At 34.9% G+C, this 72,089-nt stretch overlaps 5 protein-coding genes across 6 annotated transcripts in view; 4 read left to right on the top strand and 1 right to left on the bottom strand.

Annotated features, from left to right (window-relative positions):
• LOC131015938 (AUGMIN subunit 7) overlaps positions 1 to 704 on the bottom strand; it is a 4,226-nt gene extending 3,522 nt beyond the window's left edge. The window contains exons 1-2 of the mRNA XM_057944460.1: positions 363 to 704; positions 193 to 278 (exon numbers count right to left, since the gene is read on the bottom strand). Of these exons, the coding sequence (XP_057800443.1) occupies positions 193 to 278; positions 363 to 496 (220 nt within the window). The 5' untranslated portion in view covers positions 497 to 704. The remainder of the gene's footprint in view (positions 1 to 192; positions 279 to 362) is intronic.
• Positions 705 to 12,269: 11,565 nt separating this feature from the next.
• On the top strand, positions 12,270 to 13,806 carry LOC131018850 (uncharacterized). The gene is made up of 3 exons (XM_057947549.1): positions 12,270 to 12,485; positions 12,561 to 12,718; positions 12,834 to 13,806. The coding sequence occupies exons 1-3, from the start codon at positions 12,270 to 12,272 to the stop codon at positions 13,804 to 13,806; spliced, it is 1,347 nt and encodes a 448-aa protein (XP_057803532.1).
• Positions 13,807 to 35,278: 21,472 nt separating this feature from the next.
• On the top strand, positions 35,279 to 37,098 carry LOC131015936 (xylulose 5-phosphate/phosphate translocator, chloroplastic). The gene has a single exon (XM_057944458.1). The coding sequence runs from the start codon at positions 35,622 to 35,624 to the stop codon at positions 36,840 to 36,842; it is 1,221 nt and encodes a 406-aa protein (XP_057800441.1). The 5' UTR covers positions 35,279 to 35,621; the 3' UTR covers positions 36,843 to 37,098.
• Positions 37,099 to 56,887: 19,789 nt separating this feature from the next.
• LOC131015935 (B3 domain-containing protein Os04g0386900-like) lies at positions 56,888 to 58,811 on the top strand. Its single transcript, XM_057944457.1, has 3 exons — positions 56,888 to 57,056; positions 57,654 to 57,779; positions 58,279 to 58,811. Exons 1-3 carry the CDS (start codon positions 57,006 to 57,008, stop codon positions 58,606 to 58,608), a joined length of 507 nt encoding a protein of 168 aa, XP_057800440.1. The 5' UTR covers positions 56,888 to 57,005; the 3' UTR covers positions 58,609 to 58,811.
• Positions 58,812 to 64,285: 5,474 nt separating this feature from the next.
• On the top strand, positions 64,286 to 66,852 carry LOC131015934 (B3 domain-containing protein Os04g0386900-like). Of its 2 annotated transcripts, XM_057944456.1 has the most exons (4): positions 64,290 to 64,446; positions 65,619 to 65,666; positions 66,014 to 66,157; positions 66,430 to 66,852. In XM_057944456.1, the coding sequence occupies exons 3-4, from the start codon at positions 66,023 to 66,025 to the stop codon at positions 66,739 to 66,741; spliced, it is 447 nt and encodes a 148-aa protein (XP_057800439.1). In that variant the 5' UTR covers positions 64,290 to 64,446; positions 65,619 to 65,666; positions 66,014 to 66,022; the 3' UTR covers positions 66,742 to 66,852. The 2 variants fall into 2 exon arrangements, with proteins under 2 accessions (XP_057800438.1, XP_057800439.1); XM_057944455.1 differs by lacking the exon at positions 65,619 to 65,666 and having other exon boundaries at positions 64,286 to 64,446.
• Positions 66,853 to 72,089: the final 5,237 nt, after the last annotated feature.

Here is a 72,089-nt window from a genome sequence, read left to right as displayed (position 1 = left end):
CAAACACAATGCCTACAAAGCCTACATCAAATTATTCTCCAAAGAAAAAATTAAAATACTAATAAAAAGGAAGACCTTCAATAACAGTTTTAAAAATTGCTGGACACATTCAATCTGGAAATCACGCCGAAAGTCTAAAATATGGAACAAACAAAAAAGGGGCTTAAAAGAGGTTCAGAAACTGATAACTACATTGTATCCTGGAGGTCTCTTCATCTCGATCTACAGCATCTCCCTGTAGATTCTGCTGCGAAAAGGGAGATTTATCGCCCAATAATCTGCCAGATCATTCAAAATATCCATCATCAAAATTCAAACACAATCCTGGCACAGTAAAATCCAAATAGGCGAAGTTTCCCTACTTGAAGAAGAGCCATTCAAGAAGGGCGTAGCGTTCCATGCCGGCAAAGAGGAGCGACTGTGCCGGCGCATTGGCTCTGGGGTAATTCAACATCGCCAATTTCTTCTGCACTTCTTCCATTTGCTTCGCCGCCATGCTGTGTGGCCCGATTCCAACGTGAACCCAAATCAAACCGCGGAGATTGGGTAGGATTTGGGGAAATTTGTAGGAAGTGAAAGGGGTTAGCAGATGATTTGAAGTTTCTTTTGTTTTTCTGTTGTAGTTGAATTTCGTTATTTTCAAATCGAAGTTGTTATATTGAAGGAGAATCGTGTAATATTGCTACTTTCGTATGCTCTTTTCTTAAAAATGGAGGATTGTTAATAATTTATTATTTATTTATTTAGAAAAATCTAAGTGATCATTGCATTGGGGTTAGTGAATTTTGAAAATAGTCACTTTTATATAGTAAAAATAAATTTTACTCATTAATATAAAAACTTTAAAAAATACCCACATTTACCATTTTACCCTTACATATAAAATTTTACAAATACCCACTGTTCACTGGTTGTGAATTCAACTCGAATTCACAACTAAATTCAAGTATTGGTTGTGAATAACAAGTGTTGGTTGTGAATTCGCGTGAATTCACAACCAACATTATTTCGAGTTGTGAATTCACAACCGATAAAAACTTGAATTCACAATCAACATTATTTCAAATTGTGAATTCACAACCAATGAAACTTGAATTCACAACCAACACTATTTCTAGTTGTGAATTCACAACCAACGCTGATAATTCAATTGTGAATTCATAATTCAGTTGTGAATTCATAATTACAATTCTCCACTTAAAAAATATTAAATTGTAAATTCATAAATGTAGTTGTGAATTCAAGAACATTAATCAATTTTCAATACTCCTACCAGAAATTTCTAAATTAATTACACCTCTCACCTTTGTCACCACCAAATAGACCTTCTACTCTCAAGTAAGATCATTTCCATTCAATTCTATTTGTAATTAATTTTCAAAACTGAATAAACAAATGTTAGTTAATTGGCGAAGGTGTGTTGCATACACAAATTTGATTGTGTGGGTTGACTATGTTGTTGGCGGTAAGAGGCGTAGATGGCCGGTGGCCTCGCAAGCGATTCAGCAGATTTGCTGGTGGGCTCGCCGCGGTGGCCGCGGGCGGAGGCTAAAGTCGCGGCGGCGTTGGCTGAAATCGAAGGAATTGGTGGTGGATGTTGCAGCAGATCTACCATTGCAGTTGAAAGAGGCGGCGCGACGGCGATTCGCAGTTAGAGGAGGCAACGCGACGAAGAAGATGATGATGGAGAGAGAGATCTATACGTCGCCCGCCGCCCTCACCTCCTGCCACCGCCGTAGTCTGATCCTCCGTCGGAAGAGAGAAAGAAAGGGGGAGGGAGGGAGGGAGGGAGAGAGAGAGAGAGAGAGTTCAGGAGAAAGCGTTTTTAGAGTGAGAGAGAAATAGGAGAGATAGGGATTAAGGGTGGGTATTTTTTTAATTTTAATCCTAAGGGTAATTTAGTCATTTAACATAAAAAATGGATATTTTTTAAAGTTTTTATTTGAGTTGGTAAATTTTAATTTTACTAAAAAAAAGTGGCTATTCTCATGTATTGACACTTTTTTGTTTTTAGAAAAATCTAAGTGATCATTCATTGCACTGCGTGTTAGATTTATGATTTTTTTAAGGGATTAACATTTAAAGATTTAAGAGTGGGTTTGATTTATATCCATGCATAAAATTACACTTATAGAGAAATCAAGTCAATATGAATAATGATACGCTTGAGCTCGATTCAAACTTTTTTATTTGAATGTAAATTCAGCTCAATAAATAATTATTGCATCCAAACTCAACTAGTATTTAACAATATTGTATTTGAGCTCGAGGTCAAACTCAATAAGTAAAATACTTATTTTCAACTCATAAAAAGCTTATTTAAATATTCGAGTTCAAACTTATTTAATTACTAATTTACAATTATGTTGGTAATTGTCGTATCTTAAGAATTAGAAAAAAAAAATGTAATTTATTTTATCAAATTTATGAACATGTTCAAGAATACAATTTTGTAATTTATTTGAGAGGTTTGCAAATAGACTCGAACTCAAACATATTCATGAGCCTCCCGAATCAAGCCATGTCAAATTTGAGTTCAAATCGAAGTGTTTGTTGAGCTTGATTTGAGGCTCAAACTTTATTTAACAATTGATTATTTGTTTTAAATGTAACTCAAATTTGAATAGCTCACGAAAGTTTTGGCCATATATTGTCCTTAAAATTGCTTCTCTTTTTGGCTAAACGAGAATCTTGGTTCGTTTACATTGGCCCTTTAATTATGGTAGATATGCAAATCACTTCTGATTGTCACCTCTAGTTTGATATTTATGCTTCAATTTTTTTTAAAAGATTGATTCTCTTTCATTGGTACATCATTACGAGGATGATGTATAGCCTCGTAGAATTCATCAATGGCTTCCCTTGCATATCCTTATCCATCTTTGGATCCTCTTTCTCTTCATAATTTCATAATTTACATACTAGACGCCAATGTTATAACCGATGAAAATGCAAAAAAACAAAGTCTCATTTTAAAATTATGAAGCATGTGCAGAAATGCTTGAAATCAGTTTATTGAACTCAACAAACAACCACTTTGACTAGTGAGGTTACAAAATCAATTAATGAGTTGTTTGAGTTTTATATATGGCTACATAGGGTGAATTCGTCTCGAGCACCTAGTACCTCCATTGTAGCTCTATGTCAAGGGTGTTGAGATCGTCAAGGTGTTCTTACCTGCCTGGCTTTGGATAGTGACGAAGAGCCTGATGAATCTGATAAAAATGAGCTAAGACTCTATCTTACTGAGAAACAATACAAATTGACAAAGGATGAGGTCGATAAGTAATAGTCCACGATATCCCATTTTATCTGTGCAAGGCATGTATTTGTTATCCCCATTTCTAGTGTTGCTTCTGAAGCTTCATTTAGCATAGAAGGTCGCGTTCTTCCCTGTATAGGAGCTTGTTGGCATCCAATATGGGTGAGGCTTTAATTTGTGTTGAAGATTGGTTGAAAACTAGTTCTATTAACAAAAAGGTTGAAGAAGGAGTGCCATGAAGAGTTGCAATGAGAATTTGAAATGGGTAAGTAAATTTGATTCTATCAATATTTGTTAGTAATTGTTTGTAAATTATTTTCATTTTTTATTTGGGTATAGTGTTAAACAACCTTAGAGATCCGGAGATGAGGCTGACACAAAACTTGCAAGTAATCGACTTCGACATTGGATTTTCAAACTTCATTTGCACTATTATCATAGACTATGTTGAAGATTGAAATTTGATAACTATGTTTGTCTTTGCTTATTGCATGCATACTTTTATATGAACTTTGCACTTTATTGAAAATTGGATATTACTTATTAGTGTTGGTTGGTTATATATAATTTGAAATTAAGAATTTGAATTTGAGATGTTTATTGTGCTGTGTAGAATGATAGTCATTGGTTATAGGTGGATAATTGATCTAAGTAGAAAGAATATTTCAATATTTTTTATAATTCAATCCCCTTTTTGATTGGTATGTAAAGATGCATGATGAGTTCTTATAATAATGAAAAAGAAACGAATTTGTATTATGCATTAAAAAAAATTGAATTTTTCTTGAATAAAAAAGAAAAAGAAAATTGAATTTTTCTTGAATAAAAAAAAAAGAAAAATGAATTTTTAATTGGTTGAGCAAAGACCATCTGCAAATTGCAATTTTGCATTCTGCCATGATGTGTCATCATTCAAGTAAATTTATTTGAAATTTATTTTTGCTTTGGAGCCACTCCTGTCAATATTCATTCAGCAGTGCATAGTGAGTGGTGAAGGGACATAAGGCAAAAAAACAAAAAAAAAAAGAGGCCAAGAGAGACGTAGACATTGGGTAAATATGCGAGTTCGAACTCATTTAATTGCTAACTTACAATTATGTTGGTAATTATCATATCTTAAGAAGTAGAACAAAAAATTGTAATGTATTATCTCAACTTCATGAACATATTTGAGAATACAAATTTGTAATTTGTTTGTGAAGTGCAAATAGATTCGAACTCAAACATATTCATGAGCCTCTCGAGTCAAGCCCTGTCAAATTTGAGTTCGAATCGAAGTATTTGTTAAGCTTGATTTGAGGCTCAAACTTTATTTTACAATTGAATTTTTAACATTTTTTTTTTTGTAACCACCCAAATTTGAATAGCTCACGAAAGTTTTGGCCTATTTATTGTCCTACTTAAAATAACTTCTCTTTTTGGCTAAATGAGAATCTTGGTTCGTTTTCATTGGCTCTTTAATTATGGTAGATATATAAATCACTTATGATTGTCACCTCTAGTTTTTTTTTTTTTTTTTTTTTTTTTTTTTTTTTTTTTGTAGAGATTGATTCTTCTCGTTCATTGACACATCATTACGAGGATGATGTATAGCCTCATAGAATTCATCAATGGCTTCCCTTACGTAAATCCACCATTTGATCGACTGAAATCGCCTCGCAAAACACTACCGTAACAGAGGGCTTTTGGTAGATTTTGAGCTTCACCCCAAGCTCGGATTTTGACACTAAAAAGCACATCAAAATCACATATCCAAGCATAAAACATACTAAACACGTAATAGTTCATATATCACTTTATGAAACAAGGGAACTTACTCGAGAACCCTTTATAGGGTAAGCAAAAAGGCACTTACTTTTATTGCTATACTCTTCACTCTAATTTTACGCCTAAACTCTTCACTCTAACCCCCTCTCACTCGATGCCTTGGCTTTGTTGAGGCCTCAAGATGATGCTCTTGAGGTGGTGTGGTGGTGGAAGAAAGTGCAAAGTATGTGTGAGTGCGTATGTTTCAAAATATAAGGGGAATGAGGGAGATAGAGAAAACTTTCTTTGTCTTGCTCGTGCTAGGGTTTGGAGTGGAAGACAAATGAAATAAATCTGCACTTAATGGGGAGGAAGGTCGAAAATGAGAGAGGATAGAGGGGGTTCTTCCCATCAATGCATGTAATGCCTTGGTTCACTCAACAATTATGTTTTTTCCCTTCCACGTACAATGATGGCCTCTTGGACTATTTTTAAATTTCAAATATTTGCTGAATATTATGGGCTTAAAAGTAGCTAAAGATGGCTTAAAATTGGGCTTATAACTTGGCCAAAGTCGACCCACCCCTGTCCCTAAAAATCGGTTCTCATTCGACCTAAAACACGGGCACACGATCACGCAAAAATTGCACTTAATTGGGATCTTATAAAAATCGAAACTCGCTATATTATGCTCATGAAATGAATGAATTCTCATTGACTTTAATCAATTATAAACTTTTAGAAAATAAAATTTACTATTTTATTCTTCGTCTCAAATATTTAACTTTGCTAGGCATCAAGACTTGTTATCATGAGAGATAATTATTCTTAATTATCGGAATTAGGGACCTATCTTAATATTATAATATCTCTAGGATAGTGTTAATCTTAGGATAGAAATTTGAGGTATTACATATATATAATGTATAAATTAACAATTTTGATCTTTAAAATATCATATTATGCTAATTTCCATACGAATTTTTACAATTTTTATGTCGGACAAAAGCTCTTGTCATGAATTTTAATATAAAATATATGTTTGGTATGTTTTAAACGAGTCAAATGGATAATATTGTGACAAAAACACCTAAAAATTTTAAATAAAAAAATTAACAAAAATGAAAAAAAAAGATTAAAAGTTGTCAGCCGCTCCACGTGCGCGTGAACAACACGCCATAACCAGTGCGCGCTTGTCACACACGCGCCATTGTAACGCACTAAAGCTTGAAGGTGAGACCCACAAAAAAAAAAGGTCTTCCTTGCGAAATTTAAACTCGGTTTGTGGTTTCTTTTTCGGAATTGATTTTTCCCTCTCCAATAGTAGAAAGTGTGATTTTTAATTTTTAGAAGCCATTTTATTAGAGACACTCTTAGAGGATCCACATCCGTTGAGTCAATTGCTGGCTCATCCACATCCGGGACCACTTATGAGCCAATGCCATGCATTGGGGTGGCTCATCCTACTGGCTCATATCCATTTTTGATTTTTGCCCTTTTCATCTAATTTAAATAACACAATTACTTTAAAAAAAAAAAACCAACACCCGAGCGGTGAGGGGTTAGGCAGATCCCCAACCTGTAGATAAAGTATCAGCCAATATCTCATATATGACGCTTTCCAAAAATGACAATGTCTAGAGGAATCAACAAGGATAAACAGAAAACAAAGGAACAAACGACATACATAGATGTAGCCCAAAAGTGACTACATCCAGAAGATAGAATAAACGATATCACCAAGGAAAACACCAAAACAAATTAAGTATCATCATGAAAACGAAATCTAAAGTTAGGATAGCCGAGCTGGTTCATCCTAACCAAAGCAAAAAAATAACGTGGAGCAGAAATGCAGTTGAAAGTAGTCAGAGCCTGGACCTGATGCCATTAATTTCCTCGCCATAAAGTCAGCGGGCCGATTTTTCTCACAGTAGATGTGAGAAAAACGGACCTGCCGATGCTGGATAAGCTGTCGGATCCCGGCAACAGTATGTCGGATATTAACATGACTGTGCTGCCCAGCAGACATGAGCAAAACGATCACCACAACATTCAACTCAACCCAGATAGGAGCTGAGAAAGAAATAGACAGGCTAAGACCCTCGAGTAGAGCAGCTAACTCAGCCTCAAAACTGGAAGTGGGAGCACAAGAGGTGCATAAAGCAGTAAGGAGGGCTCCAGTGTGATCACGATCCATTCCTCCACCCACACCACGTTGCGTTTGTGAATCGTAAGATCCATCAGCATTCAGTTTCACCCAAGGGGACTCCAGAGGGAGCCATCGCACCAAAGAGAAACAAAGAGTCCTCCTGACAGGTGGAGCTGGGGGCATGAAATCAACCGGATGAGTGCATCCCCACTATAACAGCTCGGCTCCAGAGTTGACGGATGTCCCCTCAAACCAACAGAGTCTTTTCTAGCATGTTTTGTCCTCACTCGCACACTTCCTGAGAAACTTCCCAATGGGTCCTGAAATTGTTCCAAGTCAAGCACACTTAACATTGGAGTTTCTTCTATATGAGCACCAGAAAAGAAGATGCATCTTGTTGATATGAGTAGCACCTATCAAATCATTTAAGCTCTCCTCAAATATGCAGTTCCATACTTGCATATTCTCAGAATTTCTCTCGTTCGGATGTGTTCTAGTTCATCCCTACGCCCCTCCGCTTGGAAGTCTTAATCAGAGTCGCTCTTTGTTTGTGCCTCTTTTGCACCGGCGATCACTCCGCACTTCGTCCCCGGGCGTCATAGGCCCACCAGCTTCCGCTTGGTTCGTCCCCGAACCATACCGTACCGGGAGAGGTTCGGCTCTTATACCACCTGTAACAGCCCGGCTCCAGACTTGACGGTTGTCCTTACAGACTAATAGAGTATTTTCTAGCGTGTTTTTTCCTCACTCGCGCGCTCCCTGAGAAACTTCCCAGGGGGTCACCCATCCTGAAATTGCTCCAAGTCAAGCACACTTAACCTTGGAGTTTCCCATTGGGCACTAGAAAAGAAGATGCATCTTGTTGATATGAGTAGCACCTATCAAATCATTTAAGCTTTCCTCGAATATGCAGTCTCATACTTGCATATTCTCATAATCCCTCTCGTTCGTGTGTGTTCTGGTTCATCTCTGCGCCCTTCCGCTTAGAAGTCTTAAATGGAGCCGCTCCTTGTCCGTGCCTCTTTTGCACTGGCGATCATTCCGAACTTCGTACTCGGGCGTCATACCCGCCAATGAGTGTCTCTCAATGTCCCCACCACAACAAAAAGACATAGATGCTTGGTAACCTGTCAAATCACGTGAGAAGCACGAAAAGGAATAGCCCTATGCTTACGGCTATTCCTCTCCGTCCAAAGGAACCACATAATCAAACAAGGAACAAGAAAAGAAATATGCCTCTTGGACTCCCGAGTAAAGCCATGCCGCAAGTGACCATACGTGCAATATAAAATTGTATTGATTTAAATTACTAAAATTAAAAAATTACAATAAAAAATAGAAACCCTAAAATTGCTAAAAATTTTAAAAATAAAAATTGCAACCCAAATTATCGGTTTAAACAACAAAAGTCTAAACTTTTTTCTCTCATTTTCTTAATAAAAGCCCAACCCAACTATAATTTTAAAATTAAAACAAACTAGACATTTAACCTTACTCTTCTGCCTCCCTATGCTTCATCTTCCCTCTCCCTCTTCTCTTCAATGATGTTGCATTATACATGTATGATTTTTAATTTTTTTTTCGGCGCGTGCAATGCACGCGAAGTACTTTCCAACGATGAGCCGGACTCATCCATATGCGTCGGCCTCGAGCCCCCCATCCCCTACATCGGTGGGTTCATCGTCACAACCGGCTCGAGTCGGGTCAATGTTTTGTCGTGTGTTTGATGCCATCCCCCCGAGCAATACAAGATATTTTTCTTTTATTTTCTTTTTAAAAATCTATTTATGAAATATTAAATTATTTATATAATAAGTATTACTATTATTTTGAAGGGATAATAATAAGAGAGCGCTTTTGAAATAGCCATTTTGAAGAATGAAACACAATATTTAGCCACTAATTGAAAAAACACAAAATCTGGCCATTTATTACGTGTAAAGACTGTTTTGCCCTTAATTAGGGAGGACCGGATTTGGGTCCAATTCGGGTTTGCGCGTGGATTAGGCACATATGGCACTAACCGAAAAAAAATCTAATTATATGACACTAATGGCACTAATATGACCATATATATCATTCGTGCAACACTACATAAAAGAGTATATGGCACTGATGGCCATAAGTACCATTCGTGCAGCACACTAAATGGATAATCTAAACCCTACGGGAAAGTGTTCAAAATGGTCATATAATTGTATTCATCTAAATAATATCAGCACACAGGTATATATATGGCACTAATGGCATTAATATGATCATAAGTATCATTCGTATGGCACTAATGACACTAATATGGTCATAAGTACCATTAGGGATGGCAGTGGATCTTGGACCCGACCCAGATCTGTTTTTCAGTGTCTGGATCTCAATTTTTTGGACCCGACGGATCTGGATCTGGATCTTAATTTTTAAAACGGATCTGGATCTTCAAATTTTAGATCTGGATCCGACCCAGATCCGACCCATGGATCCGTTTTATTTAATATATATATTTTATATTTATTTTATTAATAATATTAAATATATTAAAAAATTAAAAACAATACACTATGAAGACTTTTTTTCTTAGGAAATGTAATTTGGAAAACTTGTTATCATTGACTTGAGCATTGAGATTGTTTATTTTAATTTTTTAGTGATTTATTTTTCTATGTTGAGACTTTGTATTGCGTGAATATGTTTTGTGCAATATTTTTTATGATGAAAGCTAGATGTTGTTGATTTTGTGACTTTTTTTTTAATTTAATTAAAAATCAGTAGATCCATAGATCTGGACCCGTGGACCTGCGGATCTGATGAATTTGGATCTGGATTCTAAATTTTTAGATCCGTTGGATCTGGGGCGGATCTGGATCCCATACATTAAAACGGAACTGAATTTGGATCTGGATCCCAAATTTTCAAATCCGTTGGATCTGGGGCGGATCTGGATCCCATAAATTAAAACGGAACTGGATTTGGATCTGGATCCCAAATTTTCAGATCCGTTGGATCTGGGGTGGATTGGATCCCATAAATTAAAACGAAAGTGGATCTGATATTGATGAGATCCAGTCCAGATCCGGCCCGTTGTCATCCCTAAGTACCATTCGTGTAGCCCTGACTATATGACACTAATGGCACTAATAGTGCCATGTGTGCCTAACCCGCACGCAAACTCGAATCCGACCCAAATCTGGTCTACCTTAATTAAGAAAAAAAACAGTCATAAAATGTAAAAAAAAAATGGTCATATTTTGTGTTTTTTTAATTATTGATCAAATATTGTGTTTCCTTCTTCAAAATGGTCATGCGAGTATATTGTTTCTAATAATAATTACTCCCTTCGTCCACCAATTAAAGCCCTACTTGCCCTTAAATATTTGTCCACCAATTAAAAGCCCTATTGTGCTTTTTGTACCCTTTACCCCCCTCTTTACTTAAAATTACTACCATTTGCCACTAATTATCTCACTCCACTTTTTAACTCACTTAATTAAAAAATTAATTATACTCTTAACAAAACACCAAATTTCTTCCTTTATTTATTTAAAATTTTCACCCTTTTTAACTCACCTCTTCATTTTTGTCGGCCACCTCTTCATTTTTAATTGGATTCTTTCATTCTTTCATTTAATATCGGTTTATGTTTCTAGACTTTTGATTGGGCGTATTTTATACGCATATTTTGAATGTTTTTGGTTGATTTTAATGCATAGTTCCTGCTTATTATTATCTTTTGGAGTTAATTGTGGAACTAATAAATCATTTTTATGGTTATTGATAGGTTTTGGAGAAAAGACTTGCTTTTGAGAAGAGTTTTGAAGTCTTAAGCTGTGAAGAAAGAATCTGTGCGCGCAAGCTGGACGGCGTGCCCATACCGTCTGAGATGTCCGAAATTCAAGATTGGCGAGAAATTGATTTTGTGGGCTGACTCTTATCTTGTCTTTTAGTGGATCAGTTTTAGTTTGTTTTGGGCTGGAACTTATTTTGTTGATTGGAGGGCCTAGCGCCACTTTTCCTTCCATCATTAGAATTAGGTTTGTTTAGTTTATATATATACTTATGTTTTGAGAGAATACACACGCACACAACTTTTGGAACAGGAGGGAGACACATTCTTCAGCAATTATTCAAGTTTTATCTTTCTTTTATTCTTTCTCGCAATTTCTTATTTGTTTTTCTTGATTTATTTTATTTATGTGTTCTAGCTAATTTCTTTTATTCCAGTAACGATTAATGAAGCACTAGCAAGATTATTTTGTGAGATCTAATTTGTTCTTATACTTTATTTTATGCTTGTATCTGTGATTCTCCGTGTTTATCGTCATTAATTATTTTAATCCATTAGGTAGTGCGCAATATTTAGTGGGTTATAATTAATTATACAGCCAATTGAACCGACCATCCGTAATTGTGGTTTAGATTTGATTAGTGGTAAATTGACACATTAGGGTCAAGGGAAAAGCAGTCTTAATTCAATAATCGTGCGTCAGAGTTTATTGGTTTTGAATCGGGTTTCTCTAGTAATTAATGTTGTCGGCTTATTAAACCTATAGAGCGTCTCTTGCGGTTGTCAGTCGATTAGGGTAGTAATTAGTGAAGCATCTTCCTGATTATCGAATAATTAAGGGGAAATAAGATCACGTCAGAAGCGTCTTCGGTGGTTATAACTGGTTTGCTTGCATGAATTAAAGTTATATTTGCATCAATGATCATAATAATTAAGCTAGGGTTGACTTAATTGATTGCTGAAAATTTTTATTAATTGTTAGAGTTTTCTATTTATTCTTTAGGATTAGAACCATTGTAATTCTTTTGAATTTTATTTAATTATTTTTATTTTAGTATTTTCATATTTTTTCCCCCATAATTTCGTTTCTTAAGTTTCTTTACAGGTTGAATTTTAGGAGAATTCTCGTCGATCCCTTGGGAGACGATCTTGCTTATTGCTGTCTGCGCAGTGTGGGCATACCGGCTGACCGCCGGATATTTTTGGTGTAAAACGACGCACCAAATTTTGGCGCCGTTGCCGGGGATCGGTTTTTAAGTAGTAATTTTCCTATTTTTTGATTTTGCTTTATTTTATTTCTTTTTTGTTTGATGTTGATCTAGAGCTGAAGCTGAAATATGTCTGAAGATGGGGATGATGACGGTGATGATATTTTACCACCACCACCGTTGATAAGAGAGTTGGGCCGCCACAAGAGAAATCATCCGCTATGCATTGTGTTGCCCACAATTAATCAAAATGCTGAAATCAAGCCCGATTTCATTCAAGTGCTACCCAAGTTTGGTGATCTACCTGGAGAGAGTGCACACAAGCATCTGGCTGAATTTGATTTAGTTTGCACTACGTTACGTCCTCAAGGTTTTTCTGAAGATCATTTAAGATTACTAACTTTTCCTTATACATTGCAGGGTAGAGCTCGAGATTGGTTGCTTGATCTATCACCTGGCTCAATCAGAACTTGGAACGACTTAGAGGAGCAGTTCTTGCGTAAATTCTTTCCAGAATCAAAGGCTGCAAATCTAAGAATAGCTATTAGTGGCATCAAGCAGAGGCAGCAGGAGTGTTTGTCTGATTATTGGGAGCGATTTCAACAATTATGTCATAGATGTCCTAACCACGGATTTTCTGATTATCAGTTGCTCATTAATTATTTTTTATCGTGGTATGTCTTCTTTTGACAGGAGGATTGTTGATGCTGCTTCTGGAGGAAGTTTGACCAACAAGACCTTAGATGAAGCAAAACAATTGATTTTTGATATGGTCTCCAATGGTCAACAATATGAGGATGAGAATGATGATAGGTACAGGCCGGTCAACAGAGCAGAAGATGCATGTGTGAATGAGAAACTCGATGTTCTAACTTCCTTAGTTAGAGGCTTTGTTGGAGCTCAAATTCAGAAGGATAATCATCCAAATTTCAGCTGGAATCATTCGCCTGAATTTTTCACCAGCGCACAGCCGCAGGCTGGGCGGTATGGCCATACCGACCGTCCAGAACCCAGTATGAGCGATATTCTTAAAAATCTAGAACAGAGCAGTCAGATTATTAATAATCTGGTACAAAGTCAGCAAGCTTTCCAGCAAGAGACGCAGGCTGCGTTGGGTAGTATGGGCACACAGATCACTCAACTCACCACTCAAGTGAACAAGTTGCAAGCCAATCATGGAAAAATTCCATCTCAAGAAGAAGTACATCCCAAGGAATATGTTTATGCCGTGAATTTCATGAGTGAGGAAGACTTATTTGATCCAAAGCCCATGGAAGATGAAAAGGAGAAGGAAGAGCAAGAAAGTGCTCAAAACGATGAAGTTGTTGAAGAGGCACAACAATATGAAAATATTTCTTCTTCCGATGTAAGTGTTGAATCTAAAATTTATAATTCTAAGGCGTTAATTTCTCTCACTTTTCCTTTCACGTTGGCTCAAAATAAGAATAAAGAATGTGGCAGGGAGATTCTGAAAATGTTCACGATGAATAAAGAACCACCAGAATGTTATGATGAAATTCAAGGGTGTAAAGTGCAGTCGAACTCCACCAATGAAGTTCACACTTGGCATCTGTCGCGCGGTATGCCCATACTGACCAACATTGAACCACTTGTGCCTTCAATTGTGAAACTACCAAAGCGGAAATTGAAACCACCTGATTATTGATCCAGTTTCAGGGAAGTTCTTTTTAGTTTTCTTTCGTTTTTTTTTTCTTTTTCTTTTTCTTGTCTTTTATGCTTTCTTTGTTTTGTGTCTTTGTTCTTAGTATTTCCCCACACAATGAGAACATTGTGTTGTTTAAGTGTGGGGGAGTTTTTATGTCTTTTGTCTTGAGTCTGTGTGCTCGTTTTGTTTTTGTTTTTGTTTGGTGTTTGTGAGTCTGTCTATGGCAACTTTTCATGCGAGCATTTTGATTTGTTAGGATGAGCATATTGATATGAATTGTATGGTTGTTTTCTTGGATGATATGAAAATGTGTTGAAACCCATATGTGTTTGAGGATGACGAATGTGCAAATTGAACAATTTTGTTGAAAACCACTCATATAGTGAGGAATGAGCCTTTTGAGCAATAACTTGAATGCTCCTTGCTTGTTCTTTGATGAGTGTTATGCATACTTCACTTCTTGATATTCGGTTTGCCATGTTGTCATAATCAATTTTTTTTAGAATTGGACTCTATTGTGAAAGTGATTTAGGCATTAGGAATGAACCTCATTGGCCTTAAAAAATTTCATACCTTGCAATATCATTAGTAAGCCATTTTGAAGCCTTGACCCTTTTATATTATTATATATGATTGAAGCCTCGAAAATTTTAGCCATTAGCATTTTTTTAGCCTTGCTTTGTCCCTTTCCAACATGATGCAAGTGGTTTGTTTTGTGATATTACTTTGTTGGAAGAATAAGGTTGATTGAAATTTAGTGCTTGGTTGGAATGATTGAGGATTGAAATTGACAAAAGAGGTTGTTGGTTGTTTAAGAATGAGGTGATGTTATGATGTTAGTTCAAAAAAAAATCATGAAAAGTACCTTATGCAAAAAAAAAGAGAAAAAAGAAGAAAAAAGAAAAAAAAAACGAAAAAAGAGAAAAGAAGGAAAAGAAAATGTTGGAGTTTGAATGCTTATGTATTGGGAATAAGGATTGATTTGATTGAGTTTAATTTTGGGATTCAAATGTGGTGAACTACTTGCATTTTGTTGGTTTTATTAGCCTTGTTTATCCACTTTTGTTTATCCTACCTACGCACCCTAGCCCCATTACAACCTCGTGGAAAGACCTATTGATTCATGGATGAGTTCAGTTTTCGAATTAGAGATATTGACATAGTGGCAAACTTATAATGGATAGAGTCGAGTTGCATGTGTGTGAATTTACCTTACCTTTTGATATTGAGAGAATTGAGCGAACTTGGTGAGGCTGGATTGATTTGCACACTTTGATTCGAATGAAGGGTGAATGCACATATTTGTTGATTCCAAGAATGGTTTGAGGAAAGGATGATTGTATCTTGTCCTAACCTTGAGATTTGCTTGTTGTGATTGTTGCCATGGCTAGTCGTTGTTAGCTGAGTCTTGTCTTGTCTTGTTTTGAGTCTTGAGTTTTGTTCTTCCTTTTGTTTTGTTCTTCTTATGCTCGAGGGCGAGCATTGTTTAAGTGTGGGGGAGTTTGATTGGGCATATTTTATACGCATATTTTGAATGTTTTTTGTTGATTTTAATGCATAGTTCCTGCTTATTATTATCTTTTGGAATTAATTGTGGAACTAATAAATCTTTTTGATGGTTATTGATAGGTTTTGGAGAAAAGACTTGCTTTTGAGAAGAGTTTTGAAGTCTTAAGCTGTGAAGAAAGAATCTGTACACGCAAGCCGGACGGCGTGCCCATACCGTCTGAGATGTCCGAAATTCAAGATTGGCGAGAAATTGATTTTGTGGGCTGATTCTTATTTTGTCTTTTAGTGGATCAGTTTTAGTTTGTTTTGGGCTGGAACTTATTTTGTTGATTGGAGGGCCTAGCGCCACTTTTCCTTCCATCATTAGAATTAGGTTTGTTTAGTTTATATATATACTTATGTTTTGAGATAATACACACGCACACAACTTTTGGAACAGGAGGGAGACGCATTCTTCAGCAATTATTCAAGTTTTATCTTTCTTTTATTCTTTCTCGCAATTTCTTATTTGTTTTTCTTGATTTATTTTATTTATGTGTTCTAGCTAATTTCTTTTACTCCAGCAACGATTAATGAAGCACTAGCAAGATTATTTTGTGAGATCTAATTTGTTCTTATACTTAATTTTATGCTTGTATCTGTGATTCTCCGTGTTTATCGTCATTAATTGTTTTAATCCATTAGGTAGTGTGCAATATTTAGTGGGTTAGAATTAATTATACAGTCAATTGAACCGGTCATCCGTAATTGTGGTTTAGATTTGATTAGTGGTAAATTGACACATCAGGGTCAAGGGAAAAACAGTCTTAATTCAATAATCCTGCGTCAGAGTTTATTGGTTTTGAATCGGGTTTCTCTAGTAATTAATGTTGTCGGCTCATTAAACCTATAGAGCGTCTCTTACGGTTGTCAGTCGATTAGGGTAGTCATTAGTGAAGCGTCTTCCTGATTATCGAATAATTAAGGGGAAATAAGATCACGTCAGAAGCGTCTTCGGTGGTTATAACTGGTTTGCTTGCATGAATTAAAGTTATATTTGCATCAATGATCAGAATAATTAAGCTAGGGTTGACTTAATTGATTGCTGAAATTCTTTATTAATTGTTAGAGTTTTCTATTTATTCTTTAGGATTAGAACCATTGTAATTCTTTTGAATTTTATTTAATTATTTTTATTTTAGTATTTTCATATTTTTTTTCCCCATAATTTCGTTTCTTAAGTTTCTTTACAGGTTGAATTTTAGGAGAATTCTCGCCGATCCCTTGGGAGACGATCTTGCTTACTGCTGTCTGCGCAGTGTGGGCATACCGGCTGACCGCCGGATATTTTTGGTGTAAAACTACGCACCAACTTTTCTTCAAACCCTTAAATATTTAGGGTCAGCTGCCTCTTCACTTAACTTGTTCTAGAGATTTCTTCAAACCCTAACATCTGTTCTTCGTTCGATGAATCTCTCACCAAAAATTCCACCATATTCATCGATGGAGGGTATTGTTGTCGACTCTATGTCTCAATTTATAAATGAAGACACGATTGTTTTGAAACCGAGTTCCCAAGCTTCGATCCCTATGAATCGGCGTCGACGATGCCAGAATCAGAAGAGGCGAGTTTCGATTGCTCTGAAATAGTGATGTTCGTGCTGGAAACTGAGTTCCCAAGCTTCTATCCCTCTGAGTCGGCGTCGACGATGCCGGAATCCGAAGAGGCGGGTTTCGATTTCTCTGAAACGGTGATGTTCGTGCCGAAAACTGAGTTCCCAGGCTTCGATCCCTCTGAGTCGGCGTCGACGATGCCGAAATCCAAAGTGGCGGGCTTCCCTCTCTCTAGATTTGTGTCGATGCTGCCGGAATCGGAGATCTAGGATTTCTCATTGTACGAGTCTGACAAGTACACCAAATATGTTGGCATCACCAAATGCATTCTCCCTGACGCCGCTACAACACATGGTTAGCAACCGGGGCGATGCTGGAGGCCCCTCCACCGCCAACATCTCTAAGATGAGAGAGGTCGGAGGCCGAGCGAATCTCGTATCTAAAAATCCTAGGGATATTCTACCCTAGTGTGCTATCTCTCATCTAATCAGGTGATGTCGTTTACATTTCTTTGGTAGGATGGCTGGTAATGCCTTATGTGATTTTTCTGTTAGGTTTATGGTAGGGGATGGCTGGTGATGCCTTATGTGATTTTTCTATTAGCTTTATGGTGGGGGATGGCTGGTGAGGCTATTAGTGTTTCTATGATGATTTTCCCATGCCATTTGTGTATGCATGTGTCCCAGTGTTGCATTTTTTGTTTCCATGAGCCTCTGTGATGCCATTTATGTTTTCATGAGCCTCTGTGAGGCCATTTGTGTCCCTGTGAAGACTCTTTAAGTCCGAGGATATTGGATAGGGTTTGTACTACACTTGAGGTATGTGATATGTCCCTATGATTACTTTGATAGTCTGAGGGTTTGTTTAAATCAGCCACCACTAGAAATGGTTTCTATTCTAGTTTTGGTGGTTGGGTTTAAACAAAAATGACAATGTCAATGATGCTAAAATATGCAGGGACAATTATGCATACAAAAATTGATTTACATTGCAAACACCTCAAAAGATTGTTGCATGGTGTTTGTATCTGTAAACCCTGCACTACTCTATAGGTTTCTAGTCAGTAATTCCCACTTGATTCAACTCTTCTATGACATCTCCAATGTTGTAAATTTCACCTTCTTCACTTGACTCCAACTGCAGGAACTCTAGACTTTCCCTTACAAGTGCTTCTTCAACTTGAATACAATCTGGTAGCATGCCTTGTCTTGTGAGTCTGTCTTTGTTCATGTGGAGAATTTTTTAGTTATTCTCACCCTTTGCCTTGATTATTTCGTGATAACAGCTTTGCAAAGTGAGGAACACATGGTTTAGCTTCTCTGGTGGGTATTCGTCACATGCATCTTTCACATTATTTAGTAACTCTTCCACATTACTTGCTGGTTTTTTTTTAATCTTTCAGTGTTTGTACAGCTTTGAAAAACCCTAGATTATTCACATTTGTATCCGACGAATTAGCTGGCTGGCATACTAGTTGGATTTTAAATCCATCAGTATTTGCAACCACTAGAAAGTCTGGATCATCAGGTTTTATGTGGGATTCGACATTATCTTCTTGGATAAATATGTGCTTGTTTGACATCTGTGGCTACTTAGCTTTAAACATTGGGACCATCTATGGAAAGTGAAGGAACCATAGTTTGACGTATGATCCATTAGCCCGTGACCCATTCCGGATGCCAAACAAGTACATACAAAAATCACAAGTGCCTATTGCAAGGGTACGAAACTTACTTGCAAATTCGACGATCAAAGACTCCAGTGTTGATCTTCCAACTTGTTCCCACGGTAGAGCTCGACGTTGGGTGGCAACGTGCTTCAAGCCCTCTCCCTCAAAGTTGGCGTCTACTCCCTCTCAATCTTGCTCTCACGTGTATGATGATAGTTAATTAGGTTTAGGGTTGTCTTATTACTTATACTAGGTATTAGACATACCTAAATAATAAGCCCAAAACATAATTAAATCAAACCAAGCCCGAAGGCTTAAGAGAGGAGGGGACGCCCACTTAAGGAGTTGAACCTTTATTGGGCCAAGCGGGGATCTACTAGCTTGAATAAAGTTTGGCCTCCCAGTGCTCGATTTTCTTATTCAGCCCAGAATAAAATCGAGACACAGGTATTAATTTATTCCACTAGAAAATTAATATTGAATTACCTCTTTATTCTTTAGGTGAGTCGGGGCTAGTATTAGACTTAATTAATCCCCGTGTTTAAGATATCCAATATCCATTAATTAATTAATTTCTCTGACGGTCAATTAATTAATTAATTAGTCGCTTAATAATAAACGACATCTCGAGTGCTACCACTTAAACTTATTATCGTATCGGAACTAATTCCACCTGCAGGGTTTAATACGATAAACTTATTAAGTTCCTCGAGAGGATATTATCATCCTGTTATTAGCAGGACACGGTTCCTTATTGCAATATAATCGCATGTCAAATAATAATTGCTATCACCCAAAGTATCGAGTATATTGAGTTTCAAGAGAACTCTCACCCATGATAAATCAAAGCAATAGTCAATATATTATTCACACCGATTAATCCAACTAAGGTTAAGACTATTTAAGCCGCCGAGATCTTGATTCTTAATTAGTTAGAATATAAGAATTCATCTCACTGTGATCTTGTTCAATACACGAAGGTACTAGCATAAATAAATAGCCAAGACAAACTATTTATCCATTTATGCTACAATCTAAACCAGCAATTCGTCCACAGTTGCCTCGATTGTGAACTCAATTTATATCTCATCTTTTTTCGATTATATGATCTTCTGTGATCTACAACACAGCATATAATCTATAGTATGAGATAAATTGGACTATAATAGGATTATGCAATAACAATATTTCAGATAGAAGAATCATAGTGAACCAAAGAATCAATGTATACAAGCATAAAGTCTTGCTTTCAGTATACAACCCTTCAATTCTCCCACTTATACTAAAGCAAACTTTTAGTATACAATGTGACTGATAAACTGATAATATCCTCTAGCTATTATAAAATCTCCCACTTATACTAAAGTTTAATTTAGTATAGGGAGGCCACGAACTCCAAGGCCTTCAACATGCTTGTTGAACACCGCACCAGGAAGACTCTTCGTGAAATGATCAGCCAGATTATCAACTCCCGCAATATGCATCAAAGCTACATTACCATGCTTAACTACAGACCGAATGTAATGATACTTGCCATCAATGTGCTTCATGGATTGATGACATCTTGAATCCTTGCTATTCGCAATAGCAGCCTCGTTATCACAATAAATTGTGATGCACTTCGGCAAACTAGGAATCACATCAATCTCAGTTAGGAAGTTCCTGAGCCATACAGCCTCTTTAGCAGCTTCACAAGCAGCTACATACTCGGCTTCCATGGTGGATAGTGAATTGCATTTCTGCTTTACACTTCTCCACACAATGGCTCCGCCCCCAAACTTAAACACATAGCCAGTAGTAGACCGCATCTTGTCCTTATCACCTTGATAATCGGCGTCCACATACCCTACCGGTGTCAGATCATCAGACTGGTAAACTAGCGCATACTCCTTAGTCCGTTTAAGGTACTTGAGTATGTGCTTTACAGCAGTCCAATGAGCTTGACCTGGATTCGCCTGATATCTTGCTGCAATGCCAACGAAAAAACAAATATCAGGCCTGGTACACTGCATTGCATACATGAGACTTCCCACAGCCGAGGCATAGGGAATTATCTTCATGCTCGCTATCTCCTCAGGCGTTGTGGGACACATTGCCTTAGATAGTGGAACACCATGTCTGAAAGGTAGAAAACCTTTCTTGGCATTCTGCATGCTGAACCGCGCCAAAACAGTGTCAATGTAGGATGTTTGAGACAAACTCAACATTCTCTTAGATCGGTCACGACCAATCTTTATCCCGAGAATATATGCTGCCTCTCCCAGATCCTTCATTTAAAACTGTTGGGATAACCACTCCTTAATGCCAGACAATACATTCACATTATCGCTAATGAGAAGTATGTCGTCCACATAGAGTATAAGGAATACCAGACTCCCATCGATACAGACCCTATAAACACAACTATCGTTGACACATTGCTCAAAACCATAGGTTTTGACCACGTCATCGAAACGTTTGTTCCAGGATCGTGAAGCTTGCTTAAGTCCATAAATGGACTTCTTGAGCTTCCACACTAGATGCTCCTCACCTTCCTTGATGAACCCCTCTGGTTGTAGCATATAGATGTCTCTATCTTCCTCAAGATACCCATTCAAGAATGCGGTCTTGACATCCATTTGCCACACCTCTAGGTTCATATGGGCAGCCATGGCCAAGAGAGCTCGAATAGACTTAAGCATGGCTACTAGCGAAAAAGTTTCCTCATAATCGATACCAGGTCGTTGAGTATAACCCTTCGCCACTAGTCTCGCTTTGAAGGCCGTAACCTTCTCGTCTGGTCCTCTCTTGCGTTTGTATACCCATTTGCAACCAATGGCCTCACGACCAACAGGTAGCAAACATTTCTCGTATACATCCATGGCAGTTATGGATTCATATTCAGAAACTATACATGCTTCCCATTCAAGAGCATCTGGATCTGCTAGTGCTTCTGAGTAAGTCCAGGGATCTTCTTCGACAAGCCCATCATCAACTGAATCCGTAGATTCATTGACAAACGCATATCGATTGGGCGGTTTGCCCTTTGATGCCCTCTCACTACGACGTGGCACTATTGCAGATTCAGTATCGACAACTTGTGCATTTTCTGATGAGACTTGGGGTACTACATCTTGCACAATTGGCTGAGTTGGTTGACTTGTCGTGCCAATGTCTTTGACCTCACCGAGGATGATTTCGCTCCTACTTTTGTGATTATTTACATAGTCCTCTTCCAAGAATCTTGCATTAGTGCTAATAACGACTTTCTGATCCTTAGGACAATAAAAATAACCACCTTTCGTTCCTCTAGGATATCCTATAAACAGCTTTACTTTAGTTCTAGGGCTCAACTTATCGGCATCCTTGTTCAGCACGTGTGCTGGACTGCCCCAAACCCGGATGTGGTTAAGAGAAGGCTTGCGCCCTGACCACAGCTCGGACGGGGTCTTTGCAACCGACTTAGAAGGCACTAAGTTAAGAATGTAACCAATTGTTTCTAAGGCATATCCCCATAAGGAAATAGGTAAAGTAGTGAAACTCATCATCGAACGAACCATTTCTAGAAGAGTCGTATTTCTTCTCTCTGCTACACCATTCTGTTGGGGTGTACCCGGTGTAGTCAACTGAGATGTAATCCCAGATTCTAACAAGTATGCTCTAAACTCGTTACTGAGGTATTCGCCACCGCGGTCAGATCGCAATGACTTGATACTTTTACCATGTCGCTTTTCTACTTCCGCCTTAAATGTTTGAAACTTGTCAAAACATTCAGACTTGTAGCGCAACAAGTAAATGTATCCGTACCTTGAGTAATCGTCAATGAAAGTGACAAAATACTCGTACCCTCCACGAGCTTGAGTGGACATGGGTCCACACAAGTCAGAATGAACCAGTTCCAACACTTCTTTGGCCCTATACCCCTTTGCCTTGAAAGGCCGAGTCGTCATCTTTCCCTCTATGCAGGATTCGCAGACTGGGATTGGTTCTACTTGGAGAGACTCCAAGATACCATCGGAAACCAGTCTTTGGATCCTTCTTAGATTGATGTGACCCAATCTTAGGTGCCAAAGAAGAGTTTGGTTCTCCAGAGAAGAAGCCTTTCTCTTCTTTTGGTTTGTAGTCAAAGTATAAGCAGATGAAGAATAATCGAATGGACATGAAAAAGTATAAAGAGAATCAGCCGCAGTTCTAAATAAAACTTGACCATCTTTAATGAATACTGCATTGTCTTCTAAAAGAACAGAATATCCATATTTTCGTAATTGAATGGTAGAAATCAAGTTTTTCCGAAAACCCGGAACATAGAGTACATCTCTCAAAACTAAAACATGTCCATCAATCAATAAATTCACATCTCCAATTGAAACAACAGGTAAGCTTGCTTCATTTCCCATGGAGAGTGCCAACTCGCCTCCACTAAGCTCCCTTGTCCACAGGAACCCCTGCAAGGTGTAACAAACATGGTCAGTTGCACCCGAGTCAACAACCCATTGATGGGAAGATCTCGAAACTGAATATGTTTCTGTTACAAGAGCAGTAGAAATACCTTGAGCTTTCTTCATCATGGTGTTCGCTATTATTTTCACCACGCCGCAAGTATACGGTGTAGTTGCAACATAGGGAAGCAAGGTCGTATCCCACAAGGATTGGTGAATTCAAACTTCTAAATATTATTAATAAGTTGTTTTCAATCTATTTAGACAAACCAAAGATGAAGAGATATTGAGAACTAAAACAAAGCTAAATAAAGCAAGTAAATAAAATAACAACAAGATAAACTTAGTTAATAAATTGGGGAATGACTCGAATGAAAGTTATCCTAGGGACTAGATTTCGATGGATCGTAATGAACTTCAATCTAAATCAATATAAATCTTGATATGGCCTACTTATCTAGGGCGATCTCCCCACTAGTTTTAGCCCCCTCCCGGACGACTAAAACAGTAGATTACGGGTCATAATTGCCGTCCCCGGTCAATTTCTAACCTATAACTCCCAAGAGCACAAAAGATCAACAAGCCCTCACCCAACTCTCAACCTCCCGGTTTATTGAGATGATATGTATCAAACTCCTAATCTATTGTAATTATCCTCTCCCGATTCAAATCACAAATTAGAAATGCACAAAAGGTGGCCAACCAATCATACAAGAGATAAATCTAGGACTTGAAAAGATAACAATAAGCACAATCAAGATATATATAGAACAAAGAAATCAATCCATTACAAATCCATCTAATCTAATCCCTAAGATAAGAGATTTTAGCCAAGCATATTCATAATAAAAGCAAATCTCAAGTCATAAGAAAACATAAATAAAGATATAGAGAGATAGAGATTCATAGACAAATCCTATAATCTTGATCTTCAATCATGTAGTCTTGATGAGCTCCTTTCCAAGTCTTCCCCTTCTTTCTTTGATTTTGGTGTTGTTCTTGTGTGTGGAAGAGAGAAAAAATGGTAGAGAATAGAGGCTAGGGTTTGGAAATGGAGTGTTGGGGAAGATGAAGTGGGTGTGTGTGGTGAATGAATGGGGAAAGGAAGAGAAAAATGGAGTTTTGAGGCTAAAATCGCGTTTGGGGTCCATTTGGGGGAGCCCCGCCCTTTTCCCGCGGTCACGGCCCGCGTCCGCGGCCTTCAAACGTGGGGGATGCTCAGGGGACCCGCGGTCCCGCCCCGCGGCCGCGGGTGGTGACCGCGGGTGTCTCCTGAGTCGGGAACAGCTGACCCGCGGTCTTACCCCGCGGCCGCGGGTGGTGACCGCGGGGTACTGGGCGTTTTGCACAGTCCGCTCGTTTTGCTCCGTTCTCCCTCGTCCGGACTCGGATTTGGTCGCCGTTTGCGCTCACGGATTCCTCTCGAGACGTACTTCGATCTCATGTCTTCAAAATCCTCCAATTAATTCTTGATTTTCCCTGAAATCACTCCAAAACTACACCAAGGAATTAAAACTCAACAAAACTCAAAATTGGGATACAAACACATATTAGCAATCAATTCATGGGGGAAAATGACAACAATTCATGCGATATTGAGGTACGAAAACCATGTTTGTCAACCCCCCCAAACTTAAAGCGTTGTTTGTCCCCAAACAACAAAGAGAAGAGAAATAAAAGATAACAAACATGTGAGAATGAATTGGTGTCATTTCAAGGGCTTCAATTTTTTCAAAATATTTCACTAGTGTATCACAAGTAGATATGCATTTCAAGAAGTCACAAGTGATAGTAAGTTCAACATTATAGCCTCCAAGCTTGAATCCTCACAAGGTGAATGTTTCAATGATGCACTCGACTCTCAAGTGTTTAGAATGGACGTGTTTACACTCAATTCGAAACAATGCATGCAATCTACCATAGGCTTGCCATTTGTCCTAACTCTCTATGCTTCAATGTGTTATAAATAGAGATCAAAAAGGGCTTTCATTGGGTTGTAATGAGGGCTCTTTGGTAAGGTGAGTAGTTTTTTTAGGCAAAGTGACTCATCCCACAATCCATCAATCACAATGAACAAATCAACTTCACCATTTCTCTTATCAATCAAAAACCAAAATCCCTACATTTCATCTTTTCATCCTTAGTGATATCTATCATGGCTATGATTCAAAAGGCAAATCACTCCCCTTTATGCTCTTTTATTCACATTCATTTTCATTTCTTTTTCTTTTTGAGCTCATAGGGGATTAGTGATTTTCACACAATCAAAGCTTGATAAGCAATTTCAATCATTTCCCAAACTTTTTTCTTCATCAAAGCAACCACTAACACTCTAAGTTCTACCCCTTTATCATTGGTTCATTCAAAGAAAGGCTACAAGGCACAAAAGGGGTAAACTATGATCATATGAGAATTTGGCACAATTGGGGTCAAGTGGCTAACAAAGATGGCCTTAAATCACTTCAATATTAACAACACATCTACTTTTATTTTCAAGAGAGGACTCATGGCAAGTTCTAGAGACCAACATACATGCTCAATCGATTTACACTCAAGAACAAAATGAGATTGTGATAATATGACAATCAATGGCTCAAATCTTACAAGCTCATTATCAAGTTCTTGGAGGCAAAACATTTAACTCACTTGTCACAAGTTCAAACTTTTCATGCATAATCCACAAGTGATACACACAATTTCTTTTCAAAAGCAACATTCATATCATAAGCCCAACACACATTTCATCCAACTCATGTTTTTCAACAATCAAGCTCAAAAACAAAAGACAAGGAAAAGCTCAAAAACAGAGACAAAATCTCATTATTCGAAAACTAAACTAACTAAATAAATAAACAACGGATAAACGAGATAAGTAACCCATCTTCACCCTCCCCCCAAACTTATTTCACACAAAGGAGAAATAAGTTTGGATGAAGGAGAAAATGGTTACTTGTCTCGTACTCACAAACGAGGTGGAGGCTTAGGCGGTGGCCATTTCTCATCAAATTTGCATGCTCCATCCACCGCGACCCAAAAATATGGTGGCTTTGCAATTCTTGAGACATCCCGGGCGTCATGGTAATCTCGTTCACCATCTAGAGTACCACCACACTCAAACAATTCCTTATTAGACAAATCAAAGTGAAAATCAAAAGATGAAGATAAATAAAAGTGAAAGAAGCAAGCCTTCATAGAATCGCCTGTGGCGAGGTAAGGATCGACAAAATTTTTGACTTTGCTTTCTTTAAAGCTTGTGAAATCTTCATCTTTTTGAAATTGTAGAGGTTGTGTCGGAAAAGTTGGGCTCTCGACTTCAAGGGGTTTGGAGAATTGATCCTCATCTTCTTCATACTCTTCTTCAACTTCTTGAGGCTCTTCACTTAGCATTGGCATTGGTTCCTCATACAAGGTTCCATTTTGAAGGCTAATGGCCATGCACAAATCATCAATTCGCTTTTGATTTTCCATAGTGGTAGCCAAAGACCTTCTTTGCTTTTCTAGCATAACCTCCGATTTTGCTAGACTTTTTTCTATCCAAGCTTGTGTAGCTATGAAGCATTGAAGGAGATCGTCTTTTGAATTTGATTTCTCCTCTTGATAGTATCGATTTCCCCCTTGGAAGCCTTCTTGAGTGGAATAAGAAATTTCATAATTCCAACTATTGAAATGGTCCTCATACTCCAATGGTGATTGCCACTCCATGGCATTGCACCCCATGTCATAAAAGTCACCATAGGAAGGTGTTGGTTGGAAGGCTTTTTGGATCATTGGTTGCCTACAATTTCTTTTGGCTTCCAAAACACGCAACTTAAGTTGCATCAACGCCAATTGTAGTTGGAGTTGCTCAACCAACTCATTCCTTCCATCATCCATTTTTGGTGCCGCTTTTACGGTTGTGGAGCAATTTTCTCTAACAAAAACAAATAAACATATAAATAAACAAACATAAAAACAATATCTAAATTAGATAAAAACAACTTTTCACAATATCAAAAGTAAAAACTCAACCAATCCCCGGCAACGGCGCCAAAAACTTGTTCGCTATTATTTTCACCACGCCGCAAGTATACGGTGTAGTTGCAACATAGGGAAGCAAGGTCGTATCCCACAAGGATTGGTGAATTCAAACTTCTAAATATTATTAATAAGTTGTTTTCAATCTATTTAGACAAACCAAAGATGAAGAGATATTGAGAACTAAAACAAAGCTAAATAAAGCAAGTAAATAAAATAACAACAAGATAAACTTAATTAATAAATTGGGGAATGACTCGAATGAAAGTTATCCTAGGGACTAGATTTTGATGGATCGTAATGAACTTCAATCTAAATCAATATAAATCTTGATATGGCCTACTTATCTAGGGCGATCTCCCCACTAGTTTTAGCCCCCTCCCGGACGACTAAAACAGTAGATTACGGGTCATAATTGCCGTCCCCGGTCAATTTCTAACCTATAACTCCCAAGAGCACAAAAGATCAACAAGCCCTCACCCAACTCTCAACCTCCCGGTTTATTGAGATGATATGTATCAAACTCCTAATCTATTGTAATTATCCTCTCCCGATTCAAATCACAAATTAGAAATGCACAAAAGGTGGCCAACCAATCATACAAGAGATAAATCTAGGACTTGAAAAGATAACAATAAGCACAATCAAGATATATATAGAACAAAGAAATCAATCCATTACAAATCCATCTAATCTAATCCCTAAGATAAGAGATTTTAGCCAAGCATATTCATAATAAAAGCAAATCTCAAGTCATAAGAAAACATAAATAAAGATATAGAGAGATAGAGATTCATAGACAAATCCTATAATCTTGATCTTCAATCATGTAGTCTTGATGAGCTCCTTTCCAAGTCTTCCCCTTCTTTCTTTGATTTTGGTGTTGTTCTTGTGTGTGGAAGAGAGAAAAAATGGTAGAGAATAGAGGCTAGGGTTTGGAAATGGAGTGTTGGGGAAGATGAAGTGGGTGTGTGTGGTGAATGAATGGGGAAAGGAAGAGAAAAATGGAGTTTTGAGGCTAAAATCGCGTTTGGGGTCCATTTGGGGGAGCCCCGCCCTTTTCCCGCGGTCACGGCCCGCGTCCGCGGCCTTCAAACGTGGGGGATGCTCAGGGGACCCGCGGTCCCGCCCCGCGGCCGCGGGTGGTGACCGCGGGTGTCTCCTGAGTCGGGAACAGCTGACCCGCGGTCTTACCCCGCGGCCGCGGGTGGTGACCGCGGGGTACTGGGCGTTTTGCACAGTCCGCTCGTTTTGCTCCGTTCTCCCTCGTCCGGACTCGGATTTGGTCGCCGTTTGCGCTCACGGATTCCTCTCGAGACGTACTTCGATCTCATGTCTTCAAAATCCTCCAATTAATTCTTGATTTTCCCTGAAATCACTCCAAAACTACACCAAGGAATTAAAACTCAACAAAACTCAAAATTGGGATACAAACACATATTAGCAATCAATTCATGGGGGAAAATGACAACAATTCATGCGATATTGAGGTACGAAAACCATGTTTGTCACATGGGACAGTCAGACTTCCAATGTCCTACTTGTTGACACTTGAAGCATTTCCCTTTCCCCTTTGGCTTGCCAACGCCTCCGGTCGGGCCTAGCTTCTTCTTGCTCCCACCTTTTGCTTGGCTTTTCTTGCCATGGGCCCCTTTCTTCTTCCTACCTTTCGGTGGAAAACTGGGTCATGTGGCAGTGGCCAAAGCCTGTGGACTCTTTCCCATGACCCCCTCGGCCGCTACCAACTCATTAAGCAGTTCATTTAGAGTGAACTTTTTCTTGCCCATTACGGCATTGAGTCGGAAGTTTTCGTAGGATTTTGGCAGAGTGTGGAGAACCATGTCTACCTTAGTAGCATCCTCGATTCCTCCACCGAGCACGTCCAGCTCATTGAAATGATTAATCATTCCAAGCACGTGCTCGCGCACAGACGAACCTTCCGTCATCTTTGAAGACACGAGTTTCCTCATGAGTTCAAAACGGACTGATCGGTCCGATTCCCCAAAGAGCTCCTCGAGGTTCCTCATAATTGCAGCCGCAGTCTCCAACGACTGATGTTGCAGTTGCAGCGCAGAAGACATAGTGGTCATAATATAAGCTTTCGCCATATTATTCGCCATATGCCACCGCTTATGGGCCTCCCTTTGCTCTTCGGAAGACCGAGTATGAAGGTTCGCGGGAGCGGGAGTAGTAAGCACAAACTTATACTCCTCCGCGTCTAGGACAAATCCCAGATTGCGCTTCCATTCCAAAAAATTCGGACCAGTAAGCGGCTTAGCAGATAAAACATTCAAAAGCGGGGTAACAGTCATATCTGAAATATAAACAAACAAGCGCACATTAGAAAAACACGTTATTGCATAAAGATTTGTAGCAATAATATTGTAACCTTTTGATAAAACAATATTATTGAAACCTCCGTTAGCCCAATCGAATTACACGCAAGCCACGTTCGTGTGGACGTTTACGTGCTCTTCGTTTGACCAGACACCCAGTCTTTGGTCTCATTCCATTGTCAACTTATCCTTATGACAAAATGGGACCAATAAACAGACCTTGACTAGACCACGCAATTTCAAGAAGAGACTCCGTTGGGGAGTTGTACTTGAAATAAAAGCCTAAGCTATGACCACAGTTTAGTCAACTTTATGACTATCTTTTATTTTAACCCCTCCTAGAATAATCCATGACAAACTAACCCGTGCAAGCCACGTTCGTGTGGACGTTTACACGAGAAGCTCCCACTATTCTCAAGGTTAAAATAATTAATTTTAATCATTTCCAGAATAACACGCAGAAATTAATACATGCAAGTCACGATAGTGTGAACGTTTACATGCAAAGCTCCCACTTATTCACAAGATTAAAATATTTTTAATTTAGAAGTTTAACCGACAAAAGCTGCAAATTAATAACGAGTGCAAGCCACGTTCGTGTGGACGTTTACACCAATTATCAATTTACTTTGTCTTAAACCAACTGTGGAGGTCTATATCAATTTTATTTATTTAAAAAAAATTGAATTTTCCGCTTAGTCTTTTACTTCAAAAGGTTTACAGGTTAAATCACGTTGACACTGAAAACCTAAGCATGCATTTCTAGAACGTAATAAAACATGCTCGCTTGAAATTAAAACGTGCTTAGTGAAAACGTGATAGAACCTAGCATGATATTCTATGCGCATTTAAAAAAAACACATAAGCAAATAAAATCATGCTCAAAACACCTTAACGGTGATAAAATCCACGACATGCTTACGACAATAAAAACATAAAAGATGTCGTCTTGTCGTAGAAATTGGAACCTGTTCGTCCCTGCCTACTTTATTACAAAGGGCAAACTAATCTATTACAAAAGTCTTCGTCTTTAGGCAATCCTCATCGTCTTCCACAAAGCTTCCCGCTAAGAATCAGGTACACGGTAGATCTGCGCAGCCCAAGGCAGAGCAGAGCAGCTCAAGGCAGAACAGAGCTACCCGAGGCAGAGCAGAGCTCAACGCCAGAGCAGAGCTGCCCAGCCAGAGCAGAGCTCAATGCCAGAGCAAAGCTCGACGCCAGAGCAGAGCTGCCCAGCCAGAGCAGAGCTCAATGCCAGAGCAGAGATCAACGCCAAAGCAGAGCTGCCCAGCCAGAGCAGAGCTCAAGGCCAGAGCAGAGCTCGACGCCAGAGTCGAGCTCGACGCCAGAGCAGAGCTCGAGGCCAGAGCAGAGCTGCCCAGCCAGAGCCGAGCTCAAGGTCAGAGCAGAGCTCAAGCGCCAGAGCAGAGCTCAACGCCAGAGCAGAGCTCAGCGCCAGAGCAGAGCTCAACGCCAGAGCAGAGCTCAAGCGCCAGAGCAGAGCTCAGCACCAGAGCAGAGCTCAACGCCTGCACTAGGGTTTTTACTTGGATTAGGGTTTCAGCAACCACCTCAGGAGTTGCCCCCAAATCTCAGAGCACCCTATATACATACCAGAACCCTAGTACACCCTAGGGTTCCGCCAAAACAGGGCTGCACAGCAGCATCAACGCCGAAGCGGACGCTGCCTTGGCCACCATAGTCATCGCGCCTCATCCACCCATTGATCCGATCAGTGATGAGTTAGATCTGAACACCATAGACGCTGGAGTTAGAACTCTAGTGAATCGGATTCCGTTCATCCCATATCCTCACCATGATCAAACCTTAGCAGATGGAGAAGGCGCAAATTAACTACAGCCATCTACACATCAGCACCATTTCTTCTCCGCCAAACCATGACCCGTACATAACAGAAAGCAAAGTACGAATACAGCGGAAAAAAGCTACACTAACCATGGATTTTCTCGTGGTAAAAACAGCCAAAACGACAGAACAGGATAACATTAACGTAAAACCCTAGTGATTTTACTACTCATTTATCCGGCAGAGCCGAAATCCTGGAACCACGGCTCTGATACCACTTGAAGGAACCATAGTTTGACGTATGATCCAATTGCCCGTGACCCATTCCAGATGCCAAACAAGTACATACAAAAATCACAAGTGCCTATTGCAAGGGTACGAAACTTACTTGCAAATTCGACGATCAAAGACTCCAGTGTTGATCTTCCAACTTGTTCCCACGGTAGAGCTCGACGTTGGGTGGCAACGTGCTTCAAGCCCTCTCCCTCAAAGTTGGCGTCTACTCCCTCTCAATCTTGCTCTCACGTGTATGATGATAGTTAATTAGGTTTAGGGTTGTCTTATTACTTATACTAGGTATTAGACATACCTAAATAATAAGCCCAAAATATAATTAAATCAAACCAAGCCCGAAGGCTTAAGAGAGGAGGGGACGCCCACTTAAGGAGTTGAACCTTTATTGGGCCAAGCGGGGATCTACTAGCTTGAATAAAGTTTGGCCTCCCAGTGCTCGATTTTCTTATTCAGCCCAGAATAAAATCGAGACACAAGTATTAATTTATTCCACTAGAAAATTAATACTGAATTACCTCTTTATTCTTTAGGTGAGTCGGGGCTAGTATTAGACTTAATTAATCCTCGTGTTTAAGATATCCAATATCCATTAATTAATTAATTAATTTCTCTGATGATCAATTAATTAATTAATTAGTCGTTTAATAATAAACGACATCTCGAGTGCTACCACTTAAACTTATTATCGTATCGGAACTAATTCCACCTGCAGGGTTTAATACGATAAACTTATTAAGTTCCTCGAGATGATATTATCATCCTGTTATTAGCAGGACACGGTTCCTTATTGCAATATAATCGCATGTCAAATAATAATTGCTATCACCCAAAGTATCGAGTATATTGAGCTTCAAGAGAACTCTCACCCATGATAAATCAAAGCAATAGTCAATATATTATTCACACCGATTAATCCAACTAAGGTTAAGACTATTTAAGTCGCCGAGATCTTGATTCTTAATTAGTTAGAATATAAGAATTCATCTCACTGTGATCCTGTTCAATACACGAAGATACTAGCATAAATAAATAGCCAAGACAAACTATTTATCCATTTATGCTACAATCTAAACCAGCAATTCGTCCATAGTTGCCTCGATTGTGAACTCAATTTATATCTCATCTTTTTCCGATTATATGATCTTCTGTGATCTACAACACACCATATAATCTATAGTATGAGATAAATTGGACTATAATAGGATTATGCAATAACAATATTTCAGATAGAAGAATCATAGTGAACCAAAGAATCAATGTATACAACCATAAAGTCTTGCTTTCAGTATACAACCCTTCAGAAAGAAAGAGCTAAATGATGAATCTGTAACAGATTCTGATAAGCATTCAAAAATAAAATAAAAACTGATGCAACTTACCTCTTTAATAAGGCAAGCTTTTATGACTTCCTTAGTAATGGCTGCAATAGGCTTCAATTCCATGGTACCTTTGGTTCTGTTTTCTGAATTCCTTTGAGCTGCTTCTCTTGTTGTGAAAGGAAATATGCCAAACTTTTCATCAAATAGTATTGTGCCATCTATGTCAATTATAGGTCGTGCTACAACACACATAAAGATAGGAAGCAGGCAAAGAAAGCATATAGAACTAGAGTTCTAATCTAGCACTCTAGAAAGCAGTAATTAAATCAATAATAATAAAGCAACGATTATCTAGGTAATGAGATTAGCAAAAACATAACTCAAATTAATCTATAAGCAACCAAAAGTAAATAATCAAGAATCATACTAAGCAAAAAACTAAATGAAGAATTCTTACAATAGATCAACGTGGATGAAATATGAACCTATCTAACGGAATCCAAATGTTTCTAAGCACGTTTCTATCTACCAAAACCAAGGGAAATACAGTAAAAAAGCAGATGGAGGCTGTTGGAGCGAGAGTGAGAAGAAAACCCTAGAAAAAAAGGATTTTAAACCCGAAAAACGAAACTGCCGAAAAAATATGCGGGCAGCGGCTGCAGTGAGGCGGAGGCCGCGTGAGGCAGCGCCGCCGCCTACCCCCTACGCAGAAAATGCACTGCGGGTAACGCGGGGCAGCGAGCACCGTGGGTGGAGGCGGCAGTGGCTGCAGCTTCCTTCTAAAATACATCCAAAACGCTGGGTCGGGGGCGACTCGCTGACCGAGCAACGAGATCCCCGTACAACTCTGTGAAGCGGGAGATCCAAGACGTGTCAACAAAAAGCTTCGCGAAATGCCAAAAACACCACGACACCCTACAAAACAACAGGAACGCACACAAAGCCATTGAGCAAGTATAAAATAACACAAATATGCGAAGAGCATGCTCAAACGTGCATCCCAAGACCTGCAAATATCAACCAAAAATGAGGTAAACAGACGCTAAGTTCTCCTATAACTGGAGTTGAGGATGCTCTGCCCAAGCCCAGGCCCATCTCGCCCAAGTTGAAGGATCAAGGAAGTTTTGTTTTCATCTTGGACAACGTTTAACAACAGAGTTAAAGTGTCAAGCTTTTCTTCTGCTAGGAGTTTATTAGGGCCCACGGTGCTGAGGGCCCAGGTCGAATGGCGTTGATAGCCCGAGTTGCAAAGTTAAAACTTTTCCTTTTATCAGAGTTTATGATTGGAAGCTTACGAAGTTGGCGGCCCAAGCTCAGGAAATGAAGTCCGACGAACATCTTCCCAAGATCGGGACTTGAATTGGCTTCATGCTTCAACAAAAATTGATTGTTGTGGAAAAGTCAAGAATACATGCGGAGTACGTGAGGAGATAGATTTTACACTTTTACCCCTTATGTAATTCTTTCATATAAATAGTGGAATCATCGTCATTTGTAAGCAAGCTATTCCCATTTGAAATCAATAGAAAAGATCAAATTCTCTCAAATATTATCTGTGGTTTCAACTCCGATTCTCTTTCCTTTCTACCGATTATTCTTTTATTATTTTGGTGTGTTGATAATTTACTCATCAACTCTGTAATTTTGCATACATTAGTTCAATGAAAATTCCTTTTGCCTCCAAATTTCATCTTTTATTTCAAGTTTTTATTGCCGTGATTCGAATTTAAAAGAAAAAAAAACTAACAGATAAATAAAGAAAAATTAAAATGGAATAGTCACAATTAAAATGGAATAGTCAAAGATTAAGAGCAATCCCAGCAGATCACTTAAATGCATCACTAACTCTAAATTTAGGCTAAAACAATTGAAAATGAGATAAAAAATGCATTCAGCAGATCCCCTAAATTGGATGGAGCCCACAAATTTTTTTACACCTACCTAAATTCAATCTTAAATTTACACCCACCCTAAATTTATTTTAAGCTTATAATTAGTAGGGCCCACACATAATTATTGTTTTTATGTAGAAAATAGGAGATCTGGTGTATGCATTTATAAAATCGAGATCCTAAAATTAAATAGGGAAGCTTTAGGGAAGAATACAGGAGCATAATTTTAGGGTTTCTGCTGGGAGTGCTCTAATAGATTGAAAATTAAATGGAATAGTCAAAGATAATAAAGATAATCACAAAAGTAAAAACAATCTCTAATTAAATATTAGTAAAAAGTAAATAATTATGCTTATATTTCATTCAAAATAGTTTTTTCAATTTTCTTAGTTTTCGTGTTGATCTTTAGATGGGGTTTTAATTGGGGGAGGGAGGGAGTATTATTATTGAGAAAGTTCGTAAGGTTGACTGTCAATTTTGGAAGTTGGCAACTTTTAGAGTCAAATAACACTGCCTTAAATATCGGGTTATAGATATTTTTTAAAAAAATGGGTTAGGGAATTGACTATTTTTACAAAGAACTCTAGTAATTATACCAAAACCCCTCTAAAAATGGCAGTAATAATACGATAGAAAGTGAAGCTTTCGGACCTCGCACAAACAATATACCAAAGTTGTCCGTTGCGGCGGCGACGCTTCAAAAGCGCTGTTCTTCATTGATTCCTTGAGACACGTGCGATTGGGTTTAAATTATAGGGAGCAACAGAAACAAGATCCTATGAAAGAGAAAACAAATGCCAAATACTACTAATCAATTATTTTTTCGAAAAGCATATGCGCAGCGCCGAACCTAAATCCGTCTGCTTGAATAGTTGGTGGGTAGGTGCGCTCACCTTCTTCATTCTACTCTATATTCACTACTTGTGCACTCGGCAAGAAATTCCCAACTCCTTTTCTGCAGAAAAATGCTATCTTTAAACCTTCTTCCGCCCTCAAATGTCACTCTCTCAAAACCCAGCAGCAGACACCGGATTAACGCCTCACTTCTGGATCGAAACAGAGCTCAATCGCTCAGAAATCCGGGTCATGGATTCCCGCTCGAATCCCCCATTTGCCGGATCTCCGAATCAAGATCAGATTTTGGGAGATTTCTGGTGCACCCATTTTCAAGATTGCCCTCTCAGAAGCTCGGGGCAGCAACCGGAGCCCCGCAAGAATCGAGCCCGGATGGCGAAATCGGATCCCCGAAGCCCGGCATGAACAAGAAGCTAGCCGTTGTTTTCGGGCTGTGGTATTTTCAGAACATTGTATTCAATATTTACAACAAGAAGGTTTTGAATATTTTCCCATATCCATGGCTTCTCGCATCGTTTCAGCTATTTTGCGGTTCTGTTTGGATGTTAATGCTCTGGTCTTCGAAGCTGCAGCCATGCCCCAAAATAGATAAATCTTTCATTATTGCGCTTCTTGGACCTGCACTTTTCCACACTGTAGGCCACATTTCCGCTTGTGTTTCATTCTCTAAAGTTGCTGTTTCTTTCACTCATGTCATCAAATCTGCTGAGCCTGTTTTTACCGTTATGTTTTCTTCTTTAATTGGTGATTCGTATCCATTGAAAGTGTGGCTGTCGATCCTCCCTATCGTGTTTGGTTGCTCATTGGCTGCTGTGACTGAGGTTTCCTTCAATTTTGGGGGTCTTTGGGGTGCTATGATTAGTAATGTAGGATTTGTGCTTCGTAATGTTTACTCTAAGAAGAGCTTGCATCGTTTCAAAGAGGTGAACGGCTTGAATTTGTATGGTTGGATTACCATTCTTTCTCTGTTTTATCTGTTCCCGGTGGCCGTGTTTGTGGAAGGCTCGCAGTGGGTTGCAGGCTACCATAAGGCCATTGCAAGCATTGGAAATCCGTCGACCTTTTACCTTTGGGTGTTAATATCTGGGATATTCTATCACCTCTATAACCAGTCCTCGTATGAAGCCCTCGATGACATTAGCCCCCTCACCTTCTCTGTTGGGAATACCATGAAGAGAGTGGTCGTCATCATAGCTAGTGTCTTGGTTTTCAGGAACCCCGTCCGACCACTCAATGCACTTGGATCTGCCATTGCCATTTTTGGGACCTTCTTGTATTCGCAGGCAACAGCCAAGAAGCCAAAGATTGAAGGAGCTGAGAAGAAGGACTAGAATTGAAGGTGGTTGGTGCTTTACATTTTATGTTGGTTTAGAAGTTGGACTCTTTTGCTTGTCTTCATATTCTTGCTTGTTAGGAAGTTTTGACTGCACAATGCTTTTTATATCAATTCTAATTGTTATCCGTGAAGTGGTGAATGATCTGGGATGATGATGGTTAACAGCTTTCTATTATTCAAGAAAATACATTCAAGTCATAAATGTATTCCTTTGTTGTAACTGGAAATACATTTGATTCTTGCATTTCCAAGATGGTGACTGTCTTTTATTTTTTTCCATTCCTTGTGTCTAAAGATTTCTCAGTTGCGCTTCGCCTAGTCGCCTGCAGAGCTTAGACACACAAGAAAATGTTTGATGGGTGCCTCTTTAGACTAGTGAGACTTTAAACATTTTGTTTGTTGGTTTTGAGATGGAATTAGCATGATCACAAATGAAATAGCTTGTTACACTTGAAAGGGTAAAGAAAAGAAAATAGAGGATGTGATATCTTCATTGAGAAGTTTGAGTTGTGTCAGGATATTTGGTTTGCTTTTAAGATTTAATTCTGAAATTGTGTACATGATTAGAGAAGGATGATCCTAGTTAACCTTAACTTTGAACTACAATGCCAACATTTTTGCTCAAAGCCATCTTATCTACCTTTTTTGCTGTTAGTTTGGTTTTGCGCTTTCTTTCTAAGTTGCTCTGTGATTCTGTTATTTTCCAGTGTGATATCTGTTGCATTTGTGGATGATTCACATGCTTTTTCAATTCAATAGTATTATTATTATTACTATTATTAGTTAAGAGGAATTTCTGCCTTAATTAATGTTACCATTGTGTTAATCATACTACGCTTTACTCTAAAAACGGGGTTTTATGGAAACTACTTCTTTTTCTTTGTGAGAAACTACTTTATTTCCAAGATGGAGAGAATAGGTGTGTTTCAAATGAGATCCTTTTTATGTTCACATGCTATATTTTGTATTCCCTCTGCCATAACTAACCTGATCAAATTTTTTTTGGATCGTTCCAATTAAATTAATCAATTTCTTTATATAGAATAAATATAAGTAAAGAAACATTTAATCACTTATTCACTTTATTATAAAACACACTTAAAACATTAATTTTTTAAATCCGAAAAAAAAAATTGATCAAACTGCAAGTATTACAATATTTAGATTAGGATATGTCGTTATAATCTTTTCAAGTTATTAAATAGGCTAAGGGATCAGGTTTTTCATTCTAAGTAATGCACCGTTTTATTGCTTGCATTCCTTATGTTGATTTAAAATAAAATAAGAAACAACCTAGATATTTCAAAACAAATCCATAAAACCTAGAAAATAAAAAATACTAGATCCTAAAAGCTGAAAAAAAAAATTGACAAGAGAATTGTGCGGGTGACCATTGTAAGAACTAGTATATTCTTGTGAGAACATTACACTCAACGTACAAAGTTATTATTTTCGTAGTTAAATTTGGGGTTATTGTCGGAAAATACATATATATAGTTTACCAATTTTCTGATTTATAACATGACTTTATAATTTGACTAGAAAATACACCAATTTTTAATTTAATCTCAATTATAACATGACTTTGTAGCTTGACCAAAAAATACACCAATTTTCAATTTAATTGTAATTATAACATGACCTTATAATTAATTTAGTACTTATAATATCAAAATTTAACATTAAATATTTTAATTTTCTTTTCATCTCACAATATACGATATATATATATATATATATATATATATATTTATATATATATATATATATTCGATGAATATACATCTATATGTAAAATAATATATATTTGATGAATATTATTTACTTTTTAACATAGTTCCTATTACATACGTGCCTAAATTATTTATTGGTCCTAATATTTTATAATTTTATAATTTAAATAGATAAATATTTATTATATATGTAATATATTAATTGAATATAAGAATCAAATATATACATATATATATATATATATATGCATTTTGTGTGTTGAAAATGTAGAAATATATATATATTATGAAACAATTAATATAAATAATTAATCATCTAACTTAATTTTTATAAAAATAAATCAATCAATTAACAATATTTTATACATAACAATTTAATATGAAGTTATAATAAATATTAATACATCTATGATGAACAATAATCTAAATAACGTCATATTATAATTGAGATAAAATTGAAACTTGGTGTATTTTCTGATCAGACTATAAAGTCATGTTATAATTGCGATGAAATTGAAAATTGGTGTATTTTCTGGTCAAATTATAAGGTCATGTTATAAACCAGAAAATTGACAAACTTCATATATTTTCCGGCAATAACCCCTTAAATTTGCATATGAAAAAAATGAAATTTTTGTCACTAATAAAATTTGAATTCATTATAGTAGATCTTCATGATCGAATGACTAATAATAATTTTTTAATTTTAAAATATTAAAAAAATAGAAAAAATATTTAAAATAGTAAACATTGCTAACATGTGAGCTAGTGAGATATGGTATTTATTATTTTAACAAAATATTATCAATTATACTTTTTTTTACTCCCTCCGTCCCGCGAAGCTTAAACAGTATTCATTTTTGGGTTGTCCCGTGAAACTTGAACACTTTCCTTATATGGCAACAATTTTTTCTTTATTCACATTTTCACTTTTTCACCTACCACACTTAACACACAAAATACTAACTCCTTAAAACTCGTGTCAAAAAGAAATTGCTCAAACTTTGTGGGACAGAAGGAGTATTTCACAAAATTAAAATTAACATGTAGCACAAAACATCGTCATTTTATGCAATGTCATTTAAAAATAAAACTTTCACGATGACATCTAGTGAGTCACGTTAAATTTCTAAGTGCCGAAAACTAAACTCTTATCTCTATGTTAACATTGGTAAAATCCTAAAATTAAATTCTAAAATTGGCTATGGATAAGCATTTCTCTTTTATTTATTTTAGGATAATTATTACACCCTTCGTCCCAATAGTAATTGATGAGGAGTAAAATATGCATTACTCCAGCGCGGAAAATTCAGCGCTGACCTCGGAACGAGGAGAATAAGTCAACTCGGGGGCTCCGCGAGAAGACCATGCAATAAAGCTTGCAGGAACATGACCATATTGATTCTACGACAGCATGAGGGCAGCGCTGCGGTTAGGGATGGGCTGAAACCAAACTGGCAGAGCTGAAATCAAGTTGGCAGGGCTGACCTCGGCTGAACTGAAGAACGACGTCTACTACGAAGAATGAAGAGTATGAGGCAGGGTTGTCTTCGAGTATTTTTAGGGACTTCTCTCACTCCATATAAAGGCTTTTTCAAGAGACATACCTGACCTTCACAGCCAGCTATCTCAAATCCCTCTTGTTGGTTCATGAAAATAGTTTCTTCTAACTCACCATTTAGAAAGGTTGTCTTAACATCCATTTGTTGCAATTCTAAATCTAGATGTGCAGTTAGAGCAAATATAAGTCTAATAGAACAATGTTTAACAACAAGAGAGAAAATATTGAAATCAATACCTTCTTACTGAGAGACCCTCTAGCAACTAAATTGGCCCTCTAGCAACTAACTTGGCTTTATACCTTATTATCTCAACACCTTTGTGAACCTCCACATTCTTCTTGTAGAGCCATCTACAGGTTACACACTTTTGATTCTTAGGCTTATCCACTAGTATCCAGGTTTTGTTTTTCATCAATGATTCTATTTCATCTTCCATAGCTTTAATCCACTAGTTACTTTCAGTGCTCTGAATAGCTTCTCAGTAGTTCCTTGGTCCTTTGTAATTAATTTCCCCAGCTACTGTAAAAGCATAGCTCACTTGATCTATTTCAGAGTACCTAGCTGGAGGTTTGATCACTCTTCTAGCTCTGTCTCTAGCTAGATGATACTCACTGAGGTCATTAGTGTTTTTAACACTTGTATCATCTTCCTCCTGTTTGATGTCACTGCTCCCTAGTATATATGAACCTTTCTCAGCAGCATGATTGTCATCATTCTTACCAACATCCAAACCTACCTCTGTACATCTAGTAGTAGTTCTAGTAGTAGATTTAAAAGGCATAATATCCTCTTTAAACACCACATCTCTACTAATCAAGGTTTTCTCTCTCCCTGATTCTATACACCAAAGTCTGTATCCCTGAACACCAGTAGGATATCCTAACACTACACACTTGAGGGCCCAGGGTTCAAGTTTATCCTGTCTTATATGAACATAGGCAAGACATCCAAAACTTTTAAGGTTTGAGTAATCACTAGATCTGTCATTTCACTTCTCCTCAGGAGTTTTGAACTCTAATGCAGTAGATGGGCACCTATTGATTAAATATGCAGCAGTAGTGACTGCTTTACCCCAGAATTTGGCTGGCATCCGTGAGCTAGTCAAGATACACCTAACCCTCTCAAGCAATGTTCTATTCATCCTCTCTACAATCCCATTTTGTTGGGGGTTACCAAGCACAGACTTGTGTCTTTTAATACCTTTTTCTCTGTAGTAATCTTGGAATTTCTCTGATGTAAACTCTAATCCATTATCCGTTCTTAAACATCTTAGTTTACACCATTTTTCATTCTCAAATTCACTGCACCACTCAACAAATTTATTAAAGGCGTCTGATTTATTTTTCAAGATATAAACCCAAACTTTCCTTGAAAAATCATCTATTAGGGATATAAAATAAGATCCCCCACCTATAGTAGTGGTCTTAGAAGGCCCCCACAAGTCACAATGCACATACTGAAGTGGATTAGATGAAACATGTTTACCTACAGGATATGACAATTTCTTGCTTTTACTTAATAGACATGCTTCACAATTTTCTAGTCTTATCCTCATTAGATATAGTCAGTATGCTTTGTTTGCTTAATTCAATAATGTCTTTCTCACTCACATGGCCTAGTCTAGCATGCCACAGTTCATATCAGATTTAATAACACTCTTAGATTCACCAACTATAGTGTTATCTAATAGATGATATAAGGTTTGTTTTCTTATGCCTTTCATAACAAGTTTGTCTCCTTTTACAACACGTAGATAATTCTCAAGTGATTTAAATTCATATCCTTTCATTTGCAATGAACCAAGAGAGATTAAATTCCTCTTTAAACTAGGTATATACCTTACTTCAGTTAGAAGTCTTACAGAATTATCATGGAGCTTTAACTTGATGGATCCAATGCCTTTAACTGAGCATACTTGGTTTTTCCTAAGACTACTGATCCCAACTCCTTCATCTGCAAATCAACAAACCAAGACTGATTAGGACACATATGAAAAGAATAACCTGAGTCAAGAATCCACTCAGTTTCAGTTTTAGAAAATGTGATATTTAGAGCTTCAGTTTCTTGAAATTGTTCAGCTACATCTGTTGTATCAGCAGATATTTTTTGAGCTTGTTTTCTTTTACAGCTGTAGCAGTCTTTCTTGATATGCCCTGGCTTCTTGCAATTGTGGCATTTCCTGTTTTCCTTCTCATCATCTTCCCTTTTCCTTGTCCAGCCTTCTTATCTTTAAATAACTTCTTGGATTTTGTTTTGTTGAACTTTGCTTTGACATTGAGACTTTAAATAACTCCTTAGATCTTAGGGCATTCATGACCTCCTCTAGAGATATAGAGGTTTCCCTACCATACAACATAGCATCTCTCATGTTGTCAAAAGACTTAGGCAGAGCATTTAGGAGCAAAATTACCTTGTCTTCATCTTCAAGCTCCACCTCAATATCAACCAGATCATCAATGGCTTGGTTAAATTCATCAAGTTGATCTAAGATGTTCTTTTCCTCTGAGATCTTGTAGGAGTACAATCTCCTATTTTTTTTGATGAAATTTCTAAATAAATAATACAAACCACTCACACACCCCACCTATGGTGGTAATAGTGGCCGAGAGTACTCGAACCTGTGACCTCTTGGACGTCAGGCAACCACCCCATCCACTAGGCCATCCCAAGGGGACAAGTACAATCTCCTATTCATGTAGAGTCGATTTGCCAAGGACTTAGTCATGTAGAAGCTTTCCAACTTAGCCCATACATCTGCTGCAGTTAATTCTCTAGACACCTCCCTCAGCACCTTATCACCTAGGCATAGGATGATCGTGTTGTGTGTCTTCTGCCATATTTCCTCATGTTTCACCTATCCCTCCCCATCTTTGGGTGTTTTTTCTAGTTTCAAAGCATCAGCTAGCCCCTGTTGAATAAGAATAGCTTTCATCTTCAGCTTCCACAGAGAGAAGTCATTCTTCCCTGTGAACTTTTCAGTGTCGAATTTTGCAGTCAACATCGATTGATTTTAACTCAGAAAATCCCACAAAAAGTTGCAGATTCTTGTAATTCTTCTCCGATCTAGATCTCATCCGATTGAACCTCAATTCGCCGGCAGCCTGTGTGTCGATCTTTCTCTTCCCACAGACGGTGCCACTTGTTGTGGATTGGCTTGCGAGGAAGTAAAATAAACGCAATCAAGAACAAGACACCGGATTACGTGGTCCGGATTTTTCAATCCTACATCCACGGAAAAGAAGTAAGTTTCACTATTAATACTCAAGATTTACAAATTACAAAACAAGAACTCTCTCAAACCTAGATGAAGCGTATAGCTCACAAATATATCAAGATTGCTATGTATCCTCACTCTCAATCTAAGCTATAACAGTAAAATGTAAACTTAAGTAAGAATTCTAATCTGCAGTAGTAATGAATCTAAGCTTATATATAAGATCAACGCAGATGAAGAAGAACTGGAGAAACTGCTCCCCTATTGTAGAATAGATCCGTTGGATATGTTTTAACTAACTTACCAGAGTATTGCAAATTACTCCCTTATCTCTCAGCTAAATGCATATAGGTCCCCAAGCTATAAACTAATTACATGCAGACACCATACTAACAGAATTAATTTAATAAATAAATCTTGAAGAGTGTAAATTTATATTTCATTTCATTTTTATAGAATCATTTATCATTTTTTATATTTTTACATAATTAATTTTAATTTCGGGATCCTACCGACATTGAACTTCTAATAAAACTATTTAATACTCCCTCCGTCCACAATATATTTGCCACATTTTGGATGGCACGGGTTATAAAAAAAATACTCCCTTCGCCCGTGAAAATTGTGGTCCTATTACCATATGGGGACGTCTTTGAAAATTGTGGTCTTATTATTATATAAGGAGAATTTCTGAAGAAAAAAAACACACACTATTTATGCACGGACGAAAATAGTAAAACACACACTCTTTGTGGCAGATGGAGTAATAGATATAGATTTAGCTAGCCTAGTACGACACGTTGTTTAAAAAAAAAAAAGTACTATGATATGTGCTTCTATAATAATAATAATAAAAGAATAGATCAATTTTATCATATTTTGAAAGTATTTGAGATACAAAATATTTTGTCCCATATGAAATATATAAAACATTTATATACACACTAAACTATCTGCAAAAATTAAATAAGTAACGACATTATAGTATAATCAAAACTTGTAAGAATATACACTTTATAGTAGTATAGATAAATGTAGTTTTAATTGTTTGTTAATTTGAGTAGCTTGATTAATTAATTTATATATATATATATATATAGGGAGAGGTTCAAGAAAGAACCATAAATAAAAAAAGAACGGAGAACCATTTTTAGCCATTCGATCATCAAGATCTACGGTGGATGCATCATCTTGTTGGATGAATGCAGATCCTGGGTTCGAATCCTGAAGGGAGCAATTTTTTTTATTTTTTGAGTGCATTAATTTTAACAGCGAATGCATTATATATATATATATATATATATATATATATATATATATATATATAGGGTGTGGTTCTAGAGAGAACTACATTATTTGTGAGAACGTGAGAACCATCAAATCTAATGCATCCACTATAAAAATTAATGCATTCGCTGTTAAAATTAATGCACTAAAAAAATAAAAAAAATTGCTCCCTTCAGGATTCGAACCCAGAATCTGCATTCATCCAACAAGATGATGCATCCACCGTAGATCTTGATGATCGAATGGCTGAAAATGGTTCTCCGGTCTTCTTTTATTTATGGTTCTTTCTTGAACCTCTCCCTATATATATATATATATATATATATATATTTAGGGGCGCGCTCCAGTGAGACCCCCTATTTTTCGTGTAACATGAGTACAATGAATAATATATATAATACTAATGAACAAAATGTATATCTAATAAACAAGATGTATATACTGATGAAAAATAAAATTTAAAAAATTCGTAATGAATAAGACATATATACTGATGAACAAGACCGTATATACTAATGAACAATGCAATATATACTAATGAATAACAAAATTTAAAATATTCTGCTCCCTCCAGGATTCGAACCCTGCGAAAAAAAATCACCCTCCAGATACAATATCAGCCATAGGATTGATAAAATAAACGCACCAGATCGTGCCCTAGATCTCACTAAAATTAGGGGGTCTCTCTGGAGCGGCCCCCTATATATATATATATATATATATATATATATATATAGGGTGGAGTTCTATGGAGACCACTTCTTATATAGAGAATGAAGACCAAATCTTGTGCGTCGATCTTGCTTAATCTAACGGTGATCATTCGTCCATTAATTATTGTAATTTTTTCATATTTATTTATTTCCCTAATTACAACTAATCAAATCTTTTATTTATGCTCAAATCTCTTCCTCACTGTTCCGTCCCTCTCTCCAAACTCACGCTCTCTATCTCTCTCCCACATGTTCGTAGAAAATACTAATGAACATACTAATGTTCGTTGATATGTTCATAGAAAAACAAACGAACATACTAATGTTCACATAGAAAATACTAATGAACGTACTAATGTTCATTGCTATGTTCGTAGAAAATTTAGTATGTTCGTTTGTTTTTCTACGAACATATCAACGAACATTAGTATGTTCATCAGTATTTTCTACGAACGTGTGGGAGAGAGAGAGAGAGCGTGAGTTTGGAGAGAGGGACGGAACAGTGAGGGAGAGATTTGAACATAAATAAAAGATTTGATTAGTTGTAATTAGGGAAATAAATAAATATGAAAAAATTACAATAATTAATGGACGAATGATCACCGTTAGATTAAACAAGATCGACGCACAAGATTTGGTCTTCATTCTCTATATAAGAAGTGGTCTCCATAGAACTCCACCCTATATATATATATATATATATATATATATATATATATATATATATATATATATAGGGGTGGGCTACTGTGAGAACACATCTTAAAATAAAAAATAAGAGCAATTTTCAATGTATGAATTTTATGTAGAACACGTATGAATTCGCTGTATAAATGTATGAATTGTGAAAAATAAATTTTTGCTACATTTGAGATTCGAACTAAAGATCATAAATCTATCCAACAGGGTTAAGAATTAACCGTAGATCTTGATGATCTAAGGGTTGAAAATGATTCTTATTTTATATTTTAAGAAGTGTATTTATTTTAACTCTCCCCTATATATATATATATATATATATTTCTTAAAATATAAAATAAGAACCATTTTCAGCCTTTAGATCATTAAGATCTACGATTGATTCATCACTTAGTTAGATGAATTCATGATCATGAGTTCGAATCTCATATGTAGCAAAAATATTAATTTTCTAACTTTAGACATTTAGATAGCAAATTTATTATTTTAAGAGTTTTTTTTTACCCTAGCCCCCCTCCCCCATATATATATATATATATATATATATATATATATATAGGGAAGGGCTAGGCTGATGATGAGAATAAGGCTTGTATTAATGGAAAACTAAAAGAGTACAAAACATCCAAGAAAGCGCAAAAGAGAGCAAACAAAAGATCGAGTCTCATTAAAACCTTCTAAGAAGAAGAGACCTTAGAAGGAAAAAGAGTACTCGTGAAAGACTCACATTCGGTTCAGGAGCGGGAAGAGACAACTTCAGGAGTTCCGGCCTAACCATCACCCCTAAGAAGCTCGGCTCAAGAAAACAGGAGACCAACAACAAAAGAAAACAACCCAACCAAAGCCTAAGGGAACCAACGAACCTGCTTATATAACCATACGGATATGACTATGCGTCGACATATCCCTTGCAACCGCAATCCTAATATCCTCAATCGCAAAAGGCCACCAGCCTTCCTGCCGATCATCATTGGATAGGGAAGGGCTAGGCTATAAACACTTATTAAAATATAAAATATGAACTAGCTAAAATGTATTAATTCTATGTAGAACACGTTTGAATTTTTTGTGTAAATGTCTGAATTGCAAAAGATAAATTTTTTGTTATCTATGAGATTCGAATTCAGGACCATGAATTTATCCAATATAGTGATAAATTAATTGTAGATCTTGATAATTTAAGGATTGAAAATAGATCATATTGTATAGTTTAAGAGGTGTTTTTATTTTGAGTGGATTTTGAAAATAGCCACTTTGGAATAGTAAATTTAAAAATTTCCCACTAACATAAAAACTTAAAAAATTAGCCACACTTACCATTTTTTCCTTGCATATAAAAATTTAAAAAATTACCCTTTAAAAAATTCACGCATTTTAGAACCATGATTTATTTTGATTGTGAATTCAAGTAGTTGTGAATTTAAATTTTAAAGTTTGAATTCACAACTAAAAATAGAACAATTTAATTATTGCATTCGATATGTTGATTTTAAAATAAAATAAAAAGCAACCTATAAATTTCAAAACAAATCCATAAAACCTAGAAAATAAAAAGTAGACCCTGAAAGTTGAAAAAAAATATAACTAGAATGTGGGGGTTGGCACATGAACTCTATTTTTTTTTTGAGAATGCCTGAATTTTACACTTGAGTCACTTAACGTATAAAATTATTATTTTCACAGTGAAATTTATTATATTAAATGATGGATAATGATTTTTTGTTCTAAAAAATTAAATTAACAACAAAATAGAAAACACATCTAAAATAGTAAACCTCCCTAATATGTGAGTTGATGAGATTCACTGTCTCCCTATTATATCCATTATTTTAAAAATATTTTTTATAAATATTTTAAATTATACTTAACTTTATTTCACAAAATTGAAATAAAAATATGGCGCAAAATATATTTTATGTAATATCATTTAAAAATAAAAAGAAAATTATACATTAACATCTGACTGACGAGCCACATTAAAAGTTTTGGTGCCAGAAATGGAAGCAAGACATTTTTGAAATACGTTTGTAAAAAACTGACCCTTCTCTTTATGTTCAAATCAGCAAAATTCTAAAATAAACTCTAAAATTGATTATGAATAAACAATTATCTTCTATTTATTTTAGGGCAATATCAATTTAAACTCTACTTCCTTATCCAAACATTTCGAATTATAATAAATATTTATTTAAACTTTAAATTATCAAAGCTTAAATAAGAGAATATTATGTGTTCCGATCTTCAGAATGTTGACGTGATTTGCTAGATGTAACTGTATAATTTTTATGAGTAGTGATTTTCGGACACTGCAGTGTCCGGACACTGCATGAAAAACCGATTTTTTTAAGGTTTTTTGATTGAACCGGTTTTTTGTTAATTTATGGTTTTACTAAAATATCCTTTCCTTAAATTTCTCAACTACTTTTAATCTTTTCCTAAATATATTTTATTTACATTTTTATTTTCTGTAAATTTCGTTTTTTTTTTGTGCCAGTTTTTTTTCGAAAAATATTTTTTATTTTTAAATTGTTTTTTTATTTTTTTTATCGTTTTTTTTATTTTTCTTTTAAAATATTCTTTCCTTAAATTTCTCAACTACTTTTAATCTTTTCCTAAATATAATTTATTTACATTTTTATTTTCTGTAAATTTCGTTTTTTTTTGTGCCATTTTTTTTCAAAAAATATTTTTTATTTTTTTATCGTTTTTTTTATTTTTCTTTTAAAATATTCTTTCCTTAAATTTCTCAACTACTTTTAATCTTTTCCTAAATATATTTTATTTACATTTTTATTTTCTGTAAATTTCGTTTTTTTTGTGCCATTTTTTTTCGAAAAATATTTTTTATTTTTAAATTGTTTTTTTATTTTTTTATCGTTTTTTTATTTTTCTTTTAAAATATTATTTCCTTAAATTTCTCAACTACTTTTAATCTTTTCCTAAATATATTTTATTTACATTTTTATTTTTATTTTAAATTTTATTATTATTATTATTTATTTTTCGAAATTATTTTTTTTTAATTTATTTTTTTCCGAAATTAATATTTTAGTTGTTTTAAGAGTAAATTATTTTTTTTCCAAAATTATGTTTTAAATATTTGTTTCCAAATATTTAGGGATTCTCTTAAAAATAATCATAGATTTGTTTCCAGATATTTTTATTATTATTAATATTTATTTTTCGAAATTACATTTTTTTCGAATTTTTTTTTTGAAATTAATATTTTAGTTGTGTTAAGAGTAATTTGTTTTTTTTTTTCTTTCCAAAATTATGTTTTATTAATTTGTTTCCACATATTTAGAGATTATACTAAAATAATCCTAGATTTGATTCTACTAATTTAGAGATTTTCATTCTCCAAAGATTAATCATATATTTGATTCCAGTAATTTAGATATTCTCCTAAAATAATCCTAGATTTATTTCCACATATAATTTATTTTGTGAATGTTATGTTAATTTTTTTATTTTTACTAATTTAGAGATTCCTTTCAAAATAATTCTAGATTTGTTTTCATTTATATATTTTATTCGAATATTTTTTAAAAAATAACATATTGAAGATTATTTTTTTTAAAAAAATGAAATACAATAACAAAAAAATAAAATTGGAAGAAGTTTTTTTTTTAAAAAAAAAAACCGAAATAAAAGCAAAAGTTGCGAAATTTATGTTAATTTTTTTTTATTATTACTAATTTTAAAGACTCCCTTCAAAATAATCCTATATTTGTTTTCATTTATATATTGTTTTTGAATTTTTTTTAAAAAGAACATATGGAAGATTATTTTTTTAAAAAACGAAATATAATAAAAAAAAGAACATTTGGAAGAAGATTTTTTAAACAAAAAACCGAAATAAAAAGAAAAATGTGTGTTTGCGGGATTTTAACCTGAGACCAGGGACGGAGCCAGGGGGGCTAGAGCCCCCTCCCAAATTTTGAGTTTTTTTTTTTTTTAAATATATATAGATATATGTTTATACCTATTATAAAATAATTTTGTTTTATAAAAGAGTATTTGGTTATTATATTCTCTCATATATATACTTAATTTAAGGATAATTCCGTTATTTAAAACTATATAATCTATGAAATATTGTTTGTTATTATTACTATTATACTTGTCTTTTAATAAAAAATGCCTAATATGTATGAAATGTTAAAAAAAATTATAATGTATTGAAAATAATTTATAATATATAGAAAATATATAATCTATGAACATGTTGTTTGTTATTATTATTATTATGCTTGCCTTTTAATAAAAAATGTCTTAAATATACGGAATGTCCAAAAAAAGTTTTGTGATATATTGAAATTATATAATCTATGAAAATATTGTTCGTTATTATTAGTATTATGCTCGTATTTTAATAAAAAAAATACCTTAAATATACAGAATGCCCAAAAAAAATTTCTCGTGGGCTACTGCCCCCGAACCCCCGTACAGTTTCAGGTTTCAGCCCCCCCCCCCCCCCCCCGAAATTAATTCCTGGTTCCGTCCCTGCCTGAGACCTCAATAATATGTGAGTAATACTTTGCCACCTTGTCCGGTAGTGACAAACGCATTAGTTATGCTTTAGAAATAAACATAAAATGAATCATACTATGGGGCATCGATTGAAAAATTAAATAATATATACTTAGATTAAATATATTATAATAATTGAAATAATACGAATAAAGTTTACTTAATTAAGTGAAATAAATTAATGAACTTGAAAAAAAGAAATAGTGAATACGTTGGGATATTGGTCGGAAAAGTATATAACATATCATTGAAGATAATGCATTGTAATATAGTATTGATGTCGATTTGATAATAAGATAACGAACTACTATAGTGTAAATAATGATGTCGAAATAATTATACTAAATGAAATAATGTTGAACTAATTGATTGAATGAAATTAGTGAAGTCAATAACTATATGACATATATATGAAGACAATGTATTATATTTTAGTATTAAACGCGATATAATTATAAGAAATAATTATACTCAACGTTCATCAATTTGAATTTATTAATTCAAATAAATTAGTGAAGTTGATAAAAATAAAATATAAAACAATTAATCATACGATGGGATTTTGATCGGAAAAGTATGTAACATATACTTTATTTGATTATATTATAATAAAGTATTGTAATATATATCACAATAACTAAATAAATCGCTATTGTGTGATTAATGAAGTCGAAATAAGTGTATTCAATGAAATAAAGTTGAATTATTTAGTGAATTTGAAAAAAAAAATGAAATAAATTGAATTGTATAAGATATATATGTAATGAAGGAAATTTTATTAAAAATGAAAGAATATATATGTTGGCCAATTAAATGAAGACATATATAATATTAAATATATTATAAATGAAGGAATACGTATGTGGGCAATATAAATGATGAAAATTATAAAATTAAATATTATATAAATGAAGGAATATTTATATTGTATAAACAATTGAAGTTGTGCCAAAAATAAAATTGCCTATAATATATTATATTTTAAGTAATGTATATTTTGTCAAAACAATTGAATATGTTTTAGCCTAAAAAACATAAAATTGCATAAAATATATTATAAATGAATAAATATATTACTCAATGGAATTATGTTGTGTAATTAAAAATCTTACTTAAACAAAATGAATCATACGGTGAGACATCGCTCGGGAAACTATATAACATATACTTGAAGAAAATGTATCATAATATAGTATTGATGTCAATTTGATAATAAGAAAATGAACTACTATAGTTTAAATAATGATGTCAAAATAAATTAGTTACATTTTTAAAAATAAAATGAATCATATGATGGAAATAGATCGAAAAAATAAATAACATATACTTTATTAAAGGTGATGTAATAATAAGAAAATGAACTACTACTGTGTGAGTGACGATAAGAAAATTAAAATAAATGCATCAAACGAATGGATTTTGTTTGGAAAACTATGTACCATATACTTTGTGAAGTCGAAAAAATTATATTCAATGAAATAAAGTTAATAAATTATTTGAAATTAATTAGTGAATTTGGAAATAAAATTAACATATAAAACTATTTAACATATACTTGAGGGAAATACAATGCTTTATTGAAAACAATTAAACGTGATATGCCAATAAGACAATGAACTGCTATACTATAGTTTAACGAAGTTGATATAACTATTTGTTATAAAATTATGAGTTATTAATTAATTTAAGTTAAATTTGTGAATATAATATATAAATAAATGAAATAAAGTGAAATGATTCATACAATTGGATTTCGGCCGCGACACTATTTAACATATTTTTGGATGAGAAAAAATTCATTATACGATGACATTTTGCAATGTATTGAAATTAATTATTGAATTTGAAAAAATAAAAAAAATTATACGATTGGATTTCGCTTGCAAGACCATTTAACATATACTCCCTCCGTCCCACGAATCTTGACACGTTTTTCTTTTAGGGCTGTCTCACGAATCTTGACACGTTTCCTTTTTGGGTAATAACTATTACATTCTCTCTCCTACTTTATCACTTTTATTACATTCTCTCTCTTATTTTATCAATTTTATACTTTATTAATTACACACTTAAAACACTAATCAACAATATAGTTAAATTATATTAACAACTAATATTTTTATAATCAACATAAGAATTAAATTGAATGTATGAAAAAGCTAAAATGAGCTAAAATAAACATAAGTACACGACATTAGAAGGTAAGTTAATTTCCAAACATGACTTATTGCGGCTGCCACCGCCGGGCAAGGTGGCAAAGTATCATATACATTAGACCGAAGGTCAGAGGTTCAATTCCCCCTTGTCCCTTAGAGGGGGCAATTTTTTTTATGGCAACAAATCGCTAGTTTTTTTTAAAAAAATCGAACAGGCATTTTCACAAACACATGGCGTGCAATCACTTAAAATCTTATACAAAACATAATCAATATTATTTTTTTCCTTTTTCTTTGCCTCACATCTGCGTTTTAATATTCTAATTTGTAGCCTATATATAGCATTAATATTTATTTATTTATGACGACAATAGAAGATAAGTTGATTTCCAACGACAACCTATTGCGGTTGCCACTGCCGGGTAAGGTGGCAAAGTATCTGGAAACAAATCTATGATTATTTTTAAGAGAATCCCTAAATATTTGGAAACAAATATTTAAAACATAATTTTGGAAAAAAAATAATTTACTCTTAAAACAACTAAAATATTAATTTCGGAAAAAAATAAAAAAAAATAATTTCGATAAATAAATAATAATAATAAAAATGTAAATAAAATATATTTAGGAAAAGATTAAAAGTAGTTGAGAAATTTAAGGAAAGAATATTTTAAAAGAAAAATAAAAAAACGATAAAAAAAATAAAAAAACAATTTAAAAATAAAAAATATTTTTCGAAAAAAATGGCACAAAAAAACCAAAATTTGCAGAAAATAAAAATGTAAATAAAATATATTTAGGAAAAGATTAAAAGTAGTTGAGAAATTTAAGGAAAGAATATTTTAAAAGAAAAATAAAAAAAAACGATAAAAAAAATAAAAAAACAATTTAAAAATAAAAAATATTTTTCGAAAAAAAAATGGCACAAAAAAAACGAAATTTACAAAAAATAAAAATGTAAATAAAATATATTTAGGAAAAGATGAAAAGTAGTTGAGAAATTTAAGGAAAGAATATTTTAAAAGAAAAATAAAAAAACGATAAAAAAAATAAAAAAACAATTTAAAAATAAAAAATATTTTTCGAAAAAAAAATGGCACAAAAAAAATGAAATTTACAGAAAATAAAAATGTAAATAAAATATATTTAGGAAAAAATTAAAAGTAGTTGAGAAATTTAAGGAAAGAATATTTTAGTAAAATCATAAATTAGTAAAAAATCGGCTCAATAAAAAAACCTTAAAAAACCGGTTTTTCATGCAGTGTCCGGACACTGCAGTGTCCGAAAATCTTTATTGAATTTTTATTTTTTAAATAAAATGACAGGAGACGAATATCACTAAAATCTGAAAACTATACTGCATTATCAAAAATGTCTTAAATATAGGTATATTGCGATTATATTTAGTGGTGATTGTTGTTATGTTTTGAATCTCTTGCTTCGCACTTCGGGGGTCTTATTTACGTTTTCTGTTTGATTAATTGATTATGCTCTTTAATTCTATTCCGTCACAACAGTGATTTAGGTATATATATTGTGATTATATTTAGAGTAATTGGTGTATAAATACATGAACTTTACTCACTTTTTGGTATTTAACATGAATTTTAAATTCAAGTTATAAATACATGAACTTTACTCATTTTTAACATAAACTTGAAAACATAGTTATAAATACATGTACTTTAAACTTATTCAATTTTTAACATGCTTTTCATTTTTCTCAAATTAAAGCTGACTTGAAATGCTTGAATCTTAATGTGGACAATTCGGGGCTCGTCATTTTTTGTTAGATAAAAATAACCCAAAACTAAAATATGAAAGTGAACGATAAAAATTTCTCTACAAATTTCACAAATTCAGAAAGCAAATTTCGTCTTTAAAATTTGGGGATTTCAGAAAGTGAAATTCAGAAATTTGAAATATAAAAAATGGATCAAAAATTAAACGGTGAAGATTAGTTTTTATAGCGAGAAATTGTCCTCGTCAATATTAAGGCATTCCAAGTCAGCTTTAATTTGGAAAAAAAATGAAAAACTAGTAAAAAATTTAATAAGTTTAAAGTTCATGTATTTATAACTATATTTTAAAGTTCATGTTAAATATCAAAAGAAAGTAAAGTTCATGTATTTATAAGTGTACTTGAATCGAGCCGAACCGAATAGTGGTGTGCTCAAGTTTGGTTTGTTAAGTATCGAATCGAATCCCGAACTTTACTTACCAAATACTTTGAGGCTCACGAGCCTAATCGAGCCTAGCTATACGAACTTTCTAAATTTATATTTATATTCAAAATATTGATTATTTCATTTTAAAAATAAATTATTTTATTTAAAATAATAAATATATTAATTATTTTCTTATAACAAATAAAATTAATTAGAGATTTAATACAATTATTATTAATTTTAGTGGATAAATATAAGTTATGTATACTAATAATTTATATTTTTCAAGCTGAATCACTTGACGAACATGTTCACGAGCTAACGAGCCGAATACTATTAAGCTCAAGTTTGGTTTGTTTATTTTACGAGCTTCTCTAAACGAACTTGAACGAGCTTTTCTCAAGCCGAGCTCCCAATAGTTCGCGAGCGGCTTGATTTGTTTACAACCCTATTTATAACTATGATTTAAAGTTCATGTTAATACTAAAAAGTGAGTAAATTTGTATTTATACACTAATTATCCTTATATTTATAAAAGCGAGTATTTTTAAGTTTTACTTATAAGAAATTGATAGTTATAAATATTAGTACAAAAAAAAAAGTGTCAATATATAAAAATATCCACTTTCATATAGCAAAAATAAATTTTACCCACTAAGATAAAAACCTAAAATTTTACCCATTTTTTGCGCGAAAAGACTAAAATACCCCTCCTTAAATACTTGTAATTTTCCAAAAAAATCCTCACTTTCTCTCATTTTTTTTTTCGGTCACAGCACCTCTCTCCTCTTTTCTCTCTCTCTCTTCTTTTCTCTTTTTTCTTCTCTTTCTCCTCTTCTCTCTCTCTCTCTCTTCTCTTTTTTCTTTTTCGGTAACAGAGTCCCTCTCTCTCAACTCTTTTTTCTCTCTCTCTCTATCTCTTATCTTTTTGGATACAGAGCCTCCCTCTCTCCTCTCTCTCTCTCCCCTCTTTTCTCTCTCTCTCTCGCCTCCAATCCTTCCAAATTGGAGCGCCGTGAACGGAGGAGCGCGCAGCCGTGTCGCGTCTCTTCACCCGCGGGGACGCCGCCTTGTACCAACGAAGGTCCGATGCAGCCGCCGCTGCTCTCTCTCTCTCTCTCATCGCAGATCTTCTCTCTCTCTCGATCTGTTCTGCCACCGCCACCTTGGACCGCGAAGGTCCGATGCCTCCACCGCTGGTTTCGCTGGGTACCGCTGCCCTATTCCCACTCTTCCCTCTCTGAAAATTGCATCGCATCTCTCTCTCTCTTTCTCTCTCTCTCTTCGTAAATCTCTGCTCCTCTCCATCACTGCAAATCTCCTCATGTTTGAATTTTGATGAAGCTTTGTTCTAGAATGAATTTTGAATTAAGGGATGAATTTTGATGCCGATAAGAATGATTGGAATGAATTTCTGCAGATTGGATAAATTTCTCCCTAATTCAATTGAACGTAATCGAAAAAACATATAAGCAACGAAGAAATTGATGAAAACCGCGTAATTTTGTACAAATGTTCTTGAATTCACAACTGAATTATCAGCGTTGGTTGTGAATTCACAATTGAAATAGTGTTGGTTGTGAATTCAAGTTTCATTGATTGTGAATTCACAATTTGAAATAATGTTGGTTGTGAATTCAAGTTTTATCGGTTGTGAATTCACAACTCGAAATAGTGTTGGTTGGGAATTCACGCGAATTCACAACCAATACTTGAATTTAGTTGTGAATTCGAGTTGAATTCACAACCATTGAACAATGGGTATTTGTAAAATTTTATATGTAAGGGTAAAATGATAAATGTGGGTATTTTTTAAATTTTTTATATTAATGGGTAAAATTTATTTTTACTATATAAAAGTGGCTATTTTCAAAATCCACTCAAAAAAAAAACTAGTGTAATAAAGTCCGATTGACGTAAGAAGCGGGTTTGAGTTGATTGACAAATTGATATGTCTAAATAAATTAATAGATTTATTCCATCGAAGGCTGAGGGAGTTGTATCGACAAGCAGGTGTGCAGTTGAGCAAGGTAGAAGGAGAGCAGCTTCATTTACTTGGTTTCTACTTTCTAGTGAGAGAATATCAACAGAAGATGTGGAATCCTTCCAAACAAGACGCTCGCTCCATTCCTGAGAAGAAGGGGGTAAAAGTAAAACACCAGGATACTGCATGCATCACCATCGTTATTATTTTTATGATTTCTTTTTTATGAAAATTGTACTTGAGATTTTAGGGTTGTAACTAGGAGTGCTAGATCCAACATATTATGTGATAATCTAATGTTTTTAACATGTGAACGTGATGAGAAGAGATTTAGAGGCTGTAGCTTTTCATTTTCTTTCTTTCAAGATTTGATAATCTGATGTGCTTGTTATGTTGGGGCATAATGGTTGAGTGGACAAAAGTTCATATTTTGGGTTACTGCTCAGAATTAAAATGTCGAATTTAGTATACAAATATGGAGTTATTAGACATTGATTTGGATGAGTATTTATCAATAGAAGAGAAGAAAAGTTAGCACCTAATCTAGCTTTTGGGAAAAGTTAATGATGGAGTTTGAGTCTCTGTTTGTGGTCTCTCTGGCATAAAAAAAGTAAAATCAAATTCTTACTACGTATACGTACTATGTTCCACTTGACTTTAGTTGTGGTATGATTGAGTATTGGACAATGTGTTATCTGTTGAATCTTAAGATGGCTGTTGTAGGAAAGTAGATGATGAGTTTTAGAACATTGTTCAGGTTCTCAAAGCGAATGAAGAAAATCCTGCTGCAGCTCAAGTAGAAGTGGATGATGGACTCCCCTGTCTCTCTGGGGACAAACCATTTTTTGATGTTATCCTCAAAGAATTAGATATCTGCAATCTGGTACTTGCTTGTTTTCCATTATATTCCGTTGCTTCTTGTTGCCATAAAAACCTATCCCTTCTCGATGTATATAAAACAATTTTGAGATGCATATTGTGAATTTTATGCAATGCTCTGTAGTATGTTCTTTCTAAGATGCTCGATCATATATCATGTAGTGCTGCATCTGGACTATGATTCAAACTTCACAGTATGAATCTTATGTTTTGGAGCCCTTCATTTTTGGTTCATATAATTAGAAACTTTACAACTTTGATTTTTTGGTCTAGGATAAGTGTTGTATTAGCTTAAATTAGATACCGGTTTATCATTGATATAAAACTCAATTTCTCATCTGGTGAGATTGTTGTAATGTGGGTTGCAAGAAAAACTTCATTAACTAGAGAAGGTGATTGTTTTGGTTTATGTTTTGTTTTCTATAAACCATTCTAGGATGCATATCGCTTATAGCTTTTCAATATTTGCTACAAAAGTCGTCGTTAATTTTTGCTTCCAACAGATTGTGCCAAAGCATATGTTTCGCAAGCTTCCTCGTGATGTTGTGCCTATGGTTCTCACACACGGTGGCAAGAAGTGGAACATGTCATACAATGGAAAAGTCAAGCAACATAAGTTTGAGAGTACCGGGTGGAGAAACTTTGTTGCTGATAACAATCTGGAATGTGGTGATGCTTGCATCTTTGAGTTGATGGAGTCGGGCCCCAAGGGTGTGAGGCTCAGAGTCGTCATCCTCAGGAATACCTACTATTTGCCGCCTCAATTGCAGGCAAAAATACCTGATGGCGAAGCCAATGGTATGACACCGGAGACAGCCATAGAGATTGACTAGATTCAGCTGTGTTTGCATCGTAGGTTTCATGGATTTTTGTTGTTGTGATTATCTGTAGTCTGACTACAGTTGAAAGCTTTTGCTCATTTGTTCTCTACTCATCTTGAAATGCTTCATCTTTTGTTGAAAGCGTTGTAGTAAGTTTTAGTGTCCAATGCTAGATGGATTTGCATATATATATACATGATCCTGTTGGTGACAGATATCGTTGGTCATTTATGTATGTTTGGTCGTTTTTGTTTACAACTATTTGTAATAGGTTCCCATATTGTGCTCTTTCCACATACACAAAAAAGTTATTCCACATTTTAGAATTATCATGGTACAAAAAAAAATTACGTAACTATTTTGGCAATATTAGATTGTGGGCTGGGCGATTGTGAAAGCGCGTTGGATTCGAACTTAGGACCATAAATCTATTCAACAGGATTACGAATCAACCGTAAGGGCTGAAAATGATTCTTATTTTATATCCTAAGAAATGCACTTATTTTAGCTCTCCCCATTAAATTGTTATACAATGTAAGTGACTAGATTACTTTGCCCCAGAGCGAACTAGTCAGACTAGAGGGCTAGTGAAGTATAATTGAACGGTCATAGATTTAATCGGTGCATTATTGATGGATTATGAATTATACCTAGTGTTGTTCGGAAAAGCGAGAGAAATGCTAAGTTATTGAGAGCGTGAAAGTAAGGTTGCTGTTGTATTGCCAGTAAAGAGAACGTAGATTTACATGGTGCGTGTGCATGACTATTTATAGATTACATGTGGAGGGCAAAATAGTAAATTCGTTGCTAAAACATGCGCCCCGCGTGGTCGAGGGCATAATGGTAAATTTGCCCCTAGGTAGAAGATTTCCCCGCTTTTTTAGTGATTTCTCTGGCGAATGCCATTTCTCTGACAAGGGTCATTCCTCTAGCGAAAACCATTTCTCTGGCAGGGGTGATTTCTCTGACGGAGGCGACTTCTCTGGTGAAGATCATTCCTCTAACGAGGCCCGTTCCTCTGACACAGACTAATTCTCTGTATCTGCACATATTACTTCTCATCAGTAAGGATTTTGAAAGCGCACAATTTTCACATATGTGAGTGATAATATACTCATCTATTACATAGGTTTGCAAATCAATTAGTGAAATTTTTGGAAAATTGATTGGGCTAAATGGCGCGATTCGAGGTTGAGAAATTTAACAAGGGCCTTTAATTGGCAAAATATTTGAAGGGGATAAGGAGTTTATGATCCATTATAGTAGGTGCGTAGCTGAGACTCTTACATTCTATTCTCTGCTGTGGTGGAAGAAGAGTTGATATGATCTCTATCAATAGTGAAGCTTTAATTTCGAGCAGCTCAAACTCCATAAATCAAAAGAGAAGAGAGATGTTTGATAAACATGGACTAAAAATTTTGCACCACATAGAATGAAATTTAGTAGAATTATGATCACAATATTCATCTTGGTTGAGTTGAATAGTTTCCATGTGTACATGCATGCCCGTGGATCGGGTGATTCGGGTCCTTTAATATTCTTGCCCTTTAACGTTGCCCACTTTTCATTATTTCAGAAATGGATATCACCATCAGAACTTATAATACAAACGCGCATTTTGGACTAAGGCTATGTTTATTTTGATGGATAAATTTATCCATGGAAAATAATGGATAACACAAATTTATGCTTTAAAATGTCTCATTCTTTTTTCAATATTTGACACAAAAGAGATGCTCACCATTTTTCCTTCCTTATTTTCACTTCAATGATGGATAATATTATCACACCAAAAATGGAGGGATAATATTGGACTAGGAAGGAAACATTTAAATGCATAAATTTATGTTATCCATTATTTTCCATGGATAAATTTATCCATCAAAGTAAACGCAATCTAATTGACTAATAGCTATGATGCACGGATTCTTCAAAAATTAGCATGTACGGCGAATCGGATTATTTTAGGGTGCGATTCTCTCGGATTCTTGTCGGATTCGCACCCGATTCGCCACGTGGTGTATCTTTTAAAATAATTTATAAAAATAAACCAGATTATCAAATTTCATAGGTGAAATTCACGTATCTCGTGCACGAAAGGCCTACACAAGGTTATTTTGATAATTTTATTTTCAATTATGACTTATAAATTAGACTAATAATATTTGAATCGTTATATTGTTGCTCAATTAACTTCTATAATTGAAAATGCTTAACTTTTGGGTAAAATAAAATGTAAATTACATATAATTAATTTAAGAAAATTTAAATTGTATATATTTTATAAGCATTATATATCATAAAATTTTAATAATTAGATGTATCATTGCCGAATCGCACCCTATAATTTTTAAAAACCTGTATTCCCGTACTCGTATCATATCGCCCCCGCATCCGCACCTCCGTACCTATGCAACATAGACTAATTTAATGCATGAGTGATATTAAACGGTCACATTGTGGTCACCCATAAATTATTTAAATATAAATATATTTATTTATATAACTTGTTTTTTAAAATAAAAATAAGATCTAACTATTTTATTGTATTCTCTATATTGTAGTTACTTTTTATAGTTTTTTTGTAACTTTTTTATTTAAAAAAAATAATTAAAAATAAAATTGTAAAAAAATTAAAAAAATAAGTACTCCCAATATAGAGAATATAATAAATAATTAAATTCTATTTTTATTTAAAAAAATTAAAAAAAACAAAAAATTCCCTATTAAATTAGTTTGTAGGCAGCCAAAATGTGGCTTGATAGATTTATTGTTACTATTTACATCTAGGCTGCTCTAATAATGAGACTATTTTGATTGTTTAATTCTTAATTTAAAATTAAAATTTAAGTTTGGAGGATGCTCCAATAATGAGGCTATTTTGATTGTTTATTCTTAATTTAAAATTAAAATTTAAGTTCGGAGAGGAATCGATGATCGGAGTGGAATCCCTTTTCTTTTAATTTTTATTTTGTTTTATACTAAAGCCAAATGTTAGAGGGTTTTTTTCATTTTATTTTATACTAAAGCCAAAAAAGTGCATGGTGCATGTTATGTTTGTGTTTTTCTTGCGTAATGCACACTTCTCACATTTTAAAATTTGTAACTTTTTTTAAATTAGAATAGTTACCTAATATATAATCAAATAAGCAACTCGCACGCAGATATGATCTCTACACGATGAAAAAACAACTGCATGCAAGCGAAATACTATACACACAAAGATGGGAACAATACCAACACAAAAGGGAAAAAACTGCCCGCACACAAGCGGGATTTGAAGGAGAGTCTTTGGGTGCCCCAACTTTGCCACTTGAGCTAGGCCTCATCGGCTAAAATTGTAACTTTAAGTACACAGATCTTTGTTATTTATATAATGAATATATTAAATATAATACCCCCTCTGCTCCACAAAGAGTGTGTGGTGGAGTGGAGAGCACAGATTTTAATAAAAAAAATTGAAAGATGTAATTTTAGTTTTAAAGGGTAGTATTGAGCCCACCAAATTGTAAATTAAAGGGTGAGTATTTTGTAATTGAGTGTGAATGAAGTTTAAAGTATAAAGAATATTTCGAAAAAAAAGAAAACACACAATCTTTGTAGACGGATGAAAATATTAATAAACATGTAACACCCCAAATATTTATATTTATTATATAAGTTTAATTATTATTTTTTTTCTTGTACAATTTATTATTTTTAAATAATTACATGATATATATAGATAAGCACCATTAATTTTATCTAGTTGTTGTTATTATTATTATTATTATTATTATTATTATTATTATTAGAACTATAACTCTTTTATCATCTTTATTCTTTATCCTAGGAGATATACATAGAATATAATTTTTATACTTATCAAAAATTCCTCATAACTAGTATAAATAGAGGCACAAATATTATTTCAAAGAAACCCATACGCAGAAACCGAATCAAGCAATCATAATCGTTTAAGTTATCGTAGGATTTTCTATTGAAGCGTTGTACTATTTAATTAGGTGCGGTGCAACTAGGATCCTCAATCCGATTTTGATTTATTAGCTTCGAGATTTAAGGTGAGGGATTTTACGCTTATTCATATGGTTATATATGTTTTGTTATCACGTTTGATTACTTGTTTACGTGCATCTTATGACTATGTTGTTATGTATGATCATGAGACCTAAGCCATTGATCTACGATGTTATGTTCGATCATGAGACCTAAGCCATTGATCTATGATGTTATGTGTGATCATGGGACCTAAGCCATTGATCTATGTTGTTATGTGCGATCATGGGACCTAAGCCATTGATCTATGATGTTATGTGCGATCATGAGACCTAAGCCATTGATCTATGTTGATAAGTTGATCGCGGGATCTAAGTATGTGTTTGGTCATGGGATTTAAGCTATCGACTCAAACTATGATTATGTTTGTCAAGGGGCTCCGGTCTCTTGGCGTATGTTTGCAAGTATGATAATGTGATTTGATTACGTATGTGACGTATGTGGATATTTATTATGTTCCTTACTGAGTATATTTTCAATATGCTCACCCCTTATCTTTTCAGTTTTGCAGTTCTGGAGTTGAGGCGCCCATGGAAGTCGAGAATGACTAGAGATTTAGTAATTCTATAGAAGTTTGAGTTGAATTTAAATTGGTTTAAACTTTTATAATTCAAGAAATTTTATTTTATCTATTAGTTTTTCAAAGATTTTATATTGAAAAGTTTATGAAAATTGGGGTGTTACAAAACACACAATCTTTGTGGACGGAATAAGTAAGATAATTCCCTTCGTCCACCAATTCATGTTCTACTTTCCTTTTTGGTAGTCCTACCCATTTACAGTAACTATTTATACATTTTTTAATTGGTGGGTCCCAATAAACAATACAATTTTTCTCCATTCAACTAATAAACAATACATTTCGTGGGTCCCTTTCTCCATTCAACTAAACAATACACTTTTTCTTAAAATTCGTGTTTCCTTCCCTAGGTCATGAATTAGTGTACGGAGGGAGTATATAGTATGTTAGAAGAATAAATTTCTTTGATAATGTGTGATTTTTATGAAGCATTTCTCACAAATATGTATATACATAAATAATTTTTTTTATGAAAGTGTTTAGTCTTTATTTCCTAAGTCGTTTTATTAGTATTACACCTACAATTTTTATTATCAAAGTTAAACTTTAATTTATAACACTAATAACATAAACATACAGATTGTTAGAAGTTTCCTCTAAAATAAAATTCGGCACTCATGAACTATTGTAGTTTCTCGCACATAACATTTAGAACACTTTATAATTATCAATTTAATCTAATGATATTTAACTCTATCTTTTTAATATTTAAAATATGTATAACTTTATCTGTTTTTAGTATGAATAATAATAATAACAATAATTATAATTAATTGACTTGTTATTTAATTATGATGATATAATGTTTATTATGGTTTAAGAAAAAAAATTAAAAATAAAAGCGTTATAAATAAATGAAGAAGTTCAAAATTTAAATACTGTAATTTTCTAAACTTAAACATGCACAACACAAGCTACAATACTAAAATAGTAAAAGTTTGGCAAAGCAATTTGATAATCAATGGCACAAATTGAGGAAACAAATTAATGCACTTGTCATTGTGCTACCGTCGACCGATGGAATAAAATGGGCGGGAAAGTGATTTGGTTAAATGGTTGTGATTTTATATATTCCTTGTCAATTGATACAGCTGATGGACCATTGGGTATTGTCCAGCTAAAGTGAGTCTATACAGCTTTTTTCCGGTGAGAGAAGAACAAGAACATCATCACACCAGAAGATGTCGTCTCGCCCAACTGCTGTCAAGGAGGAGGTAACACTAACTTTGCATCCAATTTCTTTTACTCCAGATTTTAGGTATATGACTGGATCTGATGTTAGCGGTTATTCAACTTCTCTCGTTTTTCATTTTTTCTTTTTTCACCTAAGAATTTGTGGAAATGGGGATAAAGATCTAGAACTTGTTATGTGGCCTCAAATAACTACGTTTGCCATGCAATGCTTGCTAAGCTTAGTGAAAAAATGGATAGTGTCGTTGGAATTAGGAACTAGTAGCTAAAGTTTATTGTTTTGAGATCATAGGGCTCTTAATTTCAGTCTGGACTTGTATGTTTCAGATGATTAGGAACACTTCTTTTTTAAAATAAAGTATATTGGAGTTGGAAACAGAAATCAAATTCGATTTATGATAGACTTACACCATCAGTGTATACAGATCTAAATTACTAGACCTAATTGATTTGTAATTGTGAGGTGGCTTGAACCAAAATGCATGAGTTTCTCATTCTCTAAACCAAAAACCATCGTCTTGTTCGAACCTATACGTACCAAATGGGAAATGCAGGGAGATGAAAAGGTAGCATCCACTATCTTGCTAGTCTAGCTTTTGGCAAAAGTTACTTGTAGAATTTGATTATCTAATAGAACTTGTAGTTATCTTTTCATGGTGTAAATGGCTACGAGACTCCAAGAAAAAAGTAAAAAACGTATGCAATATATTGAACGACTGTACTAGCGCAACGAATACGAATGATGTAGTGCAAATTCGTAGAATCTGCTAGCTTGACCACCCTTCAATATTTTTATCATAACTTACTTCAATTCAACTCCAAATAATGAACGGCTGGTTGCATTGGAAAGCCAGGTCAGATACCTTTCCATCAAGATATTGTGGAGCTTCAGATTCCAAGTAACCGAAAAGTTATGGACGTTTCAATCAGCACAAAAACTGAAGTGTCTTTTTTTAATGTTGCTAAGTCTTTGCATTTATGAGTTTATTTATGTTTGCAGCCTATAAATAGCCTATCTTATGTAAGGAACTATCAGACTTGAGTATTTGATAATTTGATTATATAGAGTTTGAGTATTGAGTTCTCAATTTCTACTTCTTTTCAACTTGGAAGTTGAATTAAGCATTCTGTCTTAGTTCATACCTTTCTCTTGTTTCTACTCTCATCATTTGGTGCACAACGAATACGTAATCAGAATTGATAACCAACAAACTCAAGATAGCAAAGAACGTAGATACTCAAGGTATGTCGTAAATTGCTAGACAGAGAGAAATCTCAATTTTAAGAACTATCCCAATTCCACCGTGTGTAGAAATCCCCATCAAAGTGTTTACATAGTATGCAATTTGAAGGAATTGCAAACCAGTCCTCAAAGAAATAAAAATTAACAAAAGTAAAGATTTGAAATAAAAGCTCATAAACATAATTAACATTGGTTTCTATCAAGCTTCTCCAAGAGCTCTTTGGTCCACATCAGATTGAGTTCTAGCCAATGTGTTATTTGTCATTTTAAGTTGGATGAAGATTCTGAAAAGAAATATTGTAGTCTTGTTATGTCAATAGATGATTGAATTTTAGAACTATGTTTAGATTTGCCGAATGAATGAAGGAAATACGGGCGGTGGAGTCATCTCAAGTTCTGCAGAAGTTGATGGACTTCGTTGCCTCTCGGGAGATAAGCCGTTCTTTGATGTTATTCTGTCAAAGTCACATATTGACCCCCCTCATTGTCTGGTACTTGTTCTCCTTGTTTTGCATTATATTCTATTTCTCATATATAGGTTTTTTAATAAACTATTTCTCATATATTGTTGACATACAACATTCATCCTTTTTGATCTTGGACATATTTACATAAAATTCATCCAATTGGATGGTGTATGACTGCTGAGTTTTGTTGGTCTATCATCAGATGCATGCGTATATAGGAAGCTTTTCAGTTTGTTATTGGCAGTTGCTAGATGATCAAATCTACAGAAATGAATGAATTGATGATGTTTTTGCAGCGTGTGCCAACACATATTCTTCCAAGTCTTCCTAGTGTTGCTGTGCCTTTGGTTCTGAGACATGGTGATAAAGAGTGGCGGACACTGTACAATGGAGGCTGCAGGAGGCCGAGGATTGAGTATGCGGGTTGGAAAAGCTTTGTGGTTGATAACAACCTCAAAGTTGGAGATGCTTGCGTGTTCGAGGTGCTGGAATCTAGCACTGAGATTCTGAGGCTGAGAGTCCTCATCCTGAGGAACACCATGTATCTGCCTCCTCAACTACTGCCATCTGATGGGAGGACTCCAGAGACAGCGATAGAGATTCCCTAGATTATGTATTCACCTCTTTTCGTGTTTTTGTTTAGAGATTTCTGTACTCATTAACTCGTCTCTGTTTTCTGCTAACCTCTTAATCAAGCTAGCACCTTTTGGTAAGGTGAATTTTGAGGGTGTTTCGCTAAGCTTATTTTAAAGAGCTTATAAGATGTAAATTTTAAGAATTTATAAGTTGTCAAAATTGTTTGGATAATTATGGTTATAAGTTAGAGACAGAATTTTTTGCTAGAGAGAGAAAAGATGATCTTGAATGATATATGATAAAAATAATAAATTATAGTTGAAAAATATTTGTAAAATTATTGTTGCATATTAGATTATAAAAAAATAAGTTAGGGTAGAAGAATTTATTTTTTGGAGAGCTTATAAGCTCTTTGAACTTATTTTTGGAGTTTATAAGCTATTTAAGAGCTTATTTTGTCAAACATTTTGAAGGGGCTTATATATAAGCTGTTTTGAGGAACTTATAAACTCAGCCAAACACCCACTTAATATGCAGGCATAATCACGTTCATCATCATCAAACTGCATCTTCTACTGCCCATCACAGCACAGTGCCGCGAGCCAATGCACTCAACTGTAATAACAAAAGGAATATACGAACAAGGAAACTCATTCATAATCTACCAACTTTTTTCTTTTGGGAGAATTGCATGAAAATATACAAACTTTGCTAAAAATTCATATTTAACGCGAAGTTGAGATTTTATAATTAAATTCACCAATTTAATAAATTGTTCAATTTTGACACCGATTACATTTCCGACGACCAGATAAAATGACGTGATGCCTACGTGTCAAACAACTTATCCCGCGTGGAAATAAAACGACTGCATTTTGTTAGAGCGAAACAAAACGGCCGTTTTAGACATAACAAAACGACGACGTTCTGTTAATTGGATTAAAATTAGGGTAATTCAGCATTTTTTTATTAGATATTGTTTCTTATTTCTTCATGCAACATTTCATCTCCCCTTTTTTTTTCTTCCAGCTATCTCCGCCGATCACCCCTATAGTTGTTCTCCCATATGTTGCCATCGATTTACTTTGCTCACGGTGAGTGTTGGAGAGGCGCTCGAAGTGGCGGCTCGTTGTGGGATAATGGCAACGGACATGTATGTTTCAAATTCTCTCTTCTCCCTCATAACTGGAGGGGAGAATCGAGCTCATAATGCTTCTAACCTCTCGATGCTTATAACAATAGAACATTCGATCGGGATTTTTCAGAGTTCTCGAGGTCTCCACCTTCGCAGGTTTGCTGCATATAATCCCGTCGCCTTTGGATTCAAATGAAAACGACGCGGAAGAAGATGACATGTCGAATAAGCTAGGTTTTAACAATCTCATCGCCTTTGAATATCTGAAATTCGTGTTCTTGAAGAGGGCTTGAGAGATCGAATGTGAATTAAGAAATTAGGGTTCATGTGAATTAGTACAAAGAATCATAAAACGACACTATTTCATGTCATTGAAAACGACAACGTTTTGTTATTTTACCGGCGAACTAAAAGGAGTGTGCCGACGAGCCACGTAGGATCCACATCATTTTAAAATTTGAGGAAAATGAAATCGGGGTTAAAATTGAACAACTTATTAATTTGTAGTATTTAATTATAAAATCCAAACTTCACGTCAAATATGAATTTTTAGCAAAATTTGTGTATTTACATGCAATTTTTCCTTTTCTTTTCGAGGGTATAATCTAGAGAATTAATTAAAGATGCTTTTTTAAGTTTTAAAATATTTTTTCTTTTTTCAAATCAAATTGAGTAGATAACGATTATATTTCTACTGTCCATAAAAAAGAGTCTCCTTTGAAAGTGGACATGAATTTTAATAAAGTTATTAAAGTTTTTATATATATAATAAAAGTATACTTTGTAGGAGTAGAGTTAGTACAAAAAAGTACTCACTCCTTTCCAATAATAAAGACATACTCCATCTGTTCCAACTTAAATGGTGCACCTCCTTTCGGCACAGAATTTAATGAGAATAAGAGCATCCGCATTGGGACCTCCTTGATAGCCTCCTTGATAGCCTACTTGATAGTGTTTGTGTTATTGAGTAGGTAGTGCTGCATTGGGGTTCCTTGATAGCCTACTTGATAATATTAGTTTTGATTTTATGTTTTTCATTTAAATTTAATTGCTCAAATTTAAATAACACAATTTATTACAAATTTAAATTGCATTAATTATAAAATCCTAAATATTACATAAAACTTTAATAAAATAAAAACAATTCCTAAAAATTAACTACTCTGGCCCTAGAGGTCCGAAACGTGCCCAAAGGTGCTCAGTCAAATCATATCGGAGCTGAGCATGTAGTTGTCTATCTCGGAGAAGGCTATCCCTTCGCACATATTCCTCGAAGGCCACCGGTGTTTGTCCAGCACTCTCCGTCGAACCACTGCTAGACGCCCCGTCATCATCTCTCCAGTTGGCAGCCGCTTCACCTTCGTGCTCCACAATCATGTTGTGGAGAATGATGCAACACAACATGATGTCCTTCAAGTGCTCTACGTACCAATTGCGCGCCGGACTTCGAATGATTCCCCACCGAGCTTGAAGGACTCCGAAGGCGCGTTCCACATCCTTCCGTGCCGATTCTTGCATCTTCTTGAACCTTGCCTCCTTCGGATTGGTTGCCATTGATGGACTCTTCACGAAGCAACGCCACTCCGGATATATGCCGTCACACAAATAGTAGCCCATCCGGTATTCGCGCTGGTTGGCATGAAAGACCACCGGCGCCGCAGTTCCTCCTAACACGTCGGAGAAGAGAGGAGACTGATTCAGCACATTGATGTCGTTGTTTGAACCAGCGACACCGAAGAAGGCGTGCCAAATCCACAAATCGAATATGATATTTTGCAAGAAAAATTGTAGGAGGAAGAAGGAATGAGTTGTGATGAATGAAAGTGAGTTGTGATGAATGTATTGTAGGTGAATGAGTTGTAGGGAGAAGTATTATTTATAGAGAGAAAAGAAGATAAAAAAAAAAAAAAGGAAAATGGAAGAAAGCCGTTGAAAGAGCCGTTGGGAAGAAAAAAAACAAAAAACAAAAAACAAAAAATTGCAAAACGGTCGAAATTCGAATTTAAAATATTTTTTTTTATGACTGGCGCGTGCAGAGCACGCGCCTACTCGAGGATACTCGATAACTCGAGTACTCCTCGAGGTCCTCCACGCTGCATCGCCCTCCTCGAAGCCAGCCTCCTCCTCGAGTACCCCATCGAGGACCCGCGATGCGGGTGCTCTAAGATTATAGTGTAAAATTATGTAAAGGTGAGTGAAGCCATATTATTTGTAGTGTAAAATTATTATCAAAAATAGTAACGCACCATTTTAATTGAAACGGTTCAAAAAGGAATACGCACCATTTAAGTTGGAACAAAGAGAGTATTTCTTTTGGGCACGAGAATTTAAAAGAGTTAGATTAGATAATAAAGTATTTTGGCCCATTTGTTTAGTGTATTTAATTAAATGAGTTTAGTGGACCACTTTATTTTGTCTTTATTTTTAACTTTAAATTAAAATTAACTAAATTTCAAAAGTTTAATGTTGCAAATTAATTAAACAGAATTCATTTCGAATTAATGCTGCAAGTTAATTCAACAAAATTAGTGTTGCAAATTAATTCAACATAACTCAACATCTAGCTTCAAAAAAAACATAACTCAACATCTCTAAATAAATTAATGTTGCAAATGAATTTAGCTTTAATTAAGTCAACATTTCGAATTCAACATATTTCCAATTCTCTCTCCTCTCATTTCTCACTCTTCCACCTTTCTGCAGCGGTGGCAGTCGTCTTTCTACAAGATCGAAAAGCAGTACTATACCTACAATTACTAGCATTGATTCCCTCTGATTTCAGTTCAATTAACCGGCTTCGCCAGCGGCGGTTGCTGCCGCTGTGAAAATGGTCGGATAAGGTTGGAGTAACCATGGCTATTGTGAAGAGATAGATAAAGAGAATTGGTAGGTAGGAGAAATAAGTTTGAATATCGCCTTAATTAATTCACTATTTTAATGTTAATTTTAGCCTAAAATAGAAATGTGTTTTAAATAATGGGACAGTCCAAAAAGGAAAGTGATGGAGAGAGTATAATAAAAGTAGATTACTAATTAAAAATTTGAATAAAAATACAATTTATAATTAAATATAGAGGAGCAGATATGATGTGATGTTTAAAAAAAGAAATAATATTATTTTTCGTGGACAAAAAAGGGTATGTAACACTCAGATAAAGTATAATAACAATCTGGATTGCGATGATGTTTGCATCTTCGAGTGGTCATCCTTGGGAATACGGAGTATTTATGTAATATCACGTCCTTTTAAGTACGATTTCAAATTTAAAAATTATAATAATTGTAATTTTTGCATATTAAGTTACTCCATCCGTCCACATATATTTGTTTATTACTATTTTCGTTCGTTCATAAAGATTGTGTGTTTTTCTTTTTTAGAGACTCACTTTATACGTTAAACCTCATTCATACTCAATATTTACAAAATATCCACCATTTGCTTTTATATTTTGGTGGGTCCAATATTACCCTTCAATACTAAAATCACATCTTCAAACTATTTTATTAAAATTTGTGCCCTCCACTCCATCAGACACTCTTTGTGGACGGATGAAGTATTATTTATTTATTTTACTATGATTATCTAATAAAATTATTTCAATGTTTTAAATTAAGAGATCTATAAAAGAGATACATAACTTATGATTTAATATTCAGTCATGTATTAGTGGCCTGATATTTACAGGTGATTGGTTAAACCAATATTTCCAATTTTTCAATTAAACTGATGTCATAATTTGTGTTTATTTTAATTACTACGATGGAGTTATAACTTGAGTTTCTAATGATTAATAGTTTTTTTAAAAATTCACTTTTTGCATGTTCATTTTATTATAAGTTATGAAATAATTTCAACTTTATACAAAAATATTTATATCACAATAAATTATCACATCATACTTTATCCCCACAACTTAGACTAGGTCATTAACGTGTATTGGTGGCCTCCCGTCAATTCGTGGATTAAAGCTAATACCGATGGCTCTACTGCCGGGTCTCCTAGTGCCATTGCTGTAGGTGCAGTCTTTAGGGACAAGTGGTCTCATGTTCATGGATGTTTTCACATAAAAGCAGGCACTGGCTTTGTCTTTGAGGCGGAGCTTATCATGATCACTACTGCGATTTCTATTGCGCATTCGCGTGGTTGGACCCAGCTTTGGTATGAGGCTAATTCTACCTATGTTGTCACTTTGCTTGAGACTAGATCTTGCGATGTTCTTTGGCATTTCATGGCGACTTGGAAAC

This window comes from Salvia miltiorrhiza, chromosome 3, assembly GCF_028751815.1.
Source record: "Salvia miltiorrhiza cultivar Shanhuang (shh) chromosome 3, IMPLAD_Smil_shh, whole genome shotgun sequence".
In the NCBI taxonomy this organism is placed as follows: Eukaryota; Viridiplantae; Streptophyta; class Magnoliopsida; order Lamiales; family Lamiaceae; genus Salvia; species Salvia miltiorrhiza.
The sequence above is the reverse complement of the archived record's forward strand: the minus strand, read 5'-3'. Positions and strand labels throughout refer to the sequence as shown.

Excerpts from the sequence above, each read along its gene's own strand:
- LOC131018850 (XM_057947549.1), top strand. The coding sequence starts at position 12,270 with ATGTCTGAAGATGGGGATGATGACGGTGATGATATTTTACCACCACCA. Across the intron at positions 12,486-12,560 it reads ATCTGGCTGAATTTGATTTA|GGTAGAGCTCGAGATTGGTT; the intron begins GTTTGCACTACG and ends TATACATTGCAG. Across the intron at positions 12,719-12,833 it reads CAGAGGCAGCAGGAGTGTTT|GAGGATTGTTGATGCTGCTT; the intron begins GTCTGATTATTG and ends TTCTTTTGACAG.
- LOC131015936 (XM_057944458.1), top strand. The coding sequence starts at position 35,622 with ATGCTATCTTTAAACCTTCTTCCGCCCTCAAATGTCACTCTCTCAAAA.
- LOC131015935 (XM_057944457.1), top strand. The coding sequence starts at position 57,006 with ATGTGGAATCCTTCCAAACAAGACGCTCGCTCCATTCCTGAGAAGAAG. Across the intron at positions 57,057-57,653 it reads CCATTCCTGAGAAGAAGGGG|GTTCTCAAAGCGAATGAAGA; the intron begins GTAAAAGTAAAA and ends AACATTGTTCAG. Across the intron at positions 57,780-58,278 it reads AATTAGATATCTGCAATCTG|ATTGTGCCAAAGCATATGTT; the intron begins GTACTTGCTTGT and ends TGCTTCCAACAG.
- LOC131015934 (XM_057944455.1), top strand. The coding sequence starts at position 64,414 with ATGTCGTCTCGCCCAACTGCTGTCAAGGAGGAG. Across the intron at positions 64,447-66,013 it reads CAACTGCTGTCAAGGAGGAG|ATTTGCCGAATGAATGAAGG; the intron begins GTAACACTAACT and ends AACTATGTTTAG. Across the intron at positions 66,158-66,429 it reads TTGACCCCCCTCATTGTCTG|CGTGTGCCAACACATATTCT; the intron begins GTACTTGTTCTC and ends ATGTTTTTGCAG.